The 72,089-nt window shown below is 44.3% G+C and overlaps 1 long non-coding RNA gene across 1 annotated transcript; it reads left to right on the plus strand.

Moving 5' to 3' along the window:
- The first annotated feature begins 18,382 nt into the window (after positions 1–18,382).
- Positions 18,383–54,127, plus strand: LOC143273361 (uncharacterized). The gene is made up of 3 exons (XR_013051421.1): positions 18,383–18,841; positions 40,157–40,217; positions 53,783–54,127. It is a non-coding gene; the product is annotated as an uncharacterized LOC143273361 (long non-coding RNA).
- The last annotated feature ends 17,962 nt before the right edge of the window (positions 54,128–72,089 follow it).

The following is a 72,089-nucleotide window of genomic DNA, read 5'->3' on the forward strand; positions in this document are numbered from 1 at the left end:
CACCTGAAACTTCTGTTGATATTTTAATGACTGTCTAAGTCCCCCCCCCCCCCAGTCAGCACCTAGATGCTCAGACTGAAGCCTGGCGAAATTTCCAGTCCCACCGGCACCAGCTTGGCCATGGCCACAGCCACCAAATGTAGGTTTTAACCAAGTCTCTATCATTCTCTTTACCAGTAAAGACCTGGGAGTCAGATGTTGGGGTGAAAACCTGCTAGATCAGAGAAGCCAAGAAGCAACCTACTGACCTTCCTTTTTGGCTGGAGACCAAGCAAGAGAAGTGTCTCTCTATTCATGCCAAACCAAAAAGATGGTGAATTTCTCAGTCTCTCCCTACTCCTTCCTGTGCATCTCTCTATCAGTATTCCTGGCGTTTTCATTCTCTCTATGGCTAATTACTTTCAACTAATCACTGGCTTCACCCCCTGATCAAAGGTTAATTTTATTAACACAGTCTTGAAGCTTCACAGTGTGATTAAACAGGCTGCAATAGTGTTGTAGATTATGGAGATGGGAATGGACACCATACAGTCTTTTGTTCTGGGTTTTTGATTGGTTGTGGTTTTCCATAATAGTATTCATCTGTTGCAAAGAGAAATTTCTTTGATGAAGGGTAAGAACTATACTTATCTGGGTATAAGGACATACATTTAGAATGTAGTTAGGAATTATGCTAGTTTAGTAAAGTGGTGGTTGTAGATTCTCCTCCAAGATTTATGACTTCACTAGCCACAAGTCATTGGCTATGTTTCTAGTACCAGGCACGGTTTCCTTCTTGTTTAATGAACTGTCAGTACAATTAGAGAGCTGTTGGTTACTGCCCAGGAATGCATGACACTACTGCACCCTTAGTATTATTGAGACATGATGATTGTTGTTGTGGGTTGTAGGCATCATAGCTGGGTAGGACTATTGGTACTTTCTTCCCTTGGAAACTTGCATGACACCCTCTGGGTATACAATTAAAGCTAGTCTTCACAGGGGAAGCTTTCAGGTCAGATTCAGCTCAGGGGACTCTGTGTCCTGTGTCTGAAGCACATGGTGTATTCAGCAATAGGGCCTTACCTCTTACCACTGGAAGGCAACCAATGGCAACAGCAATAGCCTAAAATATTTTGGAAATTTCTTGGACAACTCTGACCAAAAACTCAAAAGGGAGTTTCTCATTTATGGTTGTGGGGTTTTTGTTAAATAGTCTGTAGCTCTTTAGATGAGCATTGTCAGCCCAGGTGGGAAGATTTCATTTAAACTATATATGTATATAGGAACTTATATTTATAATATGTAATTATGGGTAGATAGATTGTAATATGCTTCTGTGGTGGTTTGAAAGAAAATGGCCCCCCAAGGGAGTGGCACTAGGGGGAGGTGTAGCCTCGTTGGAGTAGGTGTGGTCTTGTTGGAGGAAGTGTGTCACAACTGAGGTAGACTTTGAGGTCTCATATATGCTCAAGCCATGCCCAGTGAGACAGTTCACTTCCTGTTGCCTGCAAAATGTAGAACTCTCAGCTACCTTTCCAGCACCATGTCTGCCTGTGCTATGATGATGATAGACTGAACCTCAGAACTGTAAGCGAGTCACCCCAATTAAATATTTTCCTTTATAAGAGTTGCTGTTGTCATGGTGTCTCTTCACAGCAATAGAAACCTAAGACAGCTTCATATCTCTACTGTTATTTTACCCTATTTTTCTAACAAGGACTATGGGGGTCCAGCCCCTCTATAGTCCCCTCCCAGGGTCCGCAGAAGGCTCTATCAACCAGCAGAGAATCTTTAGGGTTGGTAAATCAGTCTACGCACTCAGAGTTCTTTGATCCATTCGCTTTAATTCCTCTGGCATAACATCCTTTATACACAGCTTCAGTTCTGTTCTCATGTCTAGCTCCTTTCTTGCCTGATTTCTCTCTATATTTATCTACTGTCCCCTCTATGTTCTATCTTAATTCCTTCATCTAGTTCTGTCCCTTCTAGGTTCTCATCTATCTAGTTCTTTTCCCTATCAGCTCCTCTCCTGTCTCCTTCTCTCTCATCTGGCTCTTCCTCATCTTGTTCTTCCCCATCTGGCTCTTCCTCATCTTCCATCTCGTTCCTCTAGTCCTCTCTTTTAGCTCTTCAATCTAGTTCTTCCCCATCTCAGCTTGTTCCTCTCAAGTTCTTACCCATCTCGTTCTTCCATTCTCTTCTCTCTTCTCCCGCCTGTCCTCTGCTTTACAGTTATATATCTCCCCAAAATCACAATCCTCCCCTCCACCCAGGACACTCAGCCTGAACTTCTTCAGGCAGTGATTGTCCACTATCAGGATCAAATGGAGGGTTGATAAGAATTACAAAGAAGGGCACTAGTTGTTAATTACCATTTGTGACCCAAAGGGGAAGTGACTAATGAATCAACTAAAGGCTAAATATGGGTAATATCTAAGAAGAGGGGTCTTACGTGCACAACTATAACCTTAAATGTATTTGGTAAAGGATGTTAAAAATCTATAAGTTGCTAGGTCAATGGGAGAAAATAAAACTGTCTTCTTTTTTCCTGTGGCTCCTATCTGTTCAAGCTGTCTGCCGTTTACTGCAGGGTGGGGGAAAGTGTGCTCAGTCTCTAGGCAACCTGTGTACAGCTAGATGCCTCTGGTGATACAGGGAGGTTTGAACTGGGAGTTCTGGCTGAGCATAGCTGTTAGCACAGAAGTTTATCTAAATATTCCTAGAAGTGGTTAGGTAAGTAGTTAGAGGTCTATAAAGTTAGTAAGGCTGTAAGAAAGAAGGGCCTAAGCTAAATTGTGTAAAACTATTACTTAGTGTCCACCTGGCCTAGGCGGCGTCCTCTTGTGAATTTACTGTAAGTCAGGAGACTTGTACGTGGGCTGCTATCACTTGTTAGTCCTTGGAAGTTGGGCGTCCACCTGGGTGGTGTATCCTGTAGTCCTTGAAAGTGGCCAAGGGAGATACCTGATTCCAGAGAAAGCCTTTCTCTGAGGCTGTTCTCCAAATTACCTGGAATGTGTATGTCCAGAGAGTGCTCAGTCTACACTGTTAGTCCTTCTTAGGGAAAAGTCAATTGGGAAAGCTATGAAGGCACACATGATTTTCATAACAGAATACAGCTGATATATAACAAGCCAAGTAACACCAAAAACTCCTTGGGATTTGGCTTCCTCTGGAGGAATTCCATGATCCCTCCAGGTAGTGACTTTGCCATAACCAGCTGAGTTCTTATGATATATTCCTGCGGCCCGCAACATTTTTCCTTCTTCTCTATTTCTCTTCCCCATCCCTAATGAAACCCTCCTATTTTCCTCTTTAAATTAATTATACCCCACTTTTCCCCTCTAGGGCATTCGCCTGGCATGATCCCCTTTTATTTTATTGGTTTCTGCAGTAACTCTAGGATATGTACTCATATCTAAAGATTTAGAGCTGGGAGCCTCAGAGGAGAGAGACCATGTGACCTTTGTCTTTCTGTTTCTAGATGACCTCATCAATATTGTCTTTTCTAGTTGCATCCATTTAACTACAAATTTTATGTTTTAATTTTCCTTTAGTGGAATAATATTACATAGTATATATGTATCACATTTTCATTATCCATTTGTCAGTTGAAGGACAGTTAGATTGTTTCCATTTCCTAGCTATTATGAGTAGGAAGTAATGAATAGGGATGATTGAGCAAGTATCTGTGGAATAGAATATGGGTTCTTTGGGCCTATGTCATGGAGTGATATAGCTGGGTCAAATTGTAGATTTGGTCTTAGCTTCTGAGGGTTCTCCACACTGATTTCCAGAGTGCATGGACCAGTTCGTAATCCTACCAACAGTGGATGAGGATTCTTTTTCCCCTGGGATTTGTTGTTGAATATTTTTTGTTTATCTTTGCCATTGTGACTATGGCAAAGTCACCATAAAATAAAAATAAGTTTTTTTTATTTTTATTTTTTATTTTTTTTTATTTCCCCAGTTGCTAGGGAAAATGAACATTTTATTGAGATATTTCTTAGCCTTTCAAATTTCCTCTTATAAGAACTCTTAGTTCAATTCTTAAGCCTAATTTTTAAATGGGTCATTTTTTTTTATTCTTGATTTTTGGAGTTCCTTTTATATTATGGATATTAATCCTCTGTCACATGTAAAGGTTTTTCTTCCTCACTTCCTTTTTATTTGATTATTTCTTTAGCTGTGTAGAAGATTTTTAGTTTCATTAAGTTCTTCCCATCATTCACAGCTTTGCTTTTTCCACCATACTTCCTGCCCAGCTACTGGCCAATCTGTCTTATTAAAGCAATTCAAGCGACAAGTTTTTACAGTGTACAAGAGCATACTAGCTTTGGTTTTGTTTGTTCTTGTTTTTCCAAAGTTTTGAGTTGCATCATTAAGTCACTTATTTGTATGCTTTCTGGTTTTTTTGTTTGTTTGTTTGTTTTTGTTTTGTTTTTTTAATGTAGGAATTTAGAGCTCTAAATTTCCCTCATGGGGACTGCTTTCAATGTGTACCAGTGGTTTTGCTGTGTTGTATTTTCATTTTAATTTTGATCCAGGAAATTTTTTTCTTTTTGATTTCTTCTTCAACCCATTCACCATTCAGCAATGAGCTATTTAATCTTCACACGTTTGTGTATTTAATACAGATGTGCTTGCTGTTTAAGTTTTATTAGGTTGTGGTTAAAATGGAATACATAAAATAATTTCAGTCTTTTGGCCGGGTGGTGGTGGTGGCGGCGGCGGCGGCGGCGGCGGCTCACGCCTTTAATCCCAGCACTCGGGAGGCAGAGGCAGGCAGATCTCTGTGAGTTCAAGGCCAGCCTGGGCTACCAAGTGAGTTCCAGGAAAGGCGCAAAGCTACACAGAGAAACCCTGTCTCGAAAAACCAAAATAATAATAATAATAATAATAATAATAATAATAATAATAATAATTTCAGTCTTTCTGAATTGGTTATGATTCATTTTGTGTCCCAGAATGTGGTCTATTTTGGAGAAACTTCTATATATATGCTCCTAAGTAGAATGTATATTATTTAGTATTTGGGTCAAATATTGTATAGATATTAGTTAAGTCTATTTGTTGTATGATGTCACTGAATTCTGATATTTTTCTGCATTTTTTTTGTCCAGATGTCTTTATTTTGGAGAAAATGAGATGTGGAAATCATCTTCGGTTAATGGCTTGATGTTAACCTGTGTCTTGAGTTCTAGTCCTATACTTTTCATAAAACTGGGTATACCAGAGTTTGGTGTGCATATATTTAGGACAATAATGACTTCTTGGTTAATTGCTCCTTTGATTAAAATGAAGTGTCCTTCTTTATCTCTTCTGATTAGGTTTAGTTTGATGTCTGTTTTGTTTGACATTAGGATAGCAAACCCTGCTTGCTTCCTGCTCTTATTTGATTGGAGTATGTTTGTCTATCCCTTCACACTAAAGTGGTATCCATCTTTAAAGTTAAGGTGTGTTTCTTGTAGACAACAGACAAATAGTCCTTCCTTCCTTCCTTCCTTCCTTCCTTCCTTCCTTCCTTCCTTCCTTCCTTCCTTCCTTCCTTCCTTCCTTCCTCCCTCCCTCCCTCCCTCCCTCCCTCCCCCTCCCTCTTTCTTTCTTTCTTTCTTTCTTTCTTTCTTTCTTTCTTTCTTTCTTTCTTTCTTTCTTTCTTTCTTTCTTTCTTTCTTTCTTTCTTTCTTTCTTTCTTTTTCTCTTTCCTTGTTCCTAGAGAGAAAACTTTCATTGGTCTAAGAGATTGATGGCTTCACACCCTTGGGCTCAGTATCCAAGGATACAGGGTAATGTCCCATGAAGGGTCAGAGAATCAGCTTTTGTGAGAGTTAAGGAGAGTTAATCCAGGCCTAGAAACTTCTTTTTGGTAAATTATTCTTCAAAACTGTTGGGGAGTAGATGAGTTAGATTGCCTTCAGCCTCTGGTTTTCAGGGTGAAATGTAAGTCATGTTTTTGGAATGACATCCCAGCTCCAGGGCATATTATGGGGGTTTAATGCTTTCTGGAATTCCATAGGCAGCAGGTTTCTTGAAATCTTGGGCCTATTTTTTTTTTTTTTGACCCAGGTTTAGGGAGTAAGCTATTTTTTTCCAGATCCTTCACAGATAAAGCATAGGAGTCATGGGTTTTTGTCAGGCTCCTTCTTGCTGGCAGTTTGGAAGTTTGAGGATCTAGAGGGACTCTAAGAGAGGCGCTGTTTTTACTTCATCCTGTGTGGTGGACTGAGTGATGGCAGGGACTTGATCCAGGAGGAACTTCTGTAAAAAGTTTAAAAGACAAGGTGAAAATGTAAATATGAGAATGGTAAGGAGAAGGAGTAAGGGGAGGATGCTAGATAGAGGGATCCAAGAGCCCATCTAGATGAGGAAGAGGCTTGTTGATGAATTCTCTGTGCCTTGTCCTTCATCTTTGGACCATGTCTCAAACCATTTTGGATTTGCTGATTTCCAAGCACATTATTCTTGGAAGAGGGCACTCATCTCTCCATTAACAACAGTGAGTTGGGCTAGTCCATTTTGATTTTGGAGCACGATAGTTGCTAAAAATTGAACTATTTTGTCCTTGTTTAAACTGACTACCTCTAAATTAGGAGGAAAGATCCTTAAAATACTTAAAGAAATCCCCTGAGAAGAGACTGTATATTTTGGGCTCCCAGGTCACCCTTTGCTGTGTGTGTCTTCACTTGTCTCAAATTGTTTACCTCATCCTCCGGCTTCCCCTTCACTCATAAAGATCCTTGAAGGAACCTTTGAAATGCTGGGCAGGGCTTTCCTAAACAGGCTGTACCTCTCTGCTTTCACTAAAACATGTAGAACTTGCTCCTTCCAATGTCTGCTCAAGGGACCTTACCTGTCTGAAATAAACGTACTTCGCAAAGCTCCCTTACGTATTCAGAGACTGACTTCCTTGTACCTATTCCCGCTGGTTACCTACAATCTTACCAATGCAACCTCACCATCACCATCTTTGCTCCACAAGACCAAGTAACACCTTTCTGGAAATATCTGCCTCATTGGCCTTCCCACCTTCAATCTTTCTGAGTCCTCTTCTGGTCCTCAGAATTACTGGGGACCTAATTTCTAAGATTTAGGCAAATAACTAATCCCTTTCCCTATTCAAACCTAACTCTGCTGCCATCTGTCTGCTCCTACAACTGTCTTAGCTTTTTGGTTTTTCCTCAACACTAATACAGTTTGCCTAGCTATTGGGTCATCTAAATCTTCTTGCCCCTTTGGGCATTTCTTCAGGACTCAGATTGGTCTCTTTGCATCAATTAATCTGTCTGGTAAGGACCAGCTCCCAGAAAACCTTAAATAAACCAGATCAGTGTGACACCCTTCAGGACTGACTTGATTCTTTGGCCACCATGGTACTCCAAAATCAAAGAGGATTTTGTTCATTGGTCATCCAGCCAGCTGCTGTCTTTTGATAGGAAATGGAAACTGTTAATATTGAAAGTTATTATTAAAAGGTGCATGTTGTTGAGTTTAGGTAGTGTTTGTATTCTCAGTGATAGTTTGTGTTTCAGTAATTATAGCTTTGTGTTTTTTTTCTATATTCTCTTTTCTAGGTTCATTTGCCTGTTTAGCCTGAAATGCCATCTCTTATGTTATGCTTAGATTTGGTCTGTTGGCTATAAATCTTTTAGGCTGTTTATATCATGGGAAGTTTTCTTTTCTCCTTAAGCTGTGGCAGATAGTTTTGCTGCACAGTTGAGGCTGGTTGTCATTGGAACGCACTGCTCCAGGCTCTGTGGCTTAAATGCTTCTACCGAGAGATCAGCTGTTAGTCTGATGCATTTTCTTCAAATCCTAGATTATCTTCATGATTTCTATCAGCCTTATGTTAGTGTTTTCTTGAGAATCACTCAGACCTTTTTCTCTTTAATTTCATTGAGCTGTTTCTTCATGTCTTCTTTAAACTCCTTGGATTGATGAAGTTTATGACTTTTATTTAAAATGCTGTGTCCTGGGGTTTTTCTATGTAAATCTTATTGGTGAACATTTCCTTAGGACTGGTGGTATTTTTGGTGGGGGAATACTGCCTTGATCACTCGTATTGTTTGCATTTTTGTGATGAGATCTGGTTCTGAGAACTTCTGTTAGTTGTGTCTGTTAGAGATAGAACACAGGCTGTGTGGGCAGGGTTAGGACTAAAGGTTGGCTATGGATTAGGTGGAATGAAGTAAGGTGAGTAGAAGGGACTGGACTGGTGGACAGGATGTGTATTCTTGTCTAAGTCTAAAGTTTATGGTTAGATCCAGGGATCTAGGGTATGTGGAGGGCAGAATCAGGCAGACTCATCACATCAGAATCTGTTCAGAATTTGGGTGAGTGGAAAGGTTGGAGGTGGCATTGGAGGGGCCTGTGGGTAGCTGGCAGGCTGAGAAGACCCTTGTGGAAATCTATTGGCTGGGGACTGTACAAGCAAGAGTGGTCAGACTAGGTATGCAGGGCATTGGATGTGGGGCCAGGGGTAGTTCTGGGAGTTTGGGGAGGATATGTATGGGGGAGGGGCAGACAGATGAGGCCAACTCACCTGATTAGATCCTGGTGAAAGATGTGCAGCTCTGGCTAGAAAGAAATGTTGGATGAGGTGTAGGCATGATCTCTGAGTGGGAGGGTCTTGTAGAAGCCTAGAGTTTGGGGGCAGTGCCAACAGGGACATCCAGACTAGGCCAGGTCACTGAATGGTTGTGTGTGTGTGTGTGTGTGTGTGTGTGTGTGTGTGTGTGTGTGTGTGTGTGTGTATGTGTGTGTGTGTGTGTGTATGTGTGTGTGTGTGTGTATCTGACATTACAGGGATATACCTAGATAGACTCTGCTGAAGAATGTGTATGATCTGGCTGGCCATTGGGGTTGGAGCTAAAAGAGATCATAGGGAAAAAAACATGTTTATGCTAATTTGTTTTCAGAATATAGTCTTTAAAATTGAGATAAATCTCCTTGATATTCTAATTTGACTTTAAAAAGCCAGTTTTCCAAAAGAAATTTACCCCTGGTCTACTCTTAACCCTAGTTGTTTGTTTGTTTGTTGAGATAGGGTCTCATGTCCAGGCTGGCTTTGAGCTCATTATGTTGCAGAGGTTGATCTTAAGCTCAGTGCATTCTCCAAGTAATGGGATTATAAGTATGCACTACCACACATGGCTTATGAGGTATTGTGGATCGAACCCAAGGCTTCATGCATGTTAGGCAAGCACCCTACCGACTGAGCTATGTTCCCAGTCTACCCTTAATTTACATACATCCTGTAGAATAAGAAATGATTCAACTTTTCAAGCAATCATAAACTAGGCAATGCTCAGCAGGTGTGAATAGGGAATACCCACCTCAAATGCTTTCGCCAGGGAAATGTTTGATGCTATTAAGCAGCCTTGTTGCAAAAATTGGAGACCATTTCTAGTTTTCTACCTCAAGCAGGAAGCAAATAGTTTCCATACAACTATGAATCTGCCTGCTGGTTCCCCACCCCCAGCTCTAACCCCTTCTTTGCCCTTCCCATTCACCACAGGCAGAATTTGGTTCTAAAGGGAATGCAGGTTTGTTATGTTGCAGACCTCTGATAGAGATGTCACATATACAGTATGGGTCCATGGCTAGAATTCTGCAAGATTATTCGAGGACAGAGAAGAATTTTACAGAAACTCACGTTCAAGGGTTGGGATGTAGTTCAGTGGTAGAGTGCTTGCCTAGTAGGCATGAGGCCCTGGTGTCCAACCATAGTACTGAAAAAGAAAGGAAGAAGGAGAGGGGGGGGGAGAAAGGTAGGAAGGAAGGAAGGAAGGGTGGAAGGGAAGAAGAAATCCATATACAGAAGTCAACAATCAACACAGAAGCACACATACAGCCCAGTATCAAATACTAGGCTCCTTAGATCAAGAATTAGATTTTCCGAAGAGCCTACGAGATGTAGAACCTGCCCTTGGATACCTAGAGAGATATCACAGGCTCTTTTCTGAGGAGAAATAGAGGCTGATATAAATCCTTTGGGTGTCCTGGTCATAATGTCATAGACTTTTATTTTTATATTTTATGCTGTAAAATCTGATGTAGCCTACAGTGGCCTTGAACTTGTTATGACCAAGGATGATCTTGAACTTCTGATCCTCATGTCTCTACCTCCCTCGTGCTAGAAGTTCAGACCTTCACTACCATACCTAGTTTGTGTGGTATTGGGGATCAAACCCAGCACATTTTAGGCAAGTATGCTACCAAGTTAATCATATCCCCAGCCCCATGAAATATACTTCATCCTGCCTAGTTTCCTGAATATGAGTCCAGTGATTCTCAACAAGTTTGAGTTTCCTAAAAAAAAAAAAAAATGTTTTCATATACCTACCAGTAGCTGCTGCAACAGATCCTAGGTCCAATAGCTAAACATGCAGGTACCTACTCACAGCATGGGCCAATGAAGTGTTTGGCTGGCTGGGGCATTCACACTACATGGTGTTCAGGAGTCCAAGTACTCTGTTTTGTGGTGGAATTTACAGCCCAAGGCTGCATTGAGATGCTGGCCAAAAAGCCATATCTTACCTGGAGTGGCTGGTTGCTCATCACCACAAGAAAACTAGAGTGAATCGGATTGATTTTTTTCTAGGTTGAAGAAGCCCTGTGAACCAGTATAGGCTCTGAGACCTGAAAGCAAATCTGGGAGGGGTCTCTGGAAAAGGTTTTCCTGAGAAAGCTTGAAGGGAGGGGCTCTTTCTCAATATCTTCCTCTTGTTTGTGATGTGCTGGGAACTACAACCAGCTAAAGCCAGTATTGAGCATGGACAAAGGAGGTTTGTAAAGGAGCCCTGTTTCCAGCATCTTATTGGCTATTGAGTCCATTTGAAGGATCCTTATTTCTGAATTCCTTTTTGAACATAAGAATTAATGAAACAATTTCATTATTATAGCTACTTTGTGTCAGTTTTCTATTACTTTCCATAAAAAACTCCTGATCTGGGCAAACTGTTTCTTCATCATGAGGGACTATAAGTGACATTTAATTAAACAATTTCTGTTTGCAGTTGCTACGTGGGCTTGACTCAGTGGATCAGTCATGGGAAAGGTGACATTTTCTGTTCTCCATGAACGTCCAGCCCATTTAGGTGAGCTATTTGGAGGAGGAAACCACCGGGAACACTCATGTTTTCAGAAGCCCTTACTTCTAGTTCCCATGAGCAAGAGTTCTGTGTATTTGGAGATCTGTATTCAACTTCTTTCTTTTAGTTTATGACTGACTTTCCCTCACCACCATTTCCTTTGCTTTTCTGAGACAGGATCTCGCGTACACCAGGCTTGCTTCAGACTTGGTATGTATCACAGAATAACCTTGAGTCCCTGTTCGTCTTGCCTTCATTTCCTGAGCGTTGGGATTACAGGCTTGCACCATTCTGTCTGGCATGCCCCAACCTCAAACTTGAATGATGAGGAAATACATATTGATGGCCAGCAGTGGTCACACACGCCTTTAATCCCAGCACTCAGGAGGCAGAGGCAGGCAGATCTCCATGAGTTTGGGGCCAACCTGGTCTACAGAGCTTGTTCTGGGACAGCTAAGACTACATAAAGAAACCCTGTTTTGAACACCACACCCCCTCCCAAAAGAAAAAAAGAAAGAAAGAAAAGCAAATACGTATTCGCAATGGAGCTGAAATGACTTAGGACTTTTGACAGTTTTCAAAAATGTCTCCTGGACATTTTGGAGAGGTGGTTCAGTGGTTAAGAGAACTTTTTTCCCTTGCTGCAGTCCTGGAAAGGTTTAGTTGCCAGCATGCACATGGTGGCTTACAACTATCCACAACCCCAATTCCAGGAGATCTGACTTCCTTACCTGTCTTCCAGATACATGAGCTGTGCACAAGGCACATATACATACACACAGGCAAAACACTCACACACATAAAAATAAAATAAATAATCTAAATTAACAAGATTTAAATGTCTCTTACCAGAAATTGCTGGCTGTGTGCCTGTTGCTTGTTTGGAATTCAACTGCTCTGAGCAGGCTGCTGGCTGCAGCACTCCAGTAGCGACTTTATCCTTGAAGTTGCTGCTTGGCTGGAAGGAGATATTTTGGCACATTTTTTTCACCTTTGGAACTTTTTTTTGAGATAAATTTAGTTCAGTTCCCCATTTTCCCTGTTCCTACTCTGCTGGGAGTTGTTGTGTGTGCTGGAACTGGATATCTGAATTTTCTGTATGTTTGGAACACAAACATCTCCTGGGAGCAGATGTTTGCCTCTGGAATTTCATGAGCAATGTCAGGGCAGTCTTGTTCTGACGGTTGATGAACTTGGACAGTGTCATACCTCATTGCTTTTGTTGTATTTCTTATATATCTAGGGTGTGTGTTTGTGTGTGTGTGTGTGTGTGTGTGTGTGTGTGTGTGTTTATGTGTGTATGTTTTAGTGTGCATGTGTGTTTTTTAGTGTGTGTAGGCAGAGGTCAGTTTCAGGCCTCCATTATTCCTTGGGAGCTGTGGTGGCTTGAATGCTATTGGGAGGTGTGACCTTGTTGGAGTAGGTGTGGTGTTGTTGAAAGAAGTGTGTCATGGGGAGTTGGCTTTGGAGTTTCAGAAGCCCAAGCCAGGCCCAGTGTCACTCTCTCTTCTTTCTGCCTGCCCATTCAGATGCAGAACTCTTGGCCCCTTCTCCAGCACCAAGTCTGCCTGCACTCCACCAGGCTTCCTGCCACACGATAATGGGCTAAACCTCTGAACCTGTAAGCCAGCCCAAAGTAAATGTTTTCCTTTATAAAAGTTGCCATGGTCATGGTGTTTCTTCACAGCAATAATACCCCAACTAAGACTATGACAGGTGCCACCCACTAGATCCTGAGCTCACCAAATAGGCTCTGCTTTCTGGCCAATCAGCCATGGAGGTCTGCCAGTACTGGTGTTAGTTAGAAGTGCAGATTGCCATACCCAGATTTTTCATTTGAGTTCTGGGATCAAATTCGGGTCTTTGTGCCTGCACAGTAGACAGCCAACTGAGCTAGCTATCTTCCAGCACTTGCCAACTTTCTTTCTAACGTGGGCAGTGACCTTGGAGGTCCACGGGAAGTTGCTTTCAGAATGAACTTAGCATTGGCCGATGGCTACATGAACCATAACAGTTACTTCAACAATGGTGGGAAAGCTTTGAATTCACGCATCACCATCTGGAAAATCACTGAAGTAAAAACTACGGTGGTCATTACCAACCTATAAAGAAATGTTTGTGGCACTCTACAAGGGGATCTGGTCTAGGTCAGAACTTGGTGTGGTTCTTTTCTGTAGCCGTTTCCTCACAGTACTTAATCACACGGCAGTTTACTGGGCCTTTTCAGTACTCAGAGTACAGTGTTGGAGAAAAAGGTCAGTTAAGTCAGCTGCAGGAGCCCAACTATTTCCAAGAAACTACATTATAAACACTGTCATAGTAGAAGTTACTAGGATTCACAACAAACACTGTCATGGTAGAAGTCACTAGGATTCACAAATGCTCGTCTTATCAGGGGTAGCTGGATTACTAGTGCGTTTTCTGAATTTGGAAGAATATTACAGCGTCTACAGGATTTATTTTTTAAGGTATTTCTCCTTCAGTGTGAGGAAATAAATAAATAAATGCCTCACGTTTTGGCTTTACCATTGTTGCTTTGATTGAATCAAAGATAAGAACAGTTCTGAGCATTGACTTTTGCCTGCTTCTTTTCTCAGGATGTTTATGCTAAGAAATTTCCTGAACAGTAAAATTAAATCCTGGAAGGTGGGTTCCACTCATCCACTCATTCATTGACACATTCACACGTTTGTTTATTTAATCAATCAATCAATCAGTCAATCAATCAATCAATCAATATTTGTTAATGGCTTGCAATGCCCCAGATGCTCGGCTAAGTTCCTCAAGGGACAAAAGCAGGCATGATCTGGAATCACAGAATATGTGGCTAGTACCTACAGGGAAGGTGCATCTGAAAATAAAATCAGCCTAATTCACCATGATTCCCAGGAAAACAGAATAAATTAACCATCTAGGAATATCTAGAGAAATGATGGTTTCCGAAAGAAATCCACTAAGAGTAGGGATGTGGACCGGGGAGATGACCAATGGCTAAAGTGCTTCATGTAGGCATGAGGGTTGGAGTTTGATCCCTAGAACTCACATCAAGAAGCTGGGTGTGTAGTACCTATAAAGCCAGGGCCAGGCCAATGGCAGAGGTTGTATCAAAAAATGAAGGGATGACATCTAAGGAATGACATACGAGGGGCCCTCTGGCGTGCACAGGCATGCTCACACACGTCTCCCACATACTTACACCCTCACACACATGAACATGCCCCTCTCCCCACACACATACACATACACAATGAAAGAATTGGGTAGAAAGGATCTAAATAAAGGAAAGTCTGTGCTCCTCATTGATGATGGTCTAGTCCAGACCAGAGCAAAAAGGACTGAGATGTGAAAAGAGTCAGTGAGGGTGGCCTCAAGGAAGAGCCATGGGAAGGTTTTATGGCCAAAAAGAGCTCTCTCTGGTTACCTTTGGAAAGGTGTGTGTGAGCTGGCAGTGGACCTGAGGATGGGACTAGAGACAATATGAGACATCACGGTTAGAGGAGAGATGCTTGGGTGTCAGGAGTGGGAGGTGGGTGCTGATGGACCTAAGGAAGGAACTAGAGACAATGTGAGACTTCGTGATTAGAGGAGAGATGCTGGGCTGTCAGGAGTAGGAGGCTGGTGCTGATGGTGCTGCTGACATGTAGGAGGCACAAGCAGGGTCTGTAGGGCCCTCCAGGCAGCCCCCGGGCCAGGGCACTGGGCAGGAAGTGTTCAGTGGTGGCGATGCTGAGAAAGCAATGTGACATCACACAACTCCCAAGACCAGTTGGTGTCTGTAGCTAGCACCTTCCTTAGGAATGCCAGGCACTTAACCCAGGCAGTGGAGGTGTCCCTGCTGGGCAACCGAATTCTGCACCAGGGCTTAGGGACTCCCAGGGTTATGGGCATCCATCCTTCTCAAGCTTTCTCCTCAGAGTCAAATTCTAAATTCTTATGCAAAACCACAAAGAACGAAGAGGTGTGGTCTACCTGTGCAGCAGCTCCTTGGACATTTCCAGAATCCCAGGGCTGTGTTCAACAGTCCAAAAAGTTGGCTTGGCTGACAGGTTCTTAGTTGACCCAAAAGAGACTAGAACCTCAGAGAAGTTAAACGATTTCTCTAAGATCACAAAGCTGGTGGAGATAAACCCAAGGTCTAGCTTAATGTTCCTTCAAAGCTGGAAGACACATGATTAAACACTCACTGCTTTATTTTCATTTCACCAAACTCTGTCTGTAAGATCTATTGACACACACCATAAAATCATATGCAGATGAATTTGCTAACATATATAAACATAAAGTATTTACCAATGGGCATATCGTGCAACATTTAAAAGTAATAGGTTAGGCAACTTATGATAATCTTATAATAGCTGTATTTTATATGTACTGTAACATTGTATGTATCATGGATGTGTAGACTACAGCGCAGATAATGTGTATATGTGTATGTGTGCATGTATGTGTGGATGTTTTGTAGGGCTGCCATGATGGAGTTTCAGACTCTGTGACTTACACTATAGACATTCACGTTCTCACAGTTCCAGAGAAGTTTACCTATGCCAGGCTGCCAATGGGCTGCTTCATTCTAAGTCTTGTCTGGCTTGTGTGAGGCCACTTTCTCCTTCTGATTCATGTAATCTTGATTGTCTGCTTATTCAAGCTCAAATATCCTTATTTATTTAGTTCGTTTCTTGAGCCCAGTTAGTTATTTAGCTAGTTAGTTTTGTTGTTGTTGGTTTTAGTTATTTGCTATTTGGACAGGGATGACCTTGAACTACCTGGGATTATACCAGTACATGTCACTGAGCCCAGTTTGGATTTTCTCTTTCTATAAAGATACTGGTCAAGTTGGGTGAGGCCCACTTAGGACCTCATCGTACCACCACCATCATCTTCTTCTTCTTCTTCTTCTTTTTTTTTTTTTTTTTGTTTTTCGAGACAGGGTTTCTCTGTGCAGTTTTGCGCCGCCTTTCCTGGAACTCACTTGGTAGACCAGGCTGGCCTCGAACTAACAGAGATCCGCCTGCCTCTGCCTCCCGAGTGCTGGGACTAAAGGTGTGCGCCACCACCGCCTGGCCACCATCATCTTCTTAAAGATCACATTTTTTAATACTGTTGCATCCCGAGTTCCTGAGGGTAAGGACTGTGACAGATGAGTTTGCTGGGGCAGGATGTGGGAGGACATCCATCTACAGCACTATGCTGACATGAATTCTGTGCTTATTAAAAGACAGTTATGACTCTCTGTGGACAGAAAGCAGGTGCTATGCCTCATTATGCAAAATGGTTCCTATTGTAAAATAGGGTACAGTTTGGACCCCTTTCTGACAGGTCCCCATGAGAGAAACAAACAGAAAGAATTAGAAAATGCCAATACCAGAGATACTCCAATTGTGCTTAATGTGAATGTCTTAATAAATCTTGCATCCCGGTGAGTCTGAATGACAGCCACAGGGCATTGCTGTTCTTGCCAGGAGCACCTTTATGATGATGTTGGAGGGCCCCCTCCTGCACACTAGGAAACAGAACACTGACCTGAGGAAATGGGGTGGGGGGAGGGATTTGTCCACTTTTGAATTCAGGCACAATGTGAGCTTTGAGAGCTTACACCTGCTGCTTCTGTTCCACATGGGGCTCTGGTATCCAAACACCAGTTGAAAACTTCGGAGAATGATTTCTGGTCTTGGGCTTGAATTCTGAAGTCCAGGGTTTTTGCATAAAACATCTTTGTTCTGTGATACAGTGTGGGTTTATTTAAAGCAAATGCTGCTCCTAAATTTGGGGGGATTTGCACCTCTAGATTGGAGAACTCTCTACCTGAGAGAAAGAAAATCTGGTGTCATTCCTTTATCTATGTCCTGAAAGAAGGGCTACTAGTTTAAGATATATGTGTGTATTTATGTGTATTTGTATGTGTCCATATGCATATGCATGTTTGTGGGCGTGATTATATGTGTTTGTGAGCATGTATGTGTTCCTATGTATGTGTTTATGTATGTGTTTGTATGTGTGTTTTATGTTTGCATTTGCATGTGTGTGCTCATATGTATGTGTGTATTTGTGTTATTGTGTGTGTATCTGTGTGTATGTGTGCATTTGTGTATATGTGTGTGTTTACTGATGGAGCCATCTTCCAGAAGCCTCAAAATTTTGATCTAAATAGACAAAAATGGCTCTTTGAGAAGCCATGATTTGGATGGTTCTCAGAGGGATTTGTCTCTGCAGCGTCCAGGTGGCTCACTCTGTGTGCTCACTGTTCTGTTGGGGCCAGGCCCCACCTGCCAAAATCATTGCAGAAGCCTCCCCTCAACAAGACCCCATCAGAATTCCCACTCCAGGCACAGATGTTGTGTCCCCCTGGGGACCCTTTGGCTGACACTCCACTTGCAGAGACCTTTCCTGCTTGCTCTTCAAATTCTTCTGCTCACAAGGCTTGCCACCCCCCCCCACTCCCTCGACCTTCTCCCCATCCACACTCCAATCTTATTCTCCTTGTCTCTGAACCCCGAGCCTGGCCCTGCTTTCCCACGGCTCTCCCCTCTTGTGTGCACTAGGCAGGTCTGTTTTGTGAGGTTTGATCCTTCTCAGAGCCCATCTCAGGACACCTTTCCCAGGTGTCGACCTCCTAGCTGAGCATTCACATGTGTGTCAGCTCTCTTCACAGGCCTGAGGCCTAGGAGGGAACTCGGTCATCTGTGGGGCTACGAGTCAGTGAATGCGATGGTTTATTGTTTTGGAAGTTTCCCCTAAGACTTCCGTTGGTTTTCATTGCCAGTGTTGTTCTTGGTTTTAAAAATGGATTGCTATCTGGGTCTGTATGATCTTCTTCCTTCTCCTCCTCCTCCTCCTCCTCCTCCTCCTCCTCCTCCTCCTCCTCCTCCTCCTCTCTTCTTCTTCTTCTTCTTCTTCTTCTTCTTCTTCTTCTTCTTCTTCTTCTTCTTCTTCTTCTTCTCTCTCTTCTCTCTCTCTCTCTCTCTCTCTCTCTCTCTCTCTCTCTCTCTCTCTCTCTCTCTCTCTCTCTCTCTCTCCTGTAGTCTTTTAATAGTTGCCTTTATCCTTAATTTTAGAAATTGTAGCCGAGTTTTAACTTACGGACCATAAAATTCACGATTGTGACGCGTGCAGTGCAAAATTTGGGAGACTTTGCAGAGTTGTGCTGTCATCGCTTTGGACCCTTTTTGTCATTCCACTGTCCCTCTGGCATCTCCCCTGCTGTCACTGTGCCTGCTCCACAGTCTGCAGAGCTGTTGATGTATTTGCTGTCCCATAGACTTGCCTGTTCTAGACACTGCACCATTGTATCAGTCAATATATTACTTCTGTGTGGTGGTATTGTGTTCACCAAAATATTGTGTACCTTAATAAACTTACCGGGGGTCAGAGAACAGACAAGCCACTAGTTAGTCAGTGATAGCACACGCCTTTAATCCTAGCATTCCAGAGATAGAAATCCCTCTGGATCTCTGTGAGTTCAAGGCCACATTGGAAATAGCCAAGCATGGTGACTCACGCCTTTAATCCCAGAAAGCCAGCCTTTAATCCCAGGGAGTGGTGGTAGAAAGTAGAAAGATATATAAGGCGTGAGGACCAGAAACTAGAGGCTTTTGGCTGGTTAAGCATTTGCCTGGTTAAGAATTTGGCTGGTTAAGCATTTGGCTGGAGAAGCATTTGGCCTGGTTAAGCTTTCAGGCTATGGAGCAACACAGTACAGCTGAGATTCATTCTGGATGAGGACACAGAAGCTTCCAGTCTGAGGAAACAGGACCAGCTGAGGAACTGGCGAGGTGAGATAGCTGTGGCTTATTCTGTCTCTCTGATCTACCAGCATTGACCCCAATAACTGGCCTCGGGTTTGATTTTATTAATAAGAACTTTTAAGATTCCTGCTACACTTCTGAGTTTCTGATTTCCTTTTTTAGCATGTTTTTGAAATTCATCTATATTATACAGGTATTGATATTATGTTCCTTTAAATTTTCCTTTGAAAATATTCATTTATTTCATTTAACGTGTATATGCGTGTTCCTGGTGTATGTATGTGTACTGTGTGTGTAGGAAACCAAGGAGTTCAGAAGAGGCATTGGATTCCCTGGAACTGGAGTTATAGACAGTGATAAGCTTCTAAGAATTGAATCCAGGCCCTATGTATGAGCTGTAAATTCTTTTAACTGCTGAGCATCTCTCCAACCTTCTTTTAAAAAATCATTGTGTGGATAAATGGTGTCCCCGTCCCGTCCCCCCCCCCCCCCCCCCCCGCCCCCGGTGCTACATGATGGTCATTTGGGGTATTTCCTAGTCTTCGGCTTAATTAGGCTGCTGTGAGCATGGACAAATATGACTTTGTATGTGCATGTTTTTATTTATGTTGAGTATTTTTTTTCTGGATTTCTTAGTGGAATTGCTAAATGATACAGTGATTAGTAATTGGTTTCTATATATTTCTCTAACGTCTCCCTGAGCGTTCATGTGACGGTCCATCCTCTTGTCATTGACTGAGGCATTTATTGTGTCCTCAGTAACTCTTGTCCCAGGGACTAGCTGTGTCCCCAATGCTCCCTGTTGCAGATGGTGTTTTCATATTCTTGTCAGCCATGTCTTCTGGTGAGATCTTCACTCAAGACTTGGCTATTTCAGATAGTTCTACATTGGGTTAGGGATTTTTTATTATTATTTCTAGACAAAGTTCTAGGAGTTTTTATTTGTGATTAGTCATTATTAGTTATATTTTCATGAGGGTCAGCTTGATGTTTCCAAATGTGTACAGCTCATGTTGGCCAGTCAACACCTCACTTCAGATCATTCCACGATTTTAGAAGTCTTTCCTCCAGTCTGTAGCTTGTCTTTTCAGTCACTTTGATTTTTAGAAATGAAACCTTTTTTAGTTTTAATGCAGCCCAATTGAGTGTTTTTAGTAACTTGTGTTTAAGAATCCTTTACTTACTCTGGTTACAAAGATATAAAAATAATAGTGTTTAATACTGTTAGTGCTTAATACTAATTATTACTTAAACAAACACATACACACATTTTATATATATGTTTTTTTTTAATGTGGGTTTTGGGGGATCAAACTCAGGTCCTTGTATCTGCCAGGCAAGTCCTTTACTGACATAGCTGTCTCTTCAGCTCTGAATCCCAAATTCCATTTCCTTGATCTCTGCCTATCCTAGGCCAATATCAAAACAACTTCGTGATTGTGATTTTGTACTGAGTTTGGAAACTGGGTGGTGCCCATCTTCCAACTTACTCTTTTTCAACACTGTAATGGCCCTGAACCTCTCAGTGTTTCCAGGCACATATTGGGAGGGGTAGTCATATTCTTCAAAAGGACCAGGGCGCTGGGGTGGGGCCTTCACTGTAGTGACTCTGTTGGTCAGATGGGCAGGAAGTGACTGCAAGTGACCTTTTCCTTGTTTGTCCAGTTGTGGCTTCTTGAGCTTCTTGGTCTGTAAGTTTCCATTTTCATCAAATTTAGAAATTTAGACTATTCCTTCAGATTTTTTTCTCCTTTTTTTCTGAGTTAGTTACCAGTATGCACATTCTCTCAATGATAACCCGTGGACGCACAGGGTATGATGGCTTCTTTCCACTTTCGTCCTCTGCTTTGATTAGACTGGATAACCTCTAATAGTCTCTTTCAGTTAACAGTGTGTTTTGAGACACAGGGCCTTGTGTACACCAGGCTGGCTTCACACTTGGTGTGTATCAGAAGCCTTGAGCTTCTGAGCCTCCTAGCGCCACCTCTGGCAGGCTGAGATTACAGATGTGGGCTACTGTGATTGGTTATGCAGTGCTGGGGATAGAACTCAGGGAGTCCGGAATGCTGGACAAGCACCCGACCAACCGAGCTACATCCCAGCCCCACCAGAGGCAAATCTGTCACAGCGCTGCTCTGTGGATGCCTGTATCAGTTTCTTTAATTTTCATTTTTAGAGTTTCCCTTTTGGTTCTTTTCTGAAAAATTTTCTCAATTTCCACACATTCTTATTTGCTCAGTCATTGTTATGATACTTTCCTTTACTCTTTAAACATGTCCCTAGTCCATGCATATATTTACAATAGCTGCCGTGAAGTCTTTGTCTACTGAATCTATCATCTGACAGCAGGAATGGATGTTTCCATTGACTGACATTTCCCCTCGAGAAACACTTCTCTGTTTCCTTATATGTGAACTTTTAAAACAAAAGCAATTGAAACTTCTACAGTAAATTTTAATCAAATCAGTCAATATGCTTTCATTATCTACTGTGCTCACCTTAGCTTCTTGCAGCTTTTAAATGTTCATTAGGTTATTGAACAAAGAGATGAAGGGCTGGGAAGACGGTTCGGATGGAACATCAGCCTGAGCATGAGGATCTGTGTTCTGTCCCCGGAACTCACACAAAAGAAGAGTTGGCCATGCTTGGCATTGCGGAGAACACATTTCATCCTGGCACTGCAGAGGCAGAGGCATGCATGTCTCTGAGTTCAAGACCAGAAAGATCCCTGGGGCTTGATGGCGAGCCAGGCTGGCCTAACTGGAGGAGATCTAGGCTAGTGAGAGACTTTGTTCAAACAAAAGGTGGTGCAAACCTGAGGAGCAATACTTGGTGTTCTCTTCTGGCTTCCATGTAATACACGCATCTGTGTGTAGATACACACAGACACACAAACAAACAGATATTTGCACACACACAAAGACACATAGATATATGCACAGACACACAAAAAGACACATACATACCACACACACACAGACAGAGAGTCAGAGAGATGATACCCAAACATACACACATGCGTGCACACACACACACACACACACACACACACACACACACACACACACACACACACACACACTAAAGGACACCAATTTTCCTGAATGTCTGGGAATAATTGTGTTTGGATTTGAAGGACTGCATGGTAGAAAATTCTACCAAATTATGGGTTCTTTTCATCTTTGTCCTTTGAAGTCTACCTGGTGTCTAGTTATTTTTCCTCAACATAATTTGCCTTTTCTTGCGTGTGGACTTTAATTTTTCATTACTATTGTTCACTAAAATGTATCTCTGTGTCCAGTTTCCTTGTTTTGTCCTGTTAAGTGTGTGAGACACAAGTTTGATTGTAGTATTCCTTTCTGGGAGGTTTTCGTCTCTCATTCCCCAGTGTTCCCTTTTCTCTCTGTACTTGTCCTTGAGTGTGTACTAGAACACACGCTTAGCAGGGGACAGGGTCGCTCACCAGGTGATATTGGGCAAAGTCTACAAACATCATCTTTGGTTCTGACAACTCGAAGATGCTACTGACATCCAGAGAGGAAAGGTCATGGATGCTGACGAAAATCCCAGGAGCCCGGGGCAGCTCCTGACACAGAGAAGCACTTTGTCCAACATGCCAACAGTGCCCAGCTGCTGCCCTCATCCAAAAGCCACACTCAGATGCCACAGTTTTATACGCGCGCGCGCGCACACACACACACACACACACACACACACACACGAGAGAGAGAGAGAGAGAGAGAGAGAGAGAGAGAGAGAGAGAGAGAGAGAGAGAGAGAGCACTCTACCACTGAATTTTACTCTTAGCCCTGATTTTTTTCAAATATTCTCTAAAACAATATTTCTTCCTCTCTTCCTCCATCCCTCTCGTCCCTTCTCTTCCCTTCCTCCTTCTCTTCCGCTTATTTCCTCTCTTCCTTTCTTCTTCCCTTCCTTCATTTATTTCCCCCATCTGTCCTCATTCTTTTGGCCCTTCCTTCCTCTTCTCTTCCTTTCCTTATTTTTTTCTTTGCTTTCTTTCTTTTGAGTCAAGGTCTCACTGTATTTAGCAGACTGGCCTGGAATTCACAGCCTCCTTGCCTCAGATTTCACAGACCCTGTCTCAAAGTGGAAAGAATGAGCTGGAGCTGGAGCCCAGAGGAAGAAGTGCTTGCTTAGCACATGAGACACTACGGTAAGTCCTAGCACTCCAGCCAACAGCAAAGGCCACCTGCTTGCCCCAGATGCCGTCTGTCTCCTCACACTGTGGTCTAGGCCATTCCTTGGCACTGCATTGACTTCTTTCCCTTAGTATCTGTTCTCTAGTTACTTTTCTTTCTTTTTAAATTTGTGTATTACGTGTGTGTGTGTGTGTGTGTGTGTGTGTGTGTGTGTGTGTGTGTGACAGCACGAATGTGGAGGTCAGATGATAACTTTTTGGAGTTGATTCTTTCTTTCTTCCTTTACTTGGCTTCCAGAGATCGAACTCGGGTCTTCAGGCTAACATCATCAGACAGGAAGCACTCTTACCCACTGACCCATGCCAGCCTGAGTTTTCTTCCTGAAGTTTCCTTGATTAGGCTTATGAGGTTTTATAATGATTTTTATAACTATTCTCAAAGGACCCCCATCTGCAAATATCATCACACTGTGAATTTCAACCCCCAAAATTTAGAAAACACATTTGGTGTGTCACATCTCTACTGAAGAATATGGACAACTTATTATTTATGTTTGATTTTTAGAGATAATTTTTCAAATTTAGATTTTTTTCCAGTTCATGTTAAGTGCTAAATTTTAGGTTCATCCCTCCCCCATTCTTGTTCTGTTCTCTCTCTTCTCTTTGTGCATGTCTCCTCCAGTGTTTTCCTCTGAGCTTTCTGGGCTCTAGTCCAGGACAGGCTGTATATGCTGCCTTGGGAATTCCCTTCCCAACCCACATTGAGGATGTTGCATCTGAGATCCTTGGATCCGCAGGTGGCTTGCTTAATTTCTAGTCTTTCAGCTGTGGCTCAATTTTCGTGCTTTCTCAGCCTATGGCTGGCTCAGATCCCTGTGAGTTCAGGGGAAGCTCAGAGTTGTCCTCTTCCACACAATGCACCCCCATATCTCCGGCCTCAAGGTCAACCACGTGACACAGAGCATTGCTCCATTGAACTCCTATGGACCAGCCCCCAGTTCCCACCACCTGCAGCCACATGATTTGACTTAGACTCGCTGTTTTGTCTCTTTCCAGTGGATTTCACTCTTCTTTCTAAAGCCCAATGCCTTTTTTTTCTAATGTCTGATATGGTCTGGATGTGGTTTGTGTGTTGAAGTTTCCTTGATTAGGTTTATGAGGCTTTATAATGATTTTTATAACTATTCTCAAAGGACCTCCATCTGCAAATATCATCACACTGTGAATTTCAACACCCAAAATCCAGGTGCTGGATGCTGGGATGCTGAGTTAGAGTCTTCTTGAGATGGGGTCTCATGGTAGAAGGTGATTGGGCCCTTGCAAGAAATGAATGTAGTTCTTGAGAGACCCTGGTTAATTCCCATGAGTGTGAGTTATAAAGAGAAAGTTTGGCCCCAGAATCTCTCGTCTCACCATCTAATTTCTAGGTTTCCAAGCCACCTGACCTGGGACTTCGCATCTGCCAAACTATGTGCTGTTTGAACCTTTTTCTTTACACTGCACCCCTGGGTGTTTTGTTATAGCAATAGGAAGTGGACCAATATAACATCTATATTTTATTTACCATTGTTCTGTTTTTGAAAAAGAGAGGATACTTTGAAGCGTGAATTCAGAACAAGAGTGTTATCAATAGGCTTAAAAAAAAATTCAACCCTTCGATGTCCTATTATTTCTTCTGGCGATCTATAGACGTAGATCCAGATACTTCAACCTACATCATTTTGGCTAAAATGGAAAGAGTGAAATGAGTGTTCTTAGTAGGATGCTTTTGTACTCTCTAAAAGTTAGAAAGTTTAGTTAGGATAAAGGGTAATGGATACATTCCCCTGTGTTGGGGAACAAATGGAGAAAGGGTGGCTTGCTGGAGCAGTGAGGAGCACACAGGGCCGACCTCTGGCTGGACTTGGACTCCACACCCAGTGTGGCAAGGTTTTCATGGCCCTATGCCCAGCCACCTCCTTCCTGAGGCTTATCAAGATAAGAGTAGAGCCAGATCATTGAAAAGGATGGGGCTACCTTTTTGGGTTTTTTTTGTATCATGGTATCTGAATTACCAGGTGACACATGATACCTACCTGCTGGGAGTTTGCAGGTGAGGAGCCCAGACCTCAGAAAATAACAAGCAATGGTGTAGCCTAGACCAGTGGGAGCGGGGGAGGAGAGAGAGAGACAGAGACAGAGACAGAGAAAGAAGGGCTCATTTGGGGCCAGAGTCAGACCTGTGGCTGAGTTGCGCAGTGACTTCTGGGGAGAAGGTGGGAGCAGAGGACAGACAGCAGTGAGGCCGTGGTCAGGCAGGGGACCTGGAGTGGGAAGGAATCAGGAGTTACCGAGCCTCTTGAGAACACTGAAGACCCTGGGCAAACATTTTCGTCATTGAAATTAAAGGAGGTGTTCTCAGTAGGTGACATGGTTTTGATTGGAGACCATTTCTGAAATCACAGAGCCTATTGGGTCTCTCTGACTCACACTGGGTCTGGATCTCTGACTTCCTCCTAAGGGCACATCTCCAATGGCAACTGTGGAAACATCGCCAAGAGATCCGGGGCCCAGAGAGACATTGCTAAGTAGAGAGCATGCAGAGACAAGGGCTTGCTCACTCACAACTCTAGAGTCCTTAACTGTACGTAGATTTCTAGGCTACAGGACACACTTGTTCTGCAGAATTCCAGCCTTCTGAAGAGCAGCTCTTCCCTAGAGAAGGAAATCTGGAAATGGAAGGAACTGGAACTTGTTCCTGCTGACAACAACCTCTGCTGGTATCCTGATGGCTATATCCCCTCCCACCCCAACCCCGGTGTCCGTAAGCAGTGGTAATGGTCTGCCTGTGCTTGGCTTCTTAATTAGCTTCTTGCTGAGAGGAAAGGGATTTATTATATATGTAGTTAGGGAACCGATTTCACAGTACCCACAGCAGAAGACTGGTTACTCATTTAAGACATTGGTCTCTTTCCTTTCTCCTCTTAGTACTGCTTTGAACTGTTAGACTTAGACTTTTCTGTGTGCATGCGTGCATATGTGTGTGTATGCGTGTGTTCCAACTTCAGGTCATTCCTCAGGTTAGGGAGAGTGGTAGGCCTGACCTCAGGCAGGCCTTGAGTCTCAGGGATCTGGCTGTCTCTACCTCCTCAGCACTGGGATTACAAACAAGTGCCACCATATCTGCATTTTTTTTTTTGAAGTGTGGATTCTAGGGATTGGATCTAGGTCCCTGTGCTTCTATGACAGATGCTTTAAACATCTCCCCAGTCCAAATATATGGTTTTTAATTGGCCCAAACTGTGAAGTAAAGTTCAAAAAGCACAGACCTCAGTTGTTTGCTATGAAACAGTCTGGGTGCCACTACCAAAGTCTTAAGTTTTTTTCTATTTCTTCAGGAACTGTCAGACTATGGCCAACTGGTTTTAATATCAACTTGTTTGATTTTCACATCTATATTAATTATTTTTATGTAGCTATGACAATTACTTGATGGTAACAATTTAGAAGCAGGAAGTTTTATTTTGACTTACTGATTCAGAGCTTTCATTCCATCTTGGCAGCAAGAGTGTGGCAGAACAGAGAGATTCTGCCAGGAGACACAGAAAAGTACTACAGGAAGGGGCCAAGGCAAGGTATCCCAGCTTTAGTAACCTATATCCTCCATCTAGGCTGTATTGCCCACTTTTCAATACCTTGAAATAATACCGTCATTATTAATCAAGTGATAACTCGTTGATTAGGTATAAACAGAAAGACTTAAGTATCACAGACACATCCAGTTACTAATGTCCTGGGCATTTCTCTGTCCAATCAATTTGATAGTCAGTACTAAGCATCACCATGCCTTAGAACTTACGGGTTTCAAATAAAATAGAGAGGCGGAGTCTGCTCAAATCCTGTTTTACTACAATCCAGGGCATCTTTAGAACAAGAAAAGTTGATAGACATCGACTGTCAGCCAATCAAGTGCTGCACTTTCATGGATGTTGTTAAGTCCTGCCCTTTGAAAAGTCATGATGTGATGGTAAATCTTGATTGGCAGCTTGATTTGATTTGGAATCACCATGGCAACGAACCTCTGGACATGTCTGTGAGAGAGTTCCTAGACAAAGTTAATTGAGGTGAGAAGATCCATTCTAAATATGGGCAGCAGCACCCCAGGACTGGGGTCCTGGATTGAATATAAAGGAGAAAGCCAACCGATGGCCAGCATTCATTGCTCTCTGCTTCCTGACTGTGTACGTAACGCGGCGGCTGCCTGGTGCTCTTGCTGCGGTGACTTTCCCACCACCATGCTGAAGCATCTGGTTGCTACCGGTGGTGGTTTGAATAGTCATGACCCCTACAGGCTTTGAATGTTTGATCATTAGGAAGTGGTGCTGCTTGACTGGGATTAGAAGGTGTCGCCTTGTTGGAAGACACCTGTCACTGGGGGTGGGCTTTGGGGTTTCAAATCCTCAAGCCAACCCAGTCTTTCTTCCTGCTGCCTGTGGACTTGGATGTAGACCTCTCAGCTCCTTCTCCAGCACCATGTCCACCAGCCTGCTGTCATACTTCCTATCATGGTGACAATGGACTAAACTTCTGAAAATGTAAGCAAGCCCTAATTAAATGCTTTCCTTCCTAAGACTTGCTGCTGCCTAGGGCCATGTCTGGGTTCATGGTCCTGCAGCGACGGGGTCTGGGATGATGTCCATGATTCCTGTTACCACAGAGGGCTCTGCAGAGACCGTGCAGGCTCTTGCCAGTCACCTGAGACCATGTTGGTGTCCCAGGGCTATGGTGCCACCAGGGCCATATTGATCTGGGTGGCTTGTGCTGCCACTGGGGCTATGGTGGCATCTGGGCCCAAGGTGGTGCTGAGGGCCATGTCTGGGTCTATGATCCTTTTGTAGCTGGGGTCTGTGATGATGCCCATGACCTGTGTTAGGGGGTCATTGGAACCACACTGTGCTGAGCCAGCCCCCACCCTTCACTGGGATGGCTGGCCCTACCCCTCTCTTGATACTGCAGTAAGAGAGCTGGTTCTGCCTCTCAGGGGAGAGCTGGCCCCTGCACTTGGGAAAGATGGCCCCATACCTCACCACAAGCATACACCTCACCTGGACAGCACACCAGAGCTGACCTTGTGGTCAGGGATACACGTGAGCCAATTCTGAGGGCGTGAGAGCTGGCTACCCCCCTCATCCTCCCCTACAGTAATGGGGAGAGAGGGCCCTGTACCTCACCTGGGCAAAACAGTAGATAGGCCCTGGTAGTGTGGGTGAGCCGGATCTGAGAACCTGAGAGAAGCAGAACTGGCCCTACCCCTTACTGCAGGCTGCACTGGGTGAGCTAGCCAAAGCAGTGCTGGAGAGCTCACCTGGGTAGTGACGATGAGGGCAAGCTGGAGATCTACCCTCAACCCAACCCAGTTACCACCTAGGCCCCAAAGCAGGGCTATGAATTAGCCCACCTCATCTATGAACTGTTGGAGCATGTGAAGGGATGGACCTACAGATCCCAAACAGCAGGATCTCATAATACAGGTCAACAACAGGGTATCCAAGAGGAGCCCATTACCAGTGGTGTATCGGAAGCCAGACGCCTCGAGCCAGACCAATGACTCGTGGCAATGAACACTTGCAAGTAAAGGCAAATGGACTAAAAGGGTCAACTGTGTGTCTCAATGGGTCACACTACAGCTTCCACGAACAGATTCTTTTCTTTAGTTTTTGTTTTTCCTTTTGCATTTTTTTTTTTTTGTGTGTGGGTGGTTGCAAGGGCAAAGGGCAGATGCAAGGGGGCAGGGAAATAAGTGGAATTGGAATGCATGATGTGAAATCCACAAAGAATCAATAAAAGTTAAAAAAGAAAAAAGAGAGAGTTGCCATGGTCATGGTGTCTCTTCCAAGAATAGAACACTGACTAAAGTATTACCTTTTCCAGGAAAAATCACTAAGGGCTGTACCTCCATTCTGTTCCCTCTATTCCCTTGATGAGCTTTGTAGGGTGCCCAGCCTCCCCCGATCCCTGTACCCTATTTCTGCTGTTCCCCAGGCTTATTATTTATTCTAAAATATTTTAGGGGTATGTATTATATATTGATCATACCCCCCTCCCCCTCCCAACTCAGTCCCCTTTGCTGTCATGGACATTGTCGTCTGTCTACTTTCATGGAATATTATATGTGTGATTTCATTTGATTATATAAAATCTAGGAACCACAAATGAGAGAAAACATGACATTAGCCTTTTTGAGAATGGCTTGATGTGTTTAACATTGTCTCCATTTGCCTCCATTTGTCCACAAATAACACACCTTCATTCTCCTGACAAACAAACACTGTGCGAATAGAGAGACACATGACTTCTTAAGGTGCTGAAAGCAAGTGACAGTTGAGTGCTTAAGGCATTTATACCATTCCCTAGAAGTCTTGGGAATCATCACAGAAGACTGTGAGAGCCGGAAGCTGGGGAGAAAGGCTGTGAAATGCTGTAATCTGGGCACGACCCAGTCAGTGCCGTCATGACCTCAGAGCAGTGACAGTTGCCTGAAGTGGGACCGTACAGGACTGGGCCAGTCAACAGTTGATCGTGGATCAGGAAGGGGCTCACGGAGCCTTACCCCTCCCCTGTTGAACTATTGACTGCTGATGGATTCCAAGAACGAAGCAGCCATTACCTACATTCAGGAAGACACTTAGAAGCCCACCAGGCTCCAGCGGATGGTTCCAAACCTATGGTCACACAGAGAGACCTGGTTCAACTCAGTGAGTCACAAAATAAAACAAAGAGGCATAAATGTGACAGCAGGACTTGTATAGAGCAGTAGGGATGTGAAAATGATGTGGGGATGTTAAGGAGTAGGAGTGGTAGTTACCAGAATGTATATACATACATTTTCAAAGAACAAATTGAATAAAGTAATAAAAATTCCATTGTGTATGTTCATCACATTTTTCTTATCCATTCCTCTATTGTTGGACACTTAGGCTGGTCTCATGACTTAGCCACTGTGAACAGTGTTTCCAAAATGTACATGTGCATGTACCACTGGTATGGTGAGTTTGGTTCTTTTAGCTAAAGGGACAGGACGGGGAGAGTTGGGTTGCGTGGAAGATCCATGGTTAGTTTTTGAGACAAGTTCATAGTGGCTAGACCAGTTTATCCTACCACGAGCCATGTGTAAGGGGTCTTTTGCCGACATCCATTGTTTGTTTTGTAAGTATTCCAGTAGTGTCTCACTGAGGCCTCCTGCAAGCTGCTTTCCCTTGATGTTTTCTCATGTTACAGAGTGGTCCCATCATTCTTCACTTTTCTGTTCTGGTGTCTTCTAGTTGGTGACACCAAAATTTTAGAGTTATGCAAATATGAACAAACTTGATTATGGGTGACTGTCTCTTTAGCCACTGTCTTTTCTCATAGAGGAACGTCATGTCATGTGACCTGACCACATGCTTTTTGTCTTGGCCTCTCATGTTGTCACACTGTATGTGATAAATGTGGTTTGAATCTCAGTGGCCCCCATAGGCTCAGATATTTGAATACTTGGTGCCCAGTTGGTAGAATTATTTGGAAAGGATTAGGTGTGCCTTGTTGAAGGGGATATGTCACTGGGGGGTTGGGTTTTTGAGGTTTCAAAAGCCTATGCCATTCCCAATCTCTCTCTCTCTCTCTCTCTCTCTCTCTCTCTCTCTCTCTCTCTCTCTTTCTCTCTCTCTCTCTCTCTCTCTTACTTGCTGGTAAGGATGTAAACTCTCAGCTACTGCTCTAGTACCATGCCTGCCTTCCTGCTGCCATGCTCCCCACCGTGTTAGTTAGAGCTTCTATTGTTGTGAAGAGACACCAAGACCATGGCAACTCTTATAAAGGAAAACTTTTAATTGTGGTGATTTGCTTACAGTTCAGAGGTTTGGTCCATTATCATGGTGGGACATGGTGGCATGCAGGCAGACATGGTGCTGGAGAAGGAGCAGCTACATGTTGATATGCAGACAACATGCACTGGGCATGGCTTGGGCATATATAAGACCTCAAAGCCCATCCCCATCGTGACATACTTTCTCCAACAAGGTCATACCTACTCCAACAAAGCCACACCTCCTAATAGTGCCACTTCCTATGAGCTTATGGGGCCAATTACATTCAAACTACCACACACTCCAAAGACTGTTTCTTGTATAAGTAGCCTTGGTCATGATATCTAAGAACAGCAATAGAAAGATAACTATGACACTAACAATGGACATGGCCCCAAGATGACAGAGAACTTTGGCTTTGTCAGTGAGTCCAGGGGTTGGCATTCAAAGACATTGCTGTAAGAAGGATGCCCAATGGCTTCCTAAGTTACTATTTTCTGTGTGATTTAATTTTATTGTTTTTGTTTCTTCCACCTTTACAGTCATTTTGTTAATTAGATCAGTGTATTAAATTCCATGTTCAAAATCCAATGTTCCTAGCTTTCTGGACCACTGTCCTGGCTTACCAGTGTTCTAGTCTCCTGGTTCTCTTTCCCTGTAACACGCTCAAGGGTCACCATCAGATTCTACGGTTTCTGACTGTCAAACTTAACAACAGTTATATATTTTCCTTTTACCTTAGGCCAGTGGCATAGGCTAGCAATTCTAACTATTTGGGAGAGTGGGGCGGGAGGACTATTATTTCAAAGCCAGCCTGGGTAGCTTAGTAGGATACTGGCTCAAATAGAAAGTAAAAAGGGGATGGGATATCAAAATGCAGTGTATTGGTATGTATTGAAAACAGGACAGTGATTCCTATTGGAATGGTGGGGATGGGGTTCATACAACCATATCACATTCAGGCAATGTGTAATTAAAATTTGCACCAACTCGAGGATTTATTGTAGTTTTGTGCCGGGAGCCCTCAAGCTCCCTTTCTAACTAAATTAAAATATAGAAATATGAAGTAAATGGATGTAAACAGTGGGCACCCCACTGGACCACGAAATTCTTGAACTTAGGATTTCAGTGTCCAGGCTCTCTCTCTCTTCTCTCCTTCTGCCCTCCCCAGCCTCCACTCACCACTAATCTCCTTCCTAATGTGGGCTGATTTGCATTTGGTGGTTTCCCAGATGTTGTCACCTGCCTGTTGCCTATGATATGAGTATGCCTACTCAGGTCGGTTGCAGGTTTTAATTGGATTCTTTTATTCCCATCATGCTGCCTGAGTTCCTTATGTATTTTGGATATTGGTTCCTTGTCATGCTAATAGTTTGCAGGTATCTCTCTCTATTCTGTAGATTGTTCTGTCTGCTGTTTCCTTTGCTGTGTGAAAACATCATTTAATCCCATTTGCCTGTTTTTGCTGTGCTGATCTATGCAGTGGGAGTCTTTTCCAAAAAGTGATTGGTCACATCAAGTCTTGGAGTATTCTCCCATAGAGGCATCATTGGAAATTGACAAAGGCTTCATACAGGGTTTACATGTGAGCCTAGGGCCCAAAATCTCTCCTCCTCTTTCCCTCCTCCTTTCCTTCCTTCCTTCTGCAGTCTCTCATAGTCTTCTTAAATATAGAAATGCAGGTTACCTTTTTATCTCAGATCCAGACTTTTAAATCTAACTTAATTTTGGATTAGCATGGGATTTTAATGAAACAAAATCTTAGTGCAAATCCTGTGCCTAGAGGCTGGAGAGATAGTTTAGTCAGTAAAGTGCTTTCCTTGAAAACATGAGGACCATGAGGACCCGAGTTCAGTCCTCATACCCACATCAAAAAGCTGGGCCTGGTGGTGCATGCTTGTAATGCCAATGCTGGGTAACAGGGGCAAGAGAAGATACCTGGACTTCCTTGCCAGCCAGCCTTGCCCAATCTGTACCCCATCAGGCTCAGAGAGAAAGAACTTTCTTTTCATAATGTGGTAGACAACATTTTTGAGGATGACACCTGATGTTGTCCTCAGGCTTCCATCCCCCCCAAAGGCACATATGTACACACAGACACAGACACAGACACAGACACAGACACACAGACACACACACACACACACACACACACACACACACACACACACACACATCATACACAAAACAAAAACAAATCCCCCGGTGGTGCCTGGTACTGTCCCTCTGTGCTCTAGCATTTTCCAGCTCCCTGGGGTGTAGCTAGAGTTTTCCTGCCTTGCCCACAGTCAGGACAAATCTTTGTCACCTGCCAGTCCCACAGCCGCTCAGACCCAACCAAGTAAACACAGAGACTTATATTGCTTACAAACTGTATGGCTGTGGCAGGCTTCTTGCTAACTGTTCTTATATCTTAAATTAATCCATTTCCATAAATCTATACCTTGCCACGTGGCTTACCAGCATCTTCACATACTGCTGGTCATGGTGAATTACCAGCATCTTTATATACTGCTTGTCATGGTGGAGGCTGGCAGTGACTCCTTCCGCCTTCCTGTTCTTTCTTTTTTCCTCGCTGTTAGTCCCGCCTATACTTCCTGCCTAGCCACTGGCCAATCAGTGTTTTATTTATTGACCAATCAGAGCAATTTGACATACAGAACATCCCACAGCACTGGGGTCCATTTCTTCAGGTCAGGAAGGAATGCGTGGGCACCGGCATGCTCTGTCTCCGGCCCTCCACACAGAGTTTCAGTCTCTCTCATACCGTCTCCAGACTGGCTCCTTCTGTTTTCATTTGGACTCTCCAGTAATCACAGTTTGAATAAAAGTTAAAGTTGCTTGGTTGAGAGGGACTTTTGGTCGCTCCCTGCTGCTATGCACGCTGGCTGCCTCTGCTGTAAGGGAAGCCCAACTCCCCCCCTTCAGGCACCAGTGGTCTCAGGAAACAGCCCAGCCAGTTTCTCTAATTGCAGCACCTCCCAAGGGACGTATATGATTGTTCCTTGGCAGAATCTGAACCTGAACTTCGCTCACAATGTGTGGAATCCAGTTCTAATGGAGGCTCACTGCAGTCTCCACCTCGATCTTGGCTGTCCCACCTTTCTGTGGACGCCAGCTCCACTGCGGGTGAGCTGTCCTCATCTCGGCCCCAGTGGCTGGCTGGTTCTGCAGCCGAGTTTCAACTCTTCCCGCTCAGACCCGGTTGGTCTGGCTCTTCACATCCGAGTTGCTGATAAATGAGCAGTAAACTCATTTGACGATTAAGCCGAGATTCTTTTTCTTCCCTTCTTTTTATTTTTTACTGTTTCCAGCGTGTGAGGCATGTGTGTGTGTTCGTATGTACACACACTTTAGAGGACTGACATTTGGTGTTCTTCTTACATAAGGTCCCACTCATCGTGGGGAGGGAGTTGTGGGATATTGTTCTCATTGACACTCTGAGATTGACAATAAAGTTTACCTTGAATCAGAGGGCAGAATCAGCGATTGGCTGTCCACAGTTAGCCATAGAGGTTTGGGAGGACCTGGGATACATATAGAGAGACATAGGAAGTAGTAGGGAGGGGCTTAGAAAGATTCATGGGCCCTTTGGGATCAGAGGAGGAGGAGAGAAAGAGAGGAGGCCACTGGTGGATTCTCTACCGCTTCTCTGATCAGTCAGGTTTTTACCCCAATATCTGACTCCCGAGTTTTATTTAATAATAGAACTATATAAGTAAACGCTTCAGGTGATGCAGTCTTTCACTGAATCTGGACTTGATAAACCTGGCTAGAGTGACTGGCCAGTAAGACCCGAGACCTGCCTATCTCCGCCCCCGACCCAGCCCTGGGGTTACGGGAGGGCTGCCATGGCTGCTGGGGATCTCATGCTTGCACAGGAAGTGCATGGAACCAGCTCCTCAGCCCCTGCACTCCCTGTGGGGACAACACTGGTATAACAGTGAAAATGACCGAGGAGTGCAAATAGGGAAACTCGAAGAAATGACGCGTCTAGGAAGGAAAGCGCATAAAGGCGTGATGACCACAAGTCAGGTTCTCAGAAGCACCCCTCCGACAGCAGGTACTCAGTTAATGATACTGTCATCCCCAGAGAGAAGAACGAGTGTAGGAACAGACTAGTCATGTTAATTAGAAGCCCAGGAACTCAAGTACCTGAAAGCCATTTATTTTATGAGAAGTTACATTCTTTCCCTACTCCTCCAGGCCATGCCCAAATTACCTCACTTTCAAAATCCTACAAGACTCAAACCAGATCCCACAGTACCACACACAATGAACTCTTCAGCTTCCATTGCGCTTATCTCTAAGGCACTGGCAACATCTGTTGCTCCGGCAACATGTGCCAATAATCCTGACTGATGGGAGCAGGTCACATGGCTGGGTCTGAATCTGACCAGCTTTGGGACATGGACCTGCAGACCCAGAATGACAGATTAGGGCATGCAAAGTCCAAATCCTGTGCAGTAAATCACTGCTGACTCCAACCAAAACAACGGAGTAACTGACCTCCAGAGGTAGAAGGGAGTAAGTTTCTAAATGCCGGGGTGAGGGGAGGTGAACTTTGTAGACACATTGCTGTGGCTCCTATTACTTTTAGCCCTGTGGTTCTTTTATATCCAAAGCAGCAATAAAAAAATGGTTCCAATAAGGGTTAGGACTTAAATCAAATCAGGATAGCTCTTTCCTGGATAATTTGTCATGATGTATAATTTTTTACCTAATTTTGGACTTTGAATTTGAACTTACCTAACAAATAAAAATCATTAGTAAAATTTTTATGCGCACTGTCCCCCACATACACTCATGCTCACAAACATGAGTGTGCATGCAGATTACCATGTGTACACAGACACAATTAAAAAAAAACTAGATCAATCACTGTCAGAAGCACATTTAAACTTTATTAATTCAAAAGATATTTCTGCTAGGTTAGCTTTTCATCTGACATGTTTAGAGTGTTAAGAATGTTCTCAGCTTTGGTTAGAAAGTTTCCTGTTGAGAGGGACAATGGGGACTTCAGAATTCTTGTTCTGATTCAAGGTTCGGATGTATATCGTGCTGTTTCTAATGAGTGTCACTTCAGAGCCATGCAGATTCCTCTTTAGGGGTTCCAAAGGCTCCAGAGTCAAGGCTCTTAGCCCAGAAATCAGTTTGCAAAAATCAGAAATGTGGAATTACCGTCCAGCTTTTCCTATTCAACACTGTCTTAGGTTTCTATGGCTGTGAGAAAGCACCACCATCAGAAGTGACTTGGGGAGAAAGGGTCTGGCTTGTGTGTCCTGATCACAGTCTATCACAGGTAAATCGGGGCAGGAACTGGAGGCAGAAATCTGGAGGGACGAACTGCGGAACTGAAGCAGAGGCCGTGGAGGAATGCTGTTTACTGGATTGTTCCTCCTGACTTGCTCAATTTGCTTTCTTATAAACCCCAGGACCACCTGTCCAGTGATGGCACTGCCTACAGTGAGCTGGGCCCTTCTACATCAGTTAGTGATAAAAAAAAATGCCCTACAGGCTTGCCAACATGCCATTCTAATGGTGGGACTTTCTTAATTGAGGTTCCCTCTTTCGAGATGACTCTAGCTTGTGTCAAGCTGACACAGAAACTAACTAGCTCAAACAGGTAATGAAGAAGCCCCAGTCAGGCACCATAGCTATACCCCTGCCCTTGGTATGAGTCTGTGAGCTAATAGTTATGAAAGGATACTTTGATTAACTGACATTAGGGATTTTTGTGTAATTTCATATAGTTCTTATTTCACAGAATGAAAGATATAGGCAAAAAAAAAAAAAACCCACCCATGATTCTTTTTAAAGAGCAAGAAAACTTAGAGTTCCTAGTCTTAGTGATGGATTAGGAAGGGGAAATATATATAAATCAGAAAATACAAAGTTTTATTATTGGGGAAAAGGAATTCATAGACCTCCCTTTTCTGTCCTTGTGTGTGTGCATGTCTTTGCAAGTGCCCCTGCATGCATACATGGGTGCTTGAATGTGTGTGGTGGTCAGAGGTCAATCTTGGGTGTCAGTTCTCAGGAGCCAACCACCTTATTCTTTTGAGACAAGCTCTGGCACTGAGGCATGGGGCACACCAATTAGAGTGGCCTGGGTGACCAGTGAGTTCCTGGAATCCGTTTGTCTCTGCCTCCCCAAAGCTGGGATTATGGGCATCTTCCACTGCATCTGGTATTCTGTTTCATTTTTTGTTATTGTAATAAAGTACTCTGATTAAAAAGTAACTTAGGAGAGAAAGGAGTTTATTTCACATCACAATAATTCCACATCACAGCCGTTCATTGTGTGGAAGTCAAGGGCAGGAACTTCACACATCATACCCACAGTCAAGAACAGAGACATGCAAGCCTGCTTGCTTGCTCCTCTCTCTTACAGTTCTAGGTCCCCTTTCTAGGGAATGGTGATGCCTGAAGTAGCCTTGGTCTTCCCATGTCAGCTAATAGTCAAGACAATCCCTCACAGACATGCTCACCAGCCAACTGATCTAGATAATTCCTCAATCAATACTCTCTTCCCAAGTGATTGCAGGTTGTGTCAAGTTGGTAGTTAAAACTTATCCTCAGAGCTGGCTTTCTAACCTGAGTTCTGGGGACCAAACTCAGGTCCTCCTTCTTTCGAGGCAAGTGCTTTATGGACCGAACTATCTTTCCAGCCAGCCCATTGTACTGCCTTGATGGTGATCTTTTCAATCTATGACCAAAACTTCAGTTCACGAGCTTTTAGTTTAGGAAAAGAACTCTATGGAATATGGAAAGACCGCTAGCACCCCATCCTAAGTTTTGTGGAAAAGCACAAAGATGGCAGAGTTCACAAAAGCAAGCCCTGCACATCCTAACAGATGTGAACACACTGTGAATGAAAAACACTGAATACAACTAGGTGTTTGTGATTTTTAAGCTTGGGATATACACTATTAAGATTGTTTCCTTGTAGTTTTTTTTCTTTCTTTCAAGTAAATTAATAGCTTTTAGCTCTACTTTCCCTTTTGTTGATGTTAAATTTAAAAACCCTATTTGAAAGTATTTTTTATCTACTCATCAATCCCATGAAAGAAGTATTTCTTCCACACTCAAGGACAAGCTGAAGGAGATTATTCCTCTCTCCTCTTTTCTGGTTCTCTTTGACAAATCAGAATTCTGGGAGCAGGTGATTATTACTTGAACATCATGCACTTAGTGTCAGGAATTACTGTTGAATCTTGCATTCTCTGACCACATAAGCCACACTTGAAATTCACTTTTGTGTTTTTTACAGAAATTCATTCTTTTTTTCCTCTGTGCTAGCACAATGTGTGTGTGTGTGTGTGTGTGTGTGTGTGTGTGTGTGTGTGTGTGGCCCATGTGTGTGCAAATGCATGTGCACATGTGTGTGTATCTGGGGGGTGTGAGTGTAAGCCTGAAGGTGACATTGGACATCTCATTTTCTTGTTCTTCATTTTATTCTTTGAGGCAGGGTCTGTTCATTCAAGCACGTTCCTCCCTCCAGACTGCTAGGGTCGTAGTCACCTGCCATGACTATTTGACTTTTACTTACGTGTTCTGTGGATAAGAACCCCGGGCCCAGGTGTATGACAGGTGCTTTATCCCTCTAATCCATCTCTTCAGCCAGCATTTCCACTCACAAGACATTTTACGTTTATCCATATTTTTTTGCTACAAGTTTTTCTAATCTTGACTTGTATTATTTTGTGCATCTTTTTAGATGCCAGCCTTTGAGATTATTCGTGTGTATGTGTGTTGGATTTTTATCATCCTTGCATATGATATTACTTTCAGGAATCTACAAGCCTTGCCTGGCATCACTGCATCAAGGCCTTGTCTGGTGTAGTGAGTTGGGAGCAGAAAGCATGTCACTCATGCATGCTCTTTATCACTATAGTCTCCCCCGTCAGGAGCCATGTGTCCCCTTTCTAGCCCTCTCAAGCCACTGAGTAAACCCTGTCCTTGTGAGGCTCTGACACCTCTGTGACCCTGACAATATAAGGACAAAGTGATAGCCAGTGTCTTTCCTTAGTCTCCCATGATATCATCATATAACTAAAAATTATTTTGGATGACAGGAGGATACAATGAAATAGGAAAAAAAAATATAAGCAATTGGCTTAATATAGTGTTCCATAGCAGAAAGCGAATAGCAAAGGGTCAGAGGTCAGCATTTTTAAGGACTCTCTGCATTGCCTTCCCTTGATCCTGGCTCTGCCTTTATGCTCTGCGTTACTGATTCTTCTCCCGAGCCCTTCCTTCCACCCCGCCTGGTGCACGTGTCCCATCTAAACTGAGCTCCAGTAGCCCATGTTAAGCAGACATGCACAGTGCCCTCCCTTCCACCCCGCCTGGTGCACATGTCACATCTAAACGTCGTAACTGAGTCCCGGTACTTAGTGTTAAGTTGATGTATACTTGATAGTTGCATTCATAAAGTGAATCTTAAGGGTAAAGCAGATGGATGGCTTGGGGCACTTCGGCACACTCCCGAGTTCATAGCCACACAATACAAGGTCGGGCAGATACAGGGGCTTGGCATGCACTCTGCCCTGCTGCAGTTTTGGTTTCTGGTTTCAGCAAAATGGCCTAGGTTGTGCTTTGCACTTCACAGGTGGGTTTCTCTCCAAGTCTCTAGTGATGTAGAAGGAAGAGATGCAGGACCTTCTGGTGTGCAGTGAGGTACTAATTTAGAGAGGCTGTTTGGAAACTTAAAAGAGTTCAGAGTAGGCTGGTGAGGGAGACAGCTTAGTTGGTAGTGTGCTTGGGTTGTATGAGGACCAGAGTTTAAGGTTCACATAAAAAAACCACCACTGCGTGGAGGTGTGAACTTGTAAGCTGTGTGCTGGAGAGGTGAAGATTGGAAAGCCCAGAGATTTGCTGGCCAGCCAGCCCAGCAGAATCAGAGAGCTTCAGTCTCAGCAGGAGACTAAGACCGAAAAGAACCCCATTTGACCCAAGATGGCAGCTGCTTTCCTACTGGCTGGTTTCACAGTACCAGAAGCCGCTGTGCAGGCAGGTGGGGGTGTGTGTGGAGTCAGCAATGGTCTTTTTCAGCTTCAGATCTCTCCAGGAAAGAAGTCCTTATAGATACGATAATGACATGACTATTACTACCTGATTTCTTGTTGGATCCGAGGCCTGCTCTTTGGAGGGAGTTTTCACACCTGGGACTGTGGACCTGGTCCAAGGCTTGTGGCTGGGGAGTTCCTAAGTACCAGTGATGAAACCATCACTTACGTTTTGCTAGAGGAATATGTTGTCAAAGTGCCTGTTCATGAACTCTGGAGTTAACGCAGGGTTTTGTGGCTGGCCTAGGTGTGGAGAATAAGTAACTGTTATGGGCTTATCATTGAACAGGACACTCATATCACCACTTCCGATGCTCAGAGGCCATCACGGAAGAGGGGATGGAAAGAAGGTAAGAGCCAGATGATGGGGAGAAGGACACGAAACACTGTTTTATGGGAATAACAAGGCCAGGGCGCTATGAACGCTCAGCGGCTACAGTTGCCTGCATAAGGCCTGCACAAGACACGGCCAGCAGGCACGGAGCCATAGATTGGGGAGGGGCTTATCCGTCTTCGGATGCTGAAGGAGAGGAAGTCATTGTTTTCAGTGATGCAGCCACTGATGAGTTATTCTCGCTCCAGTGGATATAGCTCCACGCTCACATCTAAGAGTGCAGGCCTGCTTCAACACAATAGGTTACAATACAACAACAAAAAGCATCAGCGTGGGAGTTGATGGGAGGAGAAGAGATAATAGAAGGTAGGGAGGATGAGAGGGGCCAGACTAGATCGTGCACAAAGAATAACTTAATGCTGTCTGCTCTAGCTGTGGCCATGGAGCACCCAAGGAATGGGCAGGGACGCCTTCAATTTGCCTCACTTAAGTTCACCTCAGATTGGGCAGCTTCTCTAATTGCAGCAAGAACAAGAGCTGTGCGTAATTCTCTGTGTGGTCAGAACCAGCTCCAGCACAGCAGGAGCACTCCTGGGATGTCTGGGTCTCATGCTTCTTCCAGGTTCCTGGCCACCTGTGAACTACAATTGTGTACCTGGGTGCTTTCTTTAGCCTCTCAATGTTTTCTTCCTCCTCTATGCCAGGTTCCCCTCCTGGGGTATTGCTTACTGCGATGGACATTTTGCTTTTGAGACTGTTTCTGGCCTTCTGTCATTGACCCTAGACTGAGTTCTCTTGGGGGAAATTGTGCCTCACTGACTAGGGCAGTCTATCTAGAATACTGCCTACCTTATTTTGGCTGAGGAATGTGAGTTCCCACAACTGGGATTTAAATTAGGAGTACAATGATAAAATGAAACATGCAGCCAACCTTAGTGGCCTGCGTACCTTTTCTCGGTGATTGTGTGGGGACGAGATGAGCCTGCAAAGCAGGTGTGCACCCACGACCTAGGCAGGCATCCTGTGTCTGCCTCAGCCTCAGCCTGAAGCTGCAGCTCCATGAGGCTGCCAACAGTTTCCCTTTGGGCTTCAGTAAAGCCAAGCTGGTTCCCGGAAACATTTAAATTAACCTGAGCCATTTCCGGGGAGCTCAAGTAACGGAAGAGTATGTGTAGTCCACCTTCCTTAGAGTCAGCCTTCTTGTTATTTTTATAGTGTGTTTTCCTTTTACCAAGTTTGCCTTACACACACACACACACACACACACACACACACACACACACACACAGAGAGAGAGAGAGAGAGAGAGAGAGAGAGAGAGAGAGAGAGAGAGAGAGAGAGAGAGAGAGAGAGAGAGAGCGAGCTTGTCAGCTTCCAAAATATTTGAAGGTTACTGTTATGTGTCCATGATAGCCAGTCCTGACACCCCTTATTGTTTTATTCATTTTGGGGAAACAAGCTAAATTTCTTCCTGGTTGCCTCAGGCTCTCTCCATTCTTCTCCTGATGCGTGTGTCTGCTGTCTTTTCTCAAATACTCTCTCCGTTTTCATTCTCGCACACTAAGTTCAACAGAATTTTGCTCCAAACTCCATGTCCTTTTGGAAGGCAGTCCTGTTCTTCGCAGGAAGGACAAACTCCCTCCTTCTGCTCTTTATATGGGCATCCCTCAGCCTGGATTTCCTTCAGTCTGTTAGCATGAGTCTCTTTTCCAGTGTTCTGTCTCGCAGGGTCTGCCTTGCAGGGTCTGCCTGTGCTTTGTTTATTTTGCACAGTGCCTATGTCTCCAACAAATCGGAAGACCGAATGACCGCAAGAATAGGTAAGGTTCACCTCATCCCTTTTGTGGAGTAGTGTGGACTCACTGGGCATCAGAATCCTACCCTGCTGCTGTTTCTGGCACATGCTAAGTATACTGATTGTTCTTTGTGTGACTTTCCTTGGCTGGGTGTAGAAAATGAGAAGCAAACATTATCTTCTGGATGATGGGTAGTCTCCACCCATCTAGCTAGCCTACAAACTAGGATAGTTAGTTAATATTTATTAAATACATCATATACACAAGGAAATTTTTTTCTAGGAAGTTTAGAGAGTTATGTCAAAAAGGACTTACTCTAAAAGTCTTCCAATCTAGTCAAGAAATAAGACACAGAGGTTGGAAAAAAAAGGCCCAGTGGTTAAGAGCACTGACTGCTCTTCCAGATGGGTTTGACTCCCAGCACCCACATGACAACTTATAACCATCTATACTCCCGTCCAGTGAATATGGTTAAAATCCCTTGTATATATTTGAAAGCATCATCATAAAACTACGACTTTGTACAATTAGTGCCTGCTAATAATAATAAAAAGAAGAAGAAACAGAAAGTGGCAGTCGCATTTCCACATGATATTATGGATGCTTTGTTAAGGAACCACTGCTCAGGGGAACCCAAGGGACCTGGGTTCTGGACACTGTGAACACCATCCCAGCCCTGAGGCCAGGATCAGCTGAGATGATGTTGGGAGGGTGGTGAGTGTGTCTGTCTCATAGGGGAGACGAGGGGCATCAAGGGAGGAAGCCCACAGAGCAGCAACCCTTCCAGTGCTGTAGCTGTGGAGCAGGCCCCTGAACACTGTAAAGGCTCTATGGGAGGGCATGGTAGTGGGAATACAGTGACCTGGTTCATCTTGTTAGCATGCCATGCAAAACAGAACACAACACAAGCTAAAAGGGAGATGTGATTTCCCTTTAACCTGCATGGTTGCTAATTTTCATTTTAGCCTACTAGGTAGTTTATTAACGATAAAACTGGAGATTGGAGGTTGTAGAGTTCAAGGCTATCAGCAGATTTACAGCCATCCCCTTTCCTGGGGAAGAAAGACAGGAAGGAATAGTTACTGTCTTGGGTCCCCTCCATCCCTGAGAGCTGTTAATTGTCCTGGGTGATGTTGTTTTTGATCTCACAGGTGGGACATTTAAAACCATTTAAAAAAATTGTTTATTTACTCTAATTTTATGTGTGTGTGTACGGGTGTCAGGCCCGCAGGTATGTGTGTGTACCATTTGCTTCCAGGAGACTCTGGAGGTCAGAAGAGGACATTGGGTCCCTTGGAACTCGAGTTACATGTGGTTTTGAGTTGCCGTGGGTGCTGGCAAGTGACCCCTGGTCCTCTGCAAGAGCAGTTAGTGCTCTGAACTACTAAACCACCTCTCTAACCCAGTGCTTTATAGTTTGACAAGTCAAAGTTACTGATTTTTGTTTTTTGGCTTTTTCTTTCTTTTTGAAAAAAGAAAAAGAGAAATGAGAGAAGAAAAAAGAAAAGAAAAGGAAGGAAGAAAAAAGTAAAGAACCCATAAGTGAGCCCAAACAAAACAAACAAAAAGAATTGCTTATGATAGCTCTGAGGTGTGGCTCAGTGCATGCATGAAGCCCTGGGTTTGATCCCTCGTACCGCATAAACTGAGTATGATGGTATACATTTATAATCTCAGCATTCGTGGAGGCAGGAGAATTAGAAGTTAAATATCATCCTTGGCTACTACTAAGTTTGAGGCCTATCCTACGGTACGTGAGACCTCACCCCAAAAAGTATAATTGATAAAAAAAATTTACATACTATTGGTGAACTGTAACAAAAGATGCTCCTCCTAAGTTATCTTCCCAATGTGCTCTGCCCTGGAGTGGATGCTGGATGCTGGATGGAGGCCATGGCATCCTGGGGCTTGAGAGTACTGGGGACAGAGAAGGCCTGGGAAGTCTGGGTGCCTTTCTGTGTTCATGTTTTCCATGGGGTGTCAGAACTGATGGGAGAGAGTTAGGAAGAGCCTTTCTTAAGCAGACAAGTCCTTACTTCCTCTTAAACAAAACCGGACAGAACAGAAGGCAGTTTTAGAAGAGAGGCCAAAGGTCTGCACAGGTTCCTGGGAAGTACCAAGGGCCACCTGTAGGGTGGAAAGAGGCCACTCAGTGGCTCAGTAGAAGTCAACGCAAGTGCTCAGAGGGCTGTCTAGTGGGAGTCAGCAGTGGCAATGGCGGGGTTCACCAAGTTGGCTTTGCTCTTTGTTCAAATCAAGTGGTTTTCCACTGTGGGTCTGCAGCCGTTTATTTTTTTATTTTAGTTTTGGATGGAATTCCCTCCACATCCAGTCTCAGTGGACTCTGAGTTCTTGTGACTTTCCAAGCAGCTTTTCAGAATTGTTTCAGTCTTAATGCAGTAGGTAGACTTCTGGCATTTTCATTTTTTAAAGAGGCTGTGATTATTGGTTATTTTTTCCAGTTTTGTCCAAATAGTAATGAAAAAAAGAAATTACGAATAAAAATTCATGGAAACTCTCATAACATTAAGAGGTCATTAAATTTGACAAGAATGGCTGTATTCACAATTTTGGCCCCATTCTTTGGTTTTGGGATTAAATTTAGGAAAACACTGATTACATAAATTTTCACAAAATAAATGATGCTTGGCTACATTGCAATTTGTATTCTTTGGGGAAAAGAAGACATGAATTTCTAATCATTCATACTGTTATGAATTGAATTTTTAACAAGTAGAAATGGATTTAAGTTTTGGGGAACCTGAAGCTGGTACCAGTTTGGAGGGTCTCTTTAAAGTATAACTAAATATGAAATAGGGTTTACAGAGAGTGAAAAGGAAGCAGCAAAGATTCACAAAAGCTGACAAACTCCCCAGACAGGACCATGTGCAGAGGCCACAGCACCCTTTTGGACCATCTGTACACTGCTAAACTTTTCCCTTGTATTTCCTTGATTTATACATCTTCATATTAGACACTTTGGATGATTCCCTACAGTCTAGCTTATTCTGACTCCTTCTATTGTAAACATTGACTCTCCTAACGTTTCACTCCACAAGACTCATTCTCCTGGCCTGGAACCTTCTATCATGATGCCAAGTGAGTTGGCCAGGATGGACAGTAAGATTATTCCTGGAAGCCCCTCCCACCGGTCTATGGCCAGCAATAACCGTATGTGGAAATGACTCCATGCTGTGTAAACATGTTTTTCTGAACTCAAAGAAAAATGCACACTCAGCTTGTCTCCTTAGATTCCATAAACGTCTGGGGCCCCTGAAAGTCTGCCGAACAGTAGAGGAAGCTGGAGTGGGAAAGGCAGAGCCTCCATCCATGGCAGCAGTCAAAACACCTTTCTTTCGCAGGCTGCACAAGAGTCTGTGACTTCGAGACTGAGTGCGCCAGAGTATCTTCCTGGAACCAAGTCACCTCTCCTAGACATTTGCTTTTTAAATTGACTCTTTTTCTTCTTAAGGCAAAAGTAAAGTCAGACATTGGAAGGTCGTATCCTGCTCCTTCCCAGCTACCAAAGCATTTGACTTTTAAACCAAATAATTTCCCTGTCTTCGTCTCTCAGCTCAATGCTGAGGACTTCCAGGTGGGTCTTCCCTCACAGACTGCCGGAGGAAATCTCATGTGCAAAGCACACTTACTACGTGGCTTTGTTTTTGTTTTCCAGATTGTTTCTGATTCTCTGGATCCAGCTATCATTATTCTATGACTTCAGGAACCTGACCACAGTTTCTTCCTTTTCTCCTTCTAGCCTACCGTAGTTTTGTGTGTGTGTGTGTGTGTGTGTGTGTGTGTGTGTGCATGCATGCCTGTGAAGACCAGAGGTCCACATAAGCTGTTGTTCCAGGGAAGCTGTCCATCATTTTTGAGACAAGGTCCCTCACTGGGACCTAGGCTGTCTGCCCACAGAACCCCAGGGATCCATCTGTCTTTGCCTCAGCAGGCCTGGGATTGGAAGAGAATACCACCACGACTAGCTTTTTACACAGGTGCTGAGAAATCAGGTCTTTGTGTCTGCATAGCGAGCACTTTACCAACTGAGCCTTTTCTACCAGTGTCTTAGTCTGCTTTTGTCACGTTTTAGGATGTCCTGTGACCTTGAGTCCTTTTACTTCCCAGTGTAGCAACCCTTCTCCCTTAATCATTTCCACCGAGTTACTTATGGAATCCTGTCTTCTGGCTGACCTCAGAGTCTAGTTCTCCTTCAGAGGTTCCAGATCAATTATTGCTTCCTTCCCACCCATCCCTTCTGTCTCCCGAGCCCCATTGACTTCCTGTGTCTGTCCTCAATTCACTCTGCTATACTACCAACCAACCATTACCCTTTCTCTAGCTATGTCCAGAGGGGGGGGGGGGGGGCTCATCCTCGTCACTCTAGAGCTTATTCTGGCTAAAGTAGCTCAAGCTCTTAAATGACAAGTCACGTGAACAGTTTATTAAGTTATGAAGCATATCAGGACTTAAAAAAACACAGATAACAATAAGGTATACCTCCATATGCCTCACAGCCCGAAATAAAAATTCTGCATTTCTCATAATATATAGTTGTTTAATGGGCTGTTTTGAAGTTGGCATTTATTCAATATGTGTCATTTTCCTGTGTGCTTTGAAAATTCACAAAAAAGTTGGGCATTGTGACCCATGCCTGTGACCTCAGCACTTGGTGGGGCAAGAAGGTAGAGAGAGGAAGATCAGAAGTTCAAGGTTATCCATGGCTGCTCTTCTGTTGCTATGATAAAAAATCATGACCAAAAGCAATGTAATGAAGAGTTTACTTTGGCTTACAGTTCTAGAAGGCTAGTCATCCATATTGTCAGGGAAAGCATGGTGGGGGGAACAGGAAGCTGAGAGACCAGATGTCAAGAACACACAGGAAGCAGAGAGAGTGCACTGGAAATGGGGTGAGACTTAAAACTCTCTAAGCCTTCCCCCACTGACATGCTTCCTTCAGCAAGGCTCCAGCTCCCCAAACAACATCACCACCTGGAGACCAAGTGTTTTAATATATGAGCTTGTGGGGGACAGTTCTCATTTGGACCACTTCAGTTATATAGCAAGTTTGAGGCCATCCTGGGCTACATGAGACCCTGTCTCAAACAAAACCCTACAAATAACAATGGAGTTATATCAAAGGAAAATTCCACAATGATGCACTAATAGTGCATTGTTATGTAATTTATGTTTCCCATTCACATTAATGCCACAACATTTATCTATATCCATATAACTGTGTCTTATTTTAATGTTTCTCAATGCACTTTATGAGATACTGTGATTCTACCTTTTACTGACAGACTTTGGGTTGTTTCCACTTGGCTCACGTTTCAATACTGCTGATGGAAAGGCCATGCCTTTGTGCTTTGGCCCCATCTTCCTGAGTCCTGGAACTACCTAAATATCCTTTCCTGGATGCCACAAATTTATTTTCAAAGAAGGTCACCAATACAGTCAGCTTTTGACAGTAGGCTATTTCTATCTCCCCACATAGCATCCCACTGGTATACAGCTTTCTTAGTGTCGTGGATAGGAAATGGCATCTGATTTCAGTCTACAGTTACTTCAGTATTAGTGTTGATGCATCTTTCATAAACTCATTTGCAAGTTCATCAATTGCTGTGTAGCGTGAGTTTTATATGTTGCTCTGCAGCGTGAGTTCATCTATTGCTCTGTACCGTGAGTCTTTATATGTTTCCCATCAGCTTTGCTTCTTTTTTTTCAACTTTCTTTTCTTTCCTTGCCCTCCATTTTTATATTTTCCTGTTTCTCCCCCCTCTTTCCCTTCTTCCTTCCTTTCTTCCTTCCTCTTCTTTCCTCCCTCCCCTTTTTCTTATATTCTTTTTTTAAATCTCTCCTAACCGTTCTTTCTTTTGACTTAAGGTCTCTATATAGCCTAGACTCTCAGTGAACCCATGATCCTCCTGCCTCAACCTCTCAAGTACTGGGATTAGTAATCAGCAGCACTGTACCTTATACTCTTGCATTCTTTAAATACATTGTGTTTTACTGTCTTTCTCTTTTTAAAATGTATGCCTGTGCTTGCTGCATATATAAAGAGCAGAAGATGTTTTCAAGTCAGGTTTACAAGGGCATCCTCACTAGATGTTCTGAATTTATTCTCCTGCTCATGCTTTAGGGGTTCCCAAACTAGACTATTTATTGTACAAAAGCTGAGAGTTGGAGAAAGGAGATAAGACAGAAAAACTGCCCGTTCCTGGAATACTCACTTGATAATATTTTGGCATACCTTTCTTGTTCATTTCAGTTTTCATTGTATTTTTTTTTTCTTTTTTTTTTTGGTTTTTCGAGACAGGGTTTCTCTGTGTAGCTTTGCGCCTTTCCTGGAGCTCACTTGGTAGCCCAGGCTGGCCTCGAACTCACAGAGATCCGCCTGGCTCTGCCTCCCGAGTGCTGGGATTAAAGGCGTGCGCCACCAACGCCCGGCTTCATTGTATTTTTTTTTAGTGATACATTTTTGTATATATATTTTTTGTTTAAACTAATGGACATAGGCTACTTTTTTGGTTTTGTTTCAATGCATTTTATTTATTTGGGTTTTTTTCGAGACAGGGTTTCTCTGTGTAGTTTTGGTGCCTGTCCTGGATCTCACTCTGTAGCCCAGGCTGGCTTCGAACTCAAAGAGATCCACCTGGCTCTGCCTCTCGAGTGCTGGGATCAAAGGCATGTACCACCACTGCCCGGCTTAATGCATTTTTATTTATAGAGATATTTTATCAGAGAAAGAAAGCTTGTTCCTCTTATTCTCATTCTTAGGAGTAGCAGCACTTTGTTTTTGGAAGGAATATGTGGTTCATCTGTATTTGCCCATTTACTTTTCAAAAATTTTAAATTTTCACTTATTTATTTACTTTATGCATGTCTGGGTGCACATGTGCCATGGCAAACTTGTGGAGGTTGGAGGGAAGCCTGTGGAGGTTGATTCTTTCTGTCTACTAGGAGTGTGCCAGGGACTGAATTCAGGCTATTGGGCTTGCTGGCACCATCCTGGTTAGAGGAAGGTATTGAAAGAAAGGGAGGGACAAGAGAGGGTAATAGAAGGAGGGGAAAAGTCGATATGGTATGTCCTCTCTCTTAAGCAGAACCCAGGTTTAAATATGCACACGGCACGAGAAAAGAAAGGGGGGGCGGACTGCTTGGGGCAAAGACATGGGCCAGCAGGAGGGGGCAGGGGAGGAGGTAAGTACATAAGCAAAGTACAACAGCACACACAAACCCATTATCTTTTAGGCTTACTAAAATAAATTAAAAAGCACTAGCCTGCCCTTCAGCGTCAGAAATACATGCCCTTAGAATAAAACTATGTGGGAGGTGGGGAGGTGAGGTAGGAGGATTAGAGGAGAGGGGACTGTGGTTGGGATGTAGTATAGGAGAGAAGAACCTATTTTCAATTAAAAAATGAAAAACAACAACAAAAAATAGAATAAAAACATGTAAAGATATAGATCAAGAAAATCTGATGTTTACCTTTTGGGTTATTTTCTCAAGTATGAAAATTGTCAGCACTTACCCCCTTCCCCTCGGAATAAGCATCTGTGAACCCGTCTAGTCAAGCCAGAGTTCTTTTTAAGACTAGATGATTCAAAGGATTGAAAATATTGGCCTTTCTTTCAGTAAAGGAGCCAGAGGTTTGAAAGATTGTCTCCAAACCCTTGAATGTGTGGTAAGGAAATGTGGCAGAAATGTAGGAAGTCTCTCTTCAGCTGAGGGGCGCCTCAGTTGGACATTTCATTAGCTTGTCCCCGGGAGAAGTTAGTTCACACCCCTTTTGTTGACACATTCTTCTCTTGTCTGGGAATGCGCATCTATCTCAGCAATATGCTGAGCTGACCTCCAGGGAGGTTGGTGAATTTTCAGCACTCAAGTGCTTTGGGGAAAGCTTTATGTTTGTTTTTAATTATAGCAAACATAAAGAACTTCAGTAATTAGTTGAGAGTCTGCACAAGAATGGACCCTTCAACAGTCAAGCATGAGTTGGTGTGCGGGGTGCTATGCTCAGGAGGCCCCCCCCCCTCCCTGCTCAGTTATCCGCTGCTGATTGATTCCGGGAGTGGAGGAGGTGAGGGAGACCATTGCTTTTAGTTGTGTGCTTATTAATGACTCCACCAGGCTCCAGGAAGAGTTCCAATCCAGTGCTCACACAGGTGGCCCCAAGTAGGTCACGAAAACCAAACCTAAAGTCATGAACCTGGGAAAGGGAATGAAAGAGAGGAAGGAGTGGGGGGGCGGGTTGGTAGGGATGGGGGAGAGAAGGAAAGGGGGAGCAGAACCAGAAGGCACTGCCCACATGTGTGAAATACTCAAATAACAAAATTAATCAGTGAAGGAATTTAAAAAAGAAAGCATGCAATTAGTTGAAACAGAAATACAATTCAAAGTCTGTGTAGCCATTGTGTGAGTTTACTGGTTGCTTTTCATGCATAAACACCCCAGGCCCATAGTCACTTTCCCACTTCAGCCTGGGCCTCAGGAAGTTTGGGAAAGAACCTGCAGAGGGTGAGTAGTCCCCGTCATCTCTTACTACCCGTTACTGGTGATCACCAACAGAGGCTCACTGGAATCCTAAATAGAACTCAATAACCGTGTTGCAGAGAAACATTGAGTAGAGATGCCTCAGATGAACTTCCCAAGCATCAAGGCTGAGTTTGGGTTGCAGCTTTCTTCTGGGGTCACACACGGGGCCTTCTGTGGGTTTTCTCTGGAGTTCCCTGCCTGCCACAGTCCCTTTGGGCCATTTTGTTAATATATATATGACTCATTTTCCAAAGGAAAACTTGCAGCCTGGTGACAAATCTGATTCTGTGTGATTGACGAGGGGTTTGCATTTCAGCTGTTTCTGCTCTCTTGTAGTAAGGGCAAGGAAGTGTGGTCATTCCGGGGAGGATCAGACCGGTCTAGAGTCTATACTAAGAGCCTTTGTGTTCCCCGAGGTTTCAGGAAGCCGTGGCAGCTTTACTTAGCATGGCAGTTAAGACTGATTGCTGTGTAACTAAGTCAGGCCTGTGTGTCTACCTTTCCCAAGCATGGAACCCTCCCTGGTTCTGCCAGCGCTGTGAGGTCCAGCCTGGAGGAGAGCGGCTCCATTCTAAACCTGTAACATTTTTAACTAGGCATGGCCCAGTTAACCTCTGACCTTTCTCAAGTTTATCAGGAAATAGACTTTAGTATTCTGAATGGTTAATGGTGGGTTTGTGGTATAATTACACACTAGCAAAACAGAGTCCACTAACAGGAAATGTGCGTGAGAGGCAATCCATAGTCGCAGAAATAAGCCTTTGACTCACCTCCAGTTTTATTAGAACTTCCCTTTTAGTCAATAAAATTAAAGCTGCTCGTTAAACCTTGTGTAGGGCTTTTGGGAAGTAGGTTGCGGGTCCTCTACTTCATTTCTTCCAGGGGACTGTTCTGAACCTACCTGATCATGAGGAACATTTCTCAGGAATGTTCAGGGGAACCATTTGCACAGGCTGTTTGCACCGTTTAGAGTGCTATGATGTAAATCAGAAGTAGGGCTATGACTGGGCTGAACCGATAAAGTATTTTTACGTTTTTGCTAAAGGTACAAATCAATCTCTCCATTCCCTTTTACAATAAGATGTGTGTGTGTGTGTGTGTGTGTGTGTGTGTGTGTGTGTGTGTGTGTGTCTGTGTGTCTGTCTGTCTGTCTGTCTATCTGTCTGTGTACGAGCATGTGTGTGCTCATGCCCGTGGAGGCTAGAAGAAGCAATTAGAATCCCTGGAGCTGGGGTTGCAGATGGTTTTGAGCTTCCTGATGTGGGTGCTGGAAACAGAACTGTGGTCTTCTGGAAGAATAGAAAGTTCTCTTAACTGCCTTATCTCCAGCCCTGTTTCTTTCTTTTTTTATTAAAACAAGCAAACAAATGATAACAATGTCCCACAACATAGCCCAGAATGGCCTCAAACTCATCATCATCCCCCTGAATGCTGGGACAGACTTGCACTGCTATGCCCAGGCGGATCCAGTTTTGATGAGGCAAGATTCTCTTCAAAGGCATGTTTTCAATGTGTGATTGGCATGGGCTATGTAGAAGATACAAAAATAAAAGAGAGAAATAAAAATACAGCCTGCATTATTGAGAGAAAGAAACAGAGAAAGAAAGAGGGCACCTTCTATGAGAAATCCTTCTATGAGAAATCCAGCTCCTAATGGACCTGTTTCTGAATCTGCTCTCTGACTGAGGTAGGACCAAGGCCATTAACTATCTCTTTGCTTTTTCTTTCTTAAAATGAAAGTAAAATAATAGGTTTCAAAAGAAGCACTTCATAACTGTAAAGACAAAGGAAATGTTTCAAGTTCTACCTTCTGCAATTAGAGGCCAGTGTGAACCCTGTTTAGCGGATAACTCTGCTTCAGACCGTAGTTTCCCAACCTCTCTCCCCTCTAGACTCTTCCTCTCCCTTTTACCTAACTGCCCCCCTGCCCCTTTCCTTCTCCCGCGGGCTCAGGCAGGGTCTTGCTCTGTAGTCCAGGTTGGTCCCTAACCCAAGGCCTTCCTCCCATGGCCTGCTGTGGGCTGGGATCTCAACACACACCCCTACTTTGCTTCTCCCAACTGATTCCGCATCCACAGAAGACAGAAGTGTAATGTGTTACCTGCTCATACTGTCACAGGGGTGGGGGTCAGATGAGAGGGTGTGTATGCACACTCAGAAAAGTGTGTGAGACCCGTGGGTTATGTGCCCCGGGGTAGTTTATGTTGGTGGTAGAGACTGGAGCCTTGCCGTGTGGATGAGGTTCTTCATAGCCGTATCTGATAAGTAGCCACTGTGCCTCAAGTTTGTGGTGCTTCTCTGGACTGAAGCCTCCATCCTCCAGAGGAGCCAAGGAAGGTAAGGAAGCCTTTCTTTCTGTCTCCTTCTCCTTAGGATGCTCAAGTCTTACAAACTAAGTTTGAGATGCCTCTACCAAATAGCAGGGCCAGCTGTATCCAGTCCCTGGGGCTGTCCTGGGTCTCTCCTCCCCTCCCCCAGGCCTACCACTTCCTCTGGTGCATTCCTGGATGGCTGTCACTCTCAGCTGACTGTCAGCTAAGGTGTTGGTTGATCACCAAGCTAGGAACTGATAAGGCTTAAAACCTTCATGTGGTATGTTAAAAGGGCAGGATGCCTTCACGTGCTAAAGAAATAGTGAGGTCTTGACAAGGATTTACTGTGTTTGTGTCTGAATATGCATGTTTATGAATTTTGTATGAGTATGTGCTTGTATTTGCTTGTATGTGTGTATGTGTTTTTGTGTGGTGATTACATATTTGTGTATGTGTCTTGGAGGCCACTGCTAATCTGAGGCCAGACACCTTGTCATAGAACACGCCCGCAGATCGGGTCACAGTGAAATCTCTGCAGTGTGTGCTTTGCTCTATCACATACCCAGGCCATCCATCGTGCCACCGTGTCCTGCCCTACCACTGGCTGCTAAGCAACAGTGTTAATTCATCGTAGACCTAAATTGCTGAAACAGTGAGCCTTTCTTTGTGCCCAGTTGCTGGGGAGCTGACTGACACACTAGTAAAGTCTACCCTTTACTGACTGGAGGACATGTTGATTGCCTGCAAGTTTCACACACACACACACACACACACACACACACACACACACACACACACACACACCTCCATAAAAATCCATATGCAGGCTTGTGGGGACATAGTTTTGAACTATGTAAATAAAAAGTAATGTGATTGCTGGGTGGTGTGTTAGAGCATGCTTAATTTTGTAATGTACTGTTTACTGTTTCCACCAGCTGTGATGAGAGTTCCTCTTGCTTCACACCCTTGCCAGCGTTGGCGATGTCAACATGCTGGGCCAGACCATGCTGTCAAGTGTGCGGTACCACATCAGTTTCTCACCAGCATCAGTGGTGGTGGTAAGCTGAGCCTTGGCCACGCTGGTAGATGTGTTCCTCGTTGTTTTAACACCCACCCCTGCCCGCAGCACCAATGATGTCAGCACGTTGGACCTGGGCCCGGTGGGTAGGTGTGCAGTGCCACTTCGCCTTTCCAGTCTTCATTTCCAGAGCAATGGTTTATTGGGGTTATATTTTGAATGGCAAAAGAAAGGCAACCCCCAAAGGGAAAGACACCTTCTGTGTATCTTTACGCAGGCTTTTCCAAGTCCATGGGACAAAATGGTGTGAGTGAGGAGAAGTTTGGGAGGATGTCGCACATTCCAAAGTCAAATACTTCGCTTAAAGGGAATCTGGTAGTAAGGTGTCCGTGCCTATCATGAAGCATAAAACAAGTGCAGAGATAAAGCCTGTAGACAAGACAACCTCGGATTTCATTCCTCGGGTACAGCTTACCTTGTGTTTTGAGAAAGAACCGGGAACTCAGCAGGTTCAGGTGGTTCAGGCGGCTGGCCAAAGGGCCCAGAGGTCCACCTCCCATCTTGCCATCACCAGGATCACAAGTGTGCAGCTCTACACCCAGCTTTTTATTTTTTTTATTTTTTATTTTTTATTTTTCGAGACAGAGTTTCTCTGTGTAGTTTTGCGCCTTTCCTGGGACTCACTTGGTAGCCCAGGCTGGCCTCGAACTTACAGAGATCCTCCTGCCTCTGCCTCCCCAGTGCTGGGATTAAAGGCGTGTGCCACCACCGCCTGGCGCTTTTTTTTTTTTTTTTAATGGGTTCTGGGGCTGCAACTCAGTTCACTGTGCTTGCAAAGCTACATTTTATCCACCCAGTCCCACTTCCCTCTGCCTGGATTTCATTATCTGTAGAACACCTCACCAGGTCTCTGTGGATACAGAGCTGGTGTGAAACAATCCACATTGCATGTTTAGAATAGGGCCTGGCATGCCATAAATGTCAGCATAGGGAAGCCTCTATCATTGTTATCATCGTCCCTGTCACCATCCCGCACGCGGGCGGGCTCATTCTCCCAGCATGCTCTGGCCTGGCTGTCCTAGTTTGCTTTTCTGTTGCCCTGATAAAGCCCTGACCAAATCTAACTGGGGGAGGAAAGGGTTCATTCACCTTACAGGGTACAGTCACCCATCATTGAGGGAGGCCAAGGCAGAAACGTGGAGGTAGGAACTGAAGCAGAGACCATGAAGGACGCTGCTAACTGGCTTGCACCTCTGCCTTGCTCAGTCACTTTTCTCATACAGTCCAGACCTACCTGGCCAGAGATGGCATCATGCTCAGTGGGCTGGGCCCCTCTACATTAATTGACGGTTAAGAAGATGACCTGCTGATGTGCTCTCAGGCCAATTTGATGGAGACTCTTCCTCAGTTGAGGTTTTCCCTTCCCAGATACCTCTAGATTTGTGTCAAGTAGACAAGAACAATTGACTCTGGATGAGCAAGTGCTACATTTCAGGCTCACCAAGGGGTAGGTGGATGACACACACATTGTTTAAGTTCATAATATTTCCTAGAGGTGCATATTATGATTTGTATTCTATGCGTGAATAAATTGAAAGCCAGAAAGCTTCGATGTCAGAGCAAACAGTTCATAGATGGCAGAGGCTGATCAAACCCAGAGGTGTCTGGATTTAGCATGTGTCTCCTACCTCTTTGCTTGGTCCATTTGAAGATGAGCCATCATGTACCATAGGCTCTGCATGGGGGCGGCTGACAGCTAAAGGGCTCTGGTCACAAGATCACTAGGTAGCCTTTGTTTCTCCAAGACTGGCTGTAAGCAGTGATGGAAGGTCAACTTCTTTACTCATTACACATGCATGTTCTCTCTCACAAGATTAAACATTCCCAACGAGTAGAACAAATAGTTGTTTCCCTTCCGTTCCCTCCTCTCCACCCACCTCTTCCTTCCTTCCTGGGTACAGAACCCAGAGTTTTGAATATGCTACTTAAGCACTCTACCACTTTGTAGCCCTCTTGATCTCATTTGTAGATGCACACGGGCCTCTGCATGTGTGTCTACAGGAACACATGCACATGGGTGTGGGAAACAGAGCTCAGCCTTGAGTGCCCCTCTTCAAAACACCAATGTGGGTTTTATTTTTTGTGGGAGGGGGATGGGTAGTGCCTCTCAGTTGTTACCCAGAACCTCTGATTTAGCTAAGTAGACTTGCCAGCAGTCCCCAAGGATCTGCTTATTTCCAGACCATCCCACCATGTAAGTTCTGGAGAGGGAACCCAGGTCCTCATGCCGGTACAGTGAGCATTTTACTGAGCTATTTCTCCAGACCCCTCGTTTGCTTTTTACTTTAAGATAGTATCTTACTGAGTTGCTCTGGCTGGACTCACTCTGTAACCCAGTCAGACTCTGAACGTCCAGTCCTCCTGCCTCAGTCTCCAGAGTTGCTGGCATTGCAGGCCTGTGCTACCAGGCTCGGTGAGATTGTTCTTTTTAAAAGCAGAGGTATTCAATACCAAAAAGACATGTTCTTGGCTGGCATATGAATTAGGATTGCGGGTTGGGGAATTAGCTCAGTGGTAGAAGCCCTGGGTTCAGTTCTCAGCTCTGAAAAAAAAAAAAAAAAGAATTAGGAATGCTTCTGAGAGGAAGGTATGATGGCAGGTGTCTTCTGCTCTTGGGATGGGAGTATGTATGCAGGGCTGTGTATCTTCTGTGCCTACCTAGATGCTCCTGAAAAGTTCTGTCGGTAGAGGGTGGCTTTGAGAGGGGAGTGAACTCTCCAGGCACTCATACATCCATATGCAGCCAGGTGGAAACTGTGGACAACTCTGCTGCTCCAGCCAGTTGTGTGGATAGGTAGCAGTCCACTGGGAATAGCTCGAGGTTCTGTTTCACCTAGTTTCCTCACAAGGTCTAAGAGAGCAATGCTACTTGTGAATTCCAGTTTCCCAGGTGAGTACATGGGTTCCCACTCTCTCTCCATGGATGTCCGTACTTTGTTGTTTTGGCATGGTGTGGAACAGATCAGTCCCCTTCACATGCCTCTGAGGCTTCAGGAAGCTCTGAGAAACAGTCATTTACAGATAAACCACTTGCGGGATAGACAGAAAAACCTTTCAGGGAGTTATGTCAACGTTTCACTATTGACACCTTAGTGTGCTGGTGCGGTAAATGAACTTCGAAGATGACATTGTGGTGTCAGCTCAGTTGTAGAGTGCCCGCCTAGCATGCACGAATCCCTGGGCTTGATCCCCAGCACCTCAAAAAAATCAACACAGCAGCGCACATCTGTAATCTCAGCACTGGGGAGGCAGAGGCAGGAGGGTCAGAAGTCCAAGGTAATCTTGGACTATCTATGGAGTTAGAAGTCTGGCTAGGGCACATGAGGCTATCTCAAAACAAAAACAAAAAACAAACAAACAAACAACAAACTATGAACTCTGAACTTAGCTCTTTTGGGGACTGCGCCCATCAGCTTTTTGTTGCTACATTAAAATGTGGAAGATTATCAATTTGCAATGAGGAAAAGATATTGGTGGAAGTATTAAGGCAGCTCCATGTAGTTAAAAGGGAGGTTCATTGGTTTTTTTTTTTTTCTTTTTCTTTTTTGTTTTTTCGAGACAGGGTTTCTCTGTAGCTTTGCGCCTTTCCTGGAACTCACTTGGTAGCCCAGGCTGGCCTGGAACTCACAAAGATCCACCTGCCTCTGCCTCCCGAGTGCTGGGATTAAAGGTGTGCGCCACCACCACCCGGCCATTTGGGGGTTTTACTACAAGTAAAGGGATAGTTTACAGGATCCTGGAGAGGTGAGGTGCAGTTCTCTGGAGAACTCTGCTTGGTCTACCATCCACCATCCAGGATTACCAGGAACCAAGAGAGCTGGCACATCCGGATCTCAGGTCTTAAGGGATCCTGTCTTGGCCCGCCTCAGGGACAGGCCATAGGTAGGCATGACAGTTACTGGAAGCCTCATTGGGGGTAGTGCTTCCAGGTCAAAGCTGGAATAGCTACTCACTACAGAAAGGTTTGTTTTTGCTCATAGTTTCATAGGTTTTAGTTCACCACAGGCTGGTCCTGAAGCTTCTGAACCTATAGTTAGGCTGCATCCCTCGGCTGGAGTTTGTGGTAGAGCAAAGCCTCCATGAAATAGCATGCCAGCCTCTAGCTTCACCCTTAGTATTGAAACCCCCAGTTCTTGCCATCTTGGGGCTAATAGTCTCCAACTTCACCAAACATGACAGTCCATCACTCTTAAGTTCAACAGTCTCTTGACTTCAGTACATTTAATTTTTATTTCAGTTTTTCATTTAGCAATGTTGGGAAAAAATTGGAAAAAATGATGAAATGTATCCAGTTCTGGAAAAGACAATTTTTATCCCCAAAGAGATTTTTTTTTTCATAGCAAGGAGATCTGTGGTACTCTCTTGTTAGCTGTGTGAGATGGTGTTTCAGGAGGGTGTTCCGTAAATGTCGCCCTGAGGATAGAAAGAACTAGATGTGTTTTTTTTTTGTTTTGTTTTGTTTTGTTTTGTTTTTAACTAGAAGAGCAGATGAAGGTCAGAATATCAGGTTAAAAACAGCAGATTTGAGGTTTGAAAGTTTAGTAGGTTTACAGTATTGAAGCCAGAAGAAGGTCAACTACCTACTTCCAGGGCAGCAGTGGCCAGGAAGATCCTCGAGAGTGATGGTGCTGCCTTTCTTTTTGTTGTTGTTTGTTTGTTTTCAAGATGACAAAAATAAGGTGCACACTGGCTGATTAGCAGGCATGTTCAAACCCTTTGACCCTGCAACACAACCTTGTTATCTACAAAGTTTATACTCAAGAACCATGCAATCAAGGTGTGTGTGTGTGTGTGTGTGTGTGTGTGTGTGTGTGTGTGTGTGTGTAAGCACGCACGTGCCCTTGTAGAAAAATATATATGAAGAGAAAAAAAAACCCTTGTGGCTTTGCATCTTGCTCGCTTTTATAGTGCTGGAAAGTTCTATTTATAATACTAAGGGAGAAAAATACTCCACACTCTTACCCAGATGCAAACCTGTGAGGTATAATAATGACTAGCCTGGCAGGAAAACCTCACTGGTACAATAGTAGCATGAATGTGATGAGAATAACCAAGCACTTTCTTATTGGATTTAAAGCCCACTCCACAAGATAGACTTCATACCTAGTCCTATTAACTGGGTCAAAACCCTGTGACTGATTAGGTCATAGGTCCTCAGCAAGAACTCAATACTATTATCCCCTCTACAAATACACACACAGATTATGCATCTCTCATTCCTCATCAGGGAAGCTTCTTTTTGTAGCAGGTGGTGATTAATACTGGTCAAAAAGTAGAGAATAAGAAATCAAGGAGGGTTCAACAATGAGTGGGACATCTTAATCTGTAGCCACACCACCCTAAACGTGTCCAATATCATTTAAATGGGACATCTATATCACATGCTTTCCCTGCAAAACCTGGGAATCATTGTGGAAGAGAGAACAGAAGGATTAAGAACCAGAGATAGTGGACATCTGCAGCAAAGCCTAATTTGCTGGGCATGACAGGGTCTTTGCACACATGAACTTATAGTGTCTGTGATTGCACGCACAAGGTCAACACAAGAGCATATCAGCCCCTATCCTAGTATGGATGGGACAGCATTCATGAAGTCCTACCTCTATCCCAGGAACTAGTGATAACTGATAGTTGCTGAGGGAAGGAGAGTCAGTTAGGGATGCAGGCCTTAGAGGCTTCCCATGCTCCAGTAGATAGTCCCACATCCATGCATCTACAGGAAGCATTGAATGGACTCTGAGTTTAAAAAGAAAGAGCAATCGCATAAAGTTGGGTGGGGGGAGTAGGATAGATTTTGATCAAAACAAATTATGCAATTCTCAATTAAAAATTAAATAAAACCAAATAGTTCTTCAAAGAATCTCATACTTTAAGTTTACAAGTTTGCATTGGGTTGCATCCTTAGCTATTCTGCCACTCATGAGGCCCACACGTTGGAGATGTCTGACAGACATTTGCTGTCCCACCATGTTTGAGGCCTCCTGGCCTCAAGCTGCGGACAGGGTCCTATCTTTTAACACCTTAACAGCAACCCTTTCTGGATATTTCTGTGGTTCTGTTGACAGCCATCACTTGGTGGCTTGTAGTCACATCTCTCAAGTTTCTGCTTCTGGTGCCACAAACCTCCTCTCCATTCTTTTGTGTATGTGACCACTTTCATCTTATTTCCCCTCCTTTGGACCAAAGGCCACTCTTATGATTCCATCTGAATGACTTATACATAGACCATTTCCAAACAGAGCCATATTATGAGGTTCTCGGAACTAGGACTTCATTATATCTTCCTCTTGTGTGTAGAGATGCTGTAGATTTTGATTTATAATTCCTGGTTCTGGAGAATGGAGAATATAATGTTCCTCTGATGATTCCAGTGGTTCAGCAGAGTTACCAAGGGTGATCACTGTGGTGAGATACTGAGACTCTGGCTAGCCCTGGGTCCTATGCTTTACAGAATGTTCTGGATCTAGAAACCTTTCTTATTCCTTCTGCACAACCATGACTCTCGAGTGCCTCTGTGTGATATTCTGTGTCTATGGACTGTCCTGCATGTCTGTGCTGTTAGTTCCTCCTTGTGTCCAGGTGGCTTAAAGTCAGTCCCCATTTCCCAGTGTTAGAGGTCTTCTAGACAGTGCCTTCTGGTGGCTGTCTCACTGGGACATGTAGTGGAACTCGGTCTTCCCACACCTCTCACATCTCCTTTCTCCCACTTGGAACCACCATCATCAGATCCAGCTGTACTGGAAAGCTCTTCATCCACCATCCCTTAAAACATTTTAAATGCCCGATCCTGTCCCTCTGCCATTGTCCTGAACCCTAACCACTAACACCCTGTCCTAATAGAGGGCTTGGGAGGGGAAGTGGTGTCATGGGATGACTCTTTGCCACAGAATTTACCTTCATTGATTTGAGTCAGAGTCACAAAGTTGAAAATAAACAACTGAAATCTTTGTCTGTCAGTGCTGAGTGAACGTTGGTAGAACCAAGAGTTGTGGCATCATAGCTTATGGCCATCAAACATGCCCAGTGGCTCCAGTCCCTGCATGAGGAACATCCTGTCAGGTTCTTGAGAAGACAGTCTCATTCTGTTCAGCAGCAGAAAGAGAGAAGACACCCATGTTGGAGGATTTGAGTTTCTAGTCCTTCAGCTTGAAGTCAGATTTAAATGCAAACACAGTACATAATGCTATGAAAATTATCATCCATCAATACCTAAGCACGGATGCTTTTAAAAGGTGACCCAAACAGCTGATGGGTACTCTTTGAAGACCTGGTGTGGGTCTTAGAGGAAGGGCTGGAGGTGGGTGGAGGTTGATAGGGGCATGAGGACCGTGAAAGCTGGCGAGGGAGAGTGCCAAGAGAGGAGCTAGGGGTGAGTGGTTGAGCGAACACCTAAGACAGAGGGGCTGCCTTTTGAAACATCTGCTGCAAGAAGCTCATGTGCAAAGCTTACATGGTCTTAACCGGTCCAGTACCTCAGGAATAAAGAATTCTCCAGGGTTCTCAATATGAAAGGTGTTAGCATTCCGGGCAAACTGCTGCTCTCTTCACGAGATCTGCTGTGCCTGTGCATGAATGTACCTTAGACTCAAATCTTCGGACTGTTGACATTCTCTCCTAGAAGGAAGGGACAGGAGGGCCCTTGGACCCTCACCAGAGAATCTGGCCACTCCTTCTAAACATTTGTATGCACTTCTGCCTTGTGGAATTCTGTGTGCAAATTTGCATGCAGTTCTGTCCTCTGGGTGTTGGGGAAGGTCTAGAGTATACATGTCAGGAAGACTGAGGAAGGAGGCTCCATCCATGTGGCTATGAAGGAGTCTCATCCATGCTGAGTCAAGACTTCTTGACGCAGCTGCCTTGAGCCCTCCCAGGCTTCTGCCAGCAGCCCCTCATCCACGTGGTGTAAGCAAGCCCAATAAATTCATTGGTTCTCCAGTGGGAGCTATGGTGGAATCATATTTCACCCTGTCATTAGGACCTTAAGAGGTGGGGTAGACATTATTCACATCTCCCCCAGGAAAGGAATTTTCAAAACACTCAGAAAGGAGAAACAAAGAAGAAACTCTGTGTTTTAACTGAGTTTTCCTGATCTGCTTGCTGTGGGGTATGGTTCTTATCCACAACGATGCTTTGGTTTGTGCACTAGTCAATAAAAACTCAATAAAAGCTTATTTAAACAAAACTCCTTAAGAGATATTCTGACTTAAAGAAATGTCAGATGAGCACACTATGCTTTTTTTTTTTTTTTTTTTTTTTTTTTTTTTTTTTTGTTCTGAGATGGTCTCCTTTATTTCAGGCAAGTCCCAAATTCATTATATAGTTGAGGATGACTTTGAACTCCTGATTCTCCTGGATGGTAGGATTGTAGACATGCACCACCACACCAGGTTTATGCAGTGCTGGGCACGGATTAAGGCCTTCAAGAATGCTAAGGTGAGCACTTGATCAGCTGAGCCCTAGCCCAGTCCAAGCAAACAACCTTCACCCCCGACCCCCCATATTACTTTGTAGCTCTACATCTGCCGTTAACTCCGGTGCCTTTACCCAGCACACCTGCCACCTGCATTGATTGGCTCCCGGGAGTGCCCAGGAGTGTTGTGGACGTGCTGGGTGTGGTAACTTAAGCAGGTCAAAGAAGGCTGACCTGCTCTCCGGTTTCTTAACTAATCACAGGAACTGCCACCCGCCCGACCAAATAAGTGAGTGCAGCAGGCAGAAGAAATCATCTACCCCGCTTCTGTGTGAAAAAGCACGTACAGAGGCACAGAGCTGGTGGAGCACCCTGTGCCACCTACCCCATCCCAACAGAGGCACAGAGCTGGTGGGACACCCTGTGCCACCTACCCCATCCCAACAGAGGTACAGAGCTGGGGGGGGCACCCTGTGCCACCTACCCCATCCCAGGCCTGACAATTACATAAACCCTGGGGAAGATTCTTGGGGGAGCTTTGTTTCCCATCTCACTGGCTGATGTCACTGGAGACACTGCATTGTGCACAGGGCAGTGACAGACCTGTATCCATTCCTGTTTCCTCTTTGGATGCTCTCCTGCTACATTAACCACAGGTCTGGTGGGAGACACAGGGCAGGTGCTGTGGCTTGAAAAAGCCCCCTTGATTCTTTCTTTGACTCAACATTGCTGAGAAAGGGTATTTTTTTTTCTTTTGGCGGGGGTGGGGCAGAGAATAGCTTGAAGGCGTTGATTGCTAATCTTTAACTTGAGACCATTAAAGCCAGGAAACGGAGGTGAATTTAAAAGTTTTGCTGGCTGCCACTCTATAATTCTTATAATTCCTTCCCTTCCTCTCCTTCTTTTCCTTTGCCCCCACAAAGAGGGTGCCAGATTTGGGGGGGGGGGTCAAGATCAAGGTTTAATACTGCAGTTCAGAATTCTCCTTAACCTAACTTTGCATGCAGGCTTTCTTGGTTGGTAAATTCAAGCCACCTTTGTTAGAAACGTTTGGGAATTGAGCCTTTCTCTTCTCTTGCTCCTTTATTCTTCCAGGTGTATTTAAATCTGAAGCTCTCCCCCTTTGCAGGGGCTGACGTGAAGAGAGGGAAGGCTTCTACACAGTAAACTCCGGGCTCCACCAAGCCCCTAATCTCCATTCCCAGGGCAGCAAACAATGAATCAGCATTCATTGCAAAATGACTCATGAGCAACCGCGGCCATTTGCAGTGAAAAAGACAATGATCAGTTTCATGGGCCCATATGTAATCGTGACTACTTGCAGGGACTTAACAATGATCAATTACCCATTCCCTGATTAATTAAGGGCTTAATCCTCCCACCCATATCATGTGAACAATGGTACACTGTTCCAAGCTGCCTATTACGTTTCCTAGGAACAAAGGCAAGAGCAAGTGGTAATGTGAGCCCCAGGCCCATCGCTCTGGATTTCTAGCCTCCCCAACTGAATACAGTAGGCACAGTTCCATATTAATGGAGTCTCACATCAGCCCTGAGCCAGGGTAGAGGCCCTCTCCATAGAGCCGATAGTTAACATGTCATGTCTTTTTGCCTGGCTTCTTTTCATATCCTTACAAATGGTGAATAAAGCAGTCTGCTGAGTGGGTAGCGATGTGTCAAATGGGACCAAGTTTCTTGGTGCACTGCAGAATACATCATGTCTCCCGCTGCCGCCTCAAACACAGCTTTTATACACTACTCGCCTCCTCTAGGTGTACCTATGGATGCCGTGTGCGCTATTCTTTCTTCTCTTGTCATTTCCACACCCCTCCTCCACCCCCAACACACACACACACACACACACACACACACACACACACACACACACACACACACACACACACCTTTCACCTTCTGCACTTCCAGAACTCCTGGTTCTGAATGTCATGCCCGTCCAACCGTTCACAGCCTTTTCATGGCTGCCCAGGCGGGCAGGCTCCCTCTCTGGTCTTTCCAACTCACTGCCAACATAGATGTGGACTAATCTCAGTTCTTGAGTTCTCCAAAGTTCTCCTTCTTTCTTAGCCTTTCCTCCCACGGCCACAACCTATAACAGTCACATGGTTGGGCCCACAGCAAGCATGCCTGCCTCCTGTGCTGGCCTCAGTTCCTCGCTGCTCACGTCCTCGGCTACCCTGCCCTCAACGGTACTGAGCCCCCAAAGCATCTTCGCTCTACCGCCCCTTTGCTGTCTCATTCTCTGTCTTCCTTACCACTATACTCAGCTTGGAGTCCAGCTTTAAAGTTTTTCAAATTTACATGTGCACACATGTATACGTTCATACTTGAATGTGTGTGCATAGAGGCCACGGGTCCATATTGAGTGTCTTCTTCATTTTCTATCTTCTCTTTGAGACTGGCTCTCTCACTAAACCTGGGATCACCTATTCAGCTAGGCTGGCTAGTCCTAGAGGTCCTTCAGCCTCTGCCTCCCCAGGACTGGCATTACAGCTGCACACTGCCATTCCTGTCTTTTCACACAGACCCTGGGGTTCATGCCCAAACTGTGAGGGCTGGAAGGGAAGTTCTTTACCAGCTGAACCATCTCCTAAGCCCCACTGTCACCTTGTCACCATGTCCCTGAATCGCGTTCCATTCCTTCTCCCACCTCTCTTCATTCAACTTAGCTTGCAAAACTGAACGCTGGTAAGGTCCACTCCCCTCCGCTACCCCGTGCTTCCATTATGTAACCAGAGAAAGCCATAAGCCTGGCTGGGTCTGCACTGGTTTATGGCCATAGTATTCAAAGGTAGCATCCTTTTTCTATTTTTAAAACTTTTGTTTGACATGGTAATTTCCTGTATTTATGTAATCTCATATGAAATTTCATTGCATGCATTTAGGGTGTGGTTGGAATACATTTCTCTTTTTCATTGAATCCTCCTGGCTCTTGCTCATGGCCCCTTTTCTTTCTTCCTACAGGGACTCTCTCCATTTGGTGACCTTGTGTCATACTTCACTGAGAAAGTAAAGGCAACAGGAAGTATGTGCCTCCACAGTGGTTTTTCCTTGGCTCCTACTGGCCTGTATAATTGTTGGTATACTACGTCTTTCCTCCTGTTAGAATAGGCAACTGGTAGACACTTGAGGCCCAGACAGTAGGATGTCTTGGAAACCAGGTGGGCCTAGGGATGAGAGCTGCTGAGCCACATCCCAGCAGAGGCAGCACAGGTGCTGTAGAATGTGTGGGCTTCAACACCTCTATCTCCTGTGCACATCCAGCCTTGGAGAGTTAAATGGCTGGACTTTTGTCCAAAGGGATGGTGTCATGCATAAGAGAAAATCAAGACCAGTACCAATAGGGAAATGGGCCTTACTATTTATTTTTTGACAAGGGCTGTCTTTGTAGTCCTGGATGAGCTCCTGCCTCAGTCCCCTGAATGCTAGGATCACAAGATACGTGCCACCACGTGTACCCTAATAAAATTTGCCTGGAGATCAGAGAACAGAATAAACCACTAGATTAAACATAGAGGCCGGACAGTGGTGGCACACTCCTTTAATCCTAGCAAGTGGGAGGCAGAGATCCATCTGGATCTCTGTGAGTTCAAAGCCACCCTGGACTACATGAGATTGACCCAGTCTAGGAGAGAAAACAGAGCCAGGCAGTGGTAGCACACACCTTTAATCCCAGCACTGGGAAGCACACATGCCTTTAATCCCAGGAAGTGATGGCTGGGCAGAGAAAGGTATATAAGGCGTGAGGAAACAGGAACTAAAGGCTTTTGGGCAGAAGTGTCCCTTTCAGTTAGAAGCCTTTTCAGGCTGAAGAGTCCTAGAGGTAAGATGTGGCTTGTTCCTTTGTCTCTCTGATCTTCAGGCAAATTTTATTAGGGTATACAATATATCACCCACCATAATATCTGGCTAGAAGTTTAATCTTGAATGAACTGAAGAACAATTGAACAAATGAAGACTGTAGTCTTCATTTCTTCCTCTTTCCAAGCAGGAAGCTTGTTTCCCTGTTGGCCCAAGAGGACTCATGAATTGTGAGGAAGAACAAAAGCTTCACTTCCGGTCACACTGTAGGAGTTGACAAGTCGCCAGGTCTGCCCCTCTTCCTGGGCCTCAGGTTACCGTATCCTCTGCCCCCACTCAGGTGGCGTCCATAGGCACTGCGCACCTCCTTCTTGTCTCATCTGATGGAGTCTGCCCTGCCCATGCTGTCAGCCCAGCCTCCACTTGTCTGACTCCAGTGTGCCGCTATCAGGAATGATCACCAATCTGGTGGCTTGTAGTTCCACAGTTGAGCAAACTCAGAACTCTAGGCAGATCATTTATCCCATGCCTTCTGAGGCTTTGTCAGTGACAAGGAATGAAGTGGCTCTGTCGTAAAGGCACCAATCCCTTTCCTAAAGGTCCCACCCTCGCGAACAGATTCCCTCCCCAAGTCCCACTTCCTAATACAGTGCATTAACGATAGGTTTTTCAATGGCTAGCTGAGTTTGGAGTTCGTAGCCTCCATTCCTTTTTGGCAGCCTAGCAAAATCTCTTCCTGGTGTTTAGGGTCAAGACTCAAGTGTCAGGGATCACGTGTAATAATACTATGGAGACTGGTACCACAGCTTTTGCCCTTGGCTTATCCACTGCATGGCCAGACACGGGATGCTTCAGGGCCATCATCTTTCCTTAGGCATTAGCTCATCCATTAGGTTATACTACTGCATAACAAGCCCCAGGGACCTACCTTCTTCCATGGTCCCAGGGCTGGTATTACAGACACAGCATGGGTTTTTACAGGGATGCTCATACTTTTATAGCAATCACTTACCAGCTGACCCATCCCCCCAGTCCCTTGGCACCTTTGACACAGGATCTTACTATACAGACCAGGCTGACCTTAAATTCACAGTGATCCTCTTGTCTCATTCTTCTGAGTGCTGAGATCACGGCCATGAGCCATCATGCTAGGCTTCCCTGTCATTTTTCAGGTAGAACTTTCAAGATAGTGATGTTTCTCTTTCTTAGCAACTTGATTTTGGAAACCAAAGCTGTCTTAGTCAGCTGTCTTAGTCCTATTACTATGAAGAGATAACATAACTATGGAAACTCTTATAAAGGAAAGCATTTAATTGGGGCTGGCTTACAGTTTCAGAGGTTTAGTTCAATATTGTCATGGCAGGAGGCATGGTGGCAGCTGGCTTATGGTTTCAGAGGTTAGTCAGTTATTGTCATGGTTGGATACATGATGGCACACAGGCAGATATGATGCCGGAGAAGTAGCTGAGAGTTCTACATCCGGATTGATAGGCAGCAGAAAGAGAAAGACACTGGGCCTGGTTTGAGCTTTTGAAACCCCAAAGCCAACCTTAAGTTAAGGTTTCATTGCTGTGAAGAGACACCATGACCACAGCAACTGTTATAAAGGAAAACATTTAACTGGGGTGGCTTACAGTTTCAGAGGTTTAGTTCATTATCATCATTGTGAGAAGCATAGCACCAGGCAGACATGGTGCTGGAGAAGGAGCTGAGAGTTCTACATTTTGATCCATAGGCAACAGAAAGTCAACTATGTCCCACACTGGGCATAGCTTGAGCATATGAGACCTCAAAGCCCACTCTCAAAGAGACACATGTCCTCCAACAAGGCTGTACCTCCCAATCTCTATAAAGTAGTGCCACTCAAATACATGAGACTATTGGGGTCATTCTTATTGAAACTACCATAGCAGCATATTTAGAATAACCAGTAGGGAGCATTGGCTGACCCCTGGCAGCAGCAAAGCTCATTTTTTTCCCCTGTATTTTTCAGTATGTTCACAATGGAAAGGGATGTGCAGATCTGTGGAGCTGAAAGTCACTTTGACCATCTCAGGCAGCCATTGTAACTTGAGGGTATCCTCATCCTGCTCAGTTTAATTCTGCATTTTGCATTCCCTTGGGCATCTGTCAAATGCTTTCCTAGTCCTGGTCCACATGATGCTGAAGCTGTCCTGGGAGGATGGATGTATGGAGGACGTGGTAGCACAAGCAGCTGGTGGGCTTTGGTTAAATTTGGAACTCTTCTCTTTCTAAACTATAATATAAGCTTGATTTGGTTATATTCATCTGGATGGTTTCTTACTCACTTATTCATAAGCTCAAGCCTTGTAAACACTGAATCCAACATGCGCTATGAATAATTGAACTTATCTTACTTGGGGTTTCCCCTCATAAGATGCTAGAACCCCAAAGCTGAACCGGGGGAAGAAGCATGCGACTAATCAACTGCTATAGTTTCTGGATTCTGGGATTGTTGATGGTCACCAAACCCCATGGAAAGAGATGGAGAAACACAAGAGGCTAGAGACACTGTGGGGGTTTTCTATCCCTGCCTGTGAAAACACTGGTCCTGGGAAGACTGTTCATAACCCACTCTGATTTCTATTCCTGTGAGGTCCTGCACCATGTGAGTAAACACGTTTATCACCAGGGTAAGTGGGACACTGGCTTCCCTTTATCACTTTGGCAGCAAAGCTGCTCATTCTGAGCTCTGTCCACTTCACAGTGGGAAATGCAATGCTCACCAGATCAGACTCAAACCCCTCACTTCTGTGATGGTTCTTAACCAGGGTCTCCATGCAGGATAAGAACTCCTGATGTCTTCTGTGTATCCTTTGATGAATCTAGTTACTGGGTCTAACAAGAGCTCCTGCAAGACACTCTCCCAAACAGCCAAGATTACATGAATGACAATGGCCTTGAAAAATGAAGTTATTTCTCGAGGGCGTGTGCTTTTGTTTTTCTAGAGAGTGGCAAAAAGACCCCGGTATCTGTGTGTGAGGTACGAAGCTGCTGTTGCCCTGTATATTGAAACCAACTCTAAATGATCAGAAGGGTCAAGGACATGTCCACAGTAGGATGCCAAGTCATAGGCAAGGTTGGTTGTTAAGAGAAATCTTCCTGGTGGCTGCAAGTCTCAAAGGAATTTAGAAGATAGATACTTAACAAGAGATACTGTGGCAAAATCCCTACCTTGTAAATGCTGGATTTTTCTTTGGGCTGCCAACTCACAAACAATGACACAAAGACTTATTATTAATTATGAAAGCTCAGCCTATAGCTTAGGCTTGTTTCTAACTAATTCTTATAACTTAACCTGTTTCTATTCATCTGTGTGCTGCCACATGGCTTGTGGCTTTTACCTCTCCTCCTGCATGTCTTGCTCCCTCTGTGGCTGACTGGTGACTCCACCTCTTTTCTTCCCCAAGATCCTCTATCCTTAGAAGTCCTGTCTGATCTCTTGCTGTCCAGCTATTGGACACTCAGCTCTTTATTAAAGCAATCATAGTGACATATCTTCACACAGTGTAAAGAAATATTCCACAACACATAAGTCTATAAACAAAGCAAAAACTGCTTGGAATGTCAAATTCCATGAGAGGAAGGAATGAGGGAAGGGGGTAAGTGGGAGCCTACAAACAGGCCTGGGAAGAAAGTACAGGTCAACAGCTCAAGGTGAACTCCCAATGGTACTCTCAAGTTTGTGTGAACTAACGTGCAGGATGACAACTGAGCATCTCTGCAGCGCATCCTGCAATTCCAGCCGGAAACTTGCACACTCGTGAGTGTTCTACAACTCTTCTTGGAGAGATGTGAAAACATGTTTATGCATCTCCGATAGCGAACAAACAACAGACCAAAGTAATGATCCAACCAAAGCTGGGCTCGGTGAAACCATGAGCAGGGATGACCCAAGGGTGCTGTGTCACTGGAAAGCCAACCCCAGCATGGGCAATGGCTCACAAAAGCGACGCACCTGGGGTACTTTGTGAGTGGCAGGCAGCTGCATTGGTGGAGAGGTTCTTCTCCCCACAGTTGGTGAGGGGTTTTACGAGTCTTGGAAGGAGAGAGCTTTTCAATTCAGAGGAAAGTACTACACAATAACAAAAAGCCCAGTCTTCAAATGAGAGAGGCCTATGGCACCAGTGAAAATGAGGATTGGGTGACTGTAACAAGTCTTTCTCTGTCCCACCAGCTCCCAAATAATGACATGAAGACTTCTTATTAATTATGAAAGCTCAGCCTATAGCTTAGGCTTGTTCCTAACTAGCTCTTACAACTAAAATTAACCTATTTATATGAATCTGCATTCTGCCATGTGGCTCTTGGCTATTACCTCTCCTCCTGCACATCCTGCTTGCCCTGTTTCTCCTGGATCTTTGCCTTCCTTTTTCCCAGAGTCCTCTCTGTCCCCAGAAGTCCCGCTTAAACTTTTCCTACCTAGCTATTGGCCATTTAGCTCTTTATTAAACCAATCAGAAGGCATCTTCGCAAAGACACATCTTCACAGTGTAAACAAATATTTTGTAACAGGTGACTCTCTAAGAGGCTGTTCCCCAGAAGCACCGTGGACACTAGGCAACTTGCTCCGTGGTTGATTCACCCAGGAGAGGTGGCTTCTTTGTCCTCTGCATGGACAGTCTTGAGAGATGGAGACTACAAACACTGTATCTCTTTTCAGTGATTAATCTTGCTGGGTAAATTTTTTTCTTAGCTTTAATGGACAATTGTTCCAACTCTTTTCATTTCGCTGTGGGGTAGGAGTTGTTCCTTAGTTTCAAAGCACATTCTTCTACTTGGCATGATGAAAAAGTCATAGTGTAACCACTCTGAACAGGCCCTTTCTGTTTTTGTTTTTCTTCTTCTTCATTTTTTTTTGTTCCCTCAAATCGAGACAGTGTATATCAACTGAAATTCAGGCTGTGTGGCAGTGGGCAGCATTTCAAAACATCTGTGTTTCCATTCTTCAAATTAAAATCTGTTTACTGAGTGTCTTCTCTGTGCAGTTATTCTCTTCCTAGATCAGTTAGGGGTAGCAAAGTGCTTTTACGTATGTGGCTGTGCATCTTCTTGAGATATAAAATGTGATGACATACTAGAATTATCCCAAGAATTTGATGTTTTGAACATAAAATATCAATTATGTGTTAGATAATAAGGTTTGGCTTCATTTATTTGAAACAAATTGGTCTCAGTAAGTATCCCTGACTGGCTTAGAACTTGAGAGAGAGTCCTATAGCCTCTGCCTCCCGAGTGATGGATTGCAGATGTGTATTTGTGTATCACTATTTCTGGTTTCTCAGTAAGTTTCACATTTGAACTCAGGGTATACAAGGGACCCAAAGGTTTTTTTTTTTTTTTTTTAAAGGGGTTATTTAGGTCTCATAACCAAGACACATTGTGATGGTGGCAGGGATGAGAGAGAGCTTTGAAGAAGACAGACTGGGAATCAACTCATCCGGGTGCTTAGGACAAAACATACCTGATGAAGATGAGGAGGTGGCGACAGCTGTAGGTGGTGGCCCCTAGAGGTCCTGTCTGAAACAGAGAGGCTGGTGGCTATTGGGACTGGACATCTGTATGGATCTGGAAAATACCTTGTTAGCCACCCGTCTAGGTGGTTGCCCGCAGGACAAAGCCTATCCAGACCACCCTCAGCAGGAGGACAGTGGGGGGCAGAGTCGGGTCTAGAGTCTGGTCAGTCACCTCCTGCACTAGGTGTGAGCCCCTCAGTCCCTGGAAGGTGCTGTGCTTGGGGACTCTGAATGTTGTAGGAAGGATTGTCTGGAAGCAAACTCTGCTGGCTTCCATGGCTGCTGTTGTTTGCTTCTTCTAGACTAGACAGAGGTCCTTTTCAGTGGAGGAAGAAGCTCTGTTTTCAGCTTCAAGTGTGACCCAAGGTATCCTAGTTAGCCTCAGCTGTCAACTTGAT

This window comes from Peromyscus maniculatus, chromosome 5, assembly GCF_049852395.1.
Source record: "Peromyscus maniculatus bairdii isolate BWxNUB_F1_BW_parent chromosome 5, HU_Pman_BW_mat_3.1, whole genome shotgun sequence".
NCBI classification, from domain to species: Eukaryota; Metazoa; Chordata; class Mammalia; order Rodentia; family Cricetidae; genus Peromyscus; species Peromyscus maniculatus.